Raw genomic sequence first — 72,089 nt, forward strand, 5'->3', positions numbered from 1 at the left:
CCCCTGGAAAAGGTGACTTGGGTGAGTCTTAGGGAGGGAAAGGGTTAAGGAGGGTGGGATTTCTGTGAGGAGGCTCCCTGTGGCTAAAGGGCTCTGGTGCTGGGAAGCTGGGGCTATGACAGGACAGCAGGGCTGTGGGAGGATTGGCAGTTTTAGGGGTGATGCCAGCCAGGTTGGGGCCACCTCTGGCCTTGCTTCAGCCCTGCAGTGCCAGGACAGTGTGAAGGGTGACTGTAGCCAGGACGGTGAACCAGGGCAGCCTGTGAAAGACCAGTGACCCCGCTACCCCCACTGAGCCCCAGCTTTCAGCCCCTTAACCCTCTTCTGTGCCCTCACTCCTGAGGGGTCCCTGGGCTGGAGGTCAAACACTCACCCACCGCAATTCCGCTTTCCCTAGGGATCTCCTGGTCCTGCTGGGGAGAATGGACCCCTGGACCACTTGGCAGGTGGGTGAGTTAGGTGGGCTCTGGGACCTTGGGAGGCCGTCCCCGGCCTGTGTGGTGAACGGGCAATGGCAGGTGCGGTGTGCAGGGAGATGCCTGCCCATTTCACAGCGGGGCCTCTGCTTCCGTGTGTGTGTGTGTGTGTGTGTGTGTGTGTGTGTGTGTGTGTGCAGTGTGTCTACAGTGTGTGCCTGTGTGCAGTGTGCGTGCATGTGTGCAGTGTGTGCCTGTGTGCAGTGTGTGTGCCTGTGTGTGTGTGCATGTTTGTGTGCCACAGGAAGGGGCAGCGTGGAGCCTGGCTCCCCAGGGCCTCATGCTCTCTCCCTTCCCATCCCACCTGCGAGGACCTGCCAGCATGCTCGTTCCCAGGGGTGATGAGGAGTGAAGCCCAGGTGAGGGAGAGACTGTCCTTTGGTGCTGGAGCCTCCCCTCTGCCTTCCTGCCCCTCAGGCGCCTCTGTCTCCAGATGTCCACCCATCCCCACTCACCTGTCCCATGCTGAACACCTTTGGGCACAGGGTTTCCTATAGCTGTTGGTGACTCAGGGGCTCCCAGGGTTCAGCCCCTCCTCCCTGGCTCACCCCTCCCACCTTGAACCCCTGCCCCAGTTCACACCCCCTCCGCTGCCCTCCAGACACATTCCCTGTGCGTGTTTCAGGGCCTCTGGGTGCCATGGGTGCCCCGGGGAAGACACACCCTGCAGGAAGTTCTGGCCCTGATGGTCTGTGGGACTCTGGGGCCCAGTGTGGTCACTGCAGGGAGGGCTGCAGCTGGCGAGGGGGGCAATCAGCCCAGGAGGAGTGCAATGTGGGGGTGCTCCTCCGCAGTGCTAAGGTCCCCTGGAATCTGCAGGGTCAGCAAGACCAACCTGGAGCCACAGGCCGGGCTGGGCCTTCTGGTCCCGTGATGAGTGACTGGGATGGGGTGGTGAGGGGTGAGCCAATGCCCTGCAGGAAATGGGGGGCGATGGGAGAACGGTTTCCACCTCTCCCTGGAGAGAGGGACTTCCTGTCTCCTCAGAGGGATCCCACGGCTTCCTGGCCTTGGGGGCAATGCTGAGCTGAGGGAGAGAAGGGGAGTGACAGCCACACAGCCAGGTGTGCCTCCATCACCCTCAGCCCTGAGGCCTGAGCGACCTGGAGGGTCCCACTCTGCTCCAGGCCCCAGGCCTCGGGATCTCTGCTCAGGGACACCCACAGACCCTGTGCCTGGGGGCATTCTCTGTGTCTTGGTCCTTCTCCCCCGTCCGTGTGATGACGTCCTCCTTACCACCTGCTCCCAACTCTAGGGGCCACACAGGTCTCACTGGACTGATTGGGCCCCCTGGGGGATCAGGAAGAGAATGGGGATCGGGGCCTTCCTGGCCCTCGGGGCTTCCCTGGACAGAAGGGGAGAGGTGAGTGGAGGGCCTGGTCCTGGAGGGGAGGGGGAGGGATGGGGATTCAGGTGGCGCTGGGGGTGGGGTTAAAACTCAGCTGTGGGTGAGGAAGCAGATGGTCCAGAGTGGAGAGGGAGGAGGGCCCAGCTGAGCCAGGTCCCTCTCTAGGGACCTTCCCTAGGTACCTCAAGAGCATCCAGTCCCATTGGTCCTCGAGGCTTTCTGGCCTCCCCGTGAGCACTGCCTCTGTTCCTCCACTAAATGCAGAACTCCACTGTTCCCTCATATGACCTCCAGCACAACACACCGAGTCCTCAGGGTCGCCGTCTGTCCTCACCCCTCCAGTGCTTCCTCCCCACACTTCCAGGACTCCAGTGTCCCAGGGTTCCTCAGCCATCCTCCTCCTGTAGGAACCAGGGCTGCTGTGGCCTCAGGATCCGGCCTCTGCATTCCTCTGAGCCCTGTCCTTCCCCTGATGTGACCATCTCTTTCTTGTTCCTGGTGTCATAGGGACCTGCTGACTGAAAAGGAGCCTAAGGAGCTGCAGTGAGTGACCCCTGTTAGCTCTGACCTTCGTCCCCTCCCACTGGACTAGAAACTCTCTCTCCAGAGCAAACAGATTCCCCCAGGGAGCCCCTGATTCCCAGGCAGGAGACTGACTTGGTCCTTCTGTGACCTTGATCCCATGTGTGACCTCTTGACCTCTCCATGACCTCATTTGTCCTCACCTTGCACTTTCATTTCCTGGCCCCTTCATGTGCACATGCAGAGACCCCTCCTTGTCTCCGGAAGGGGAACTTGGAGCAATTCCCACGGAACTTTGCGAAGGACGGCAGCCGGGTTCTGGGTCCCCTCTCAGTACTCAGAGCTTAGCCAGGCCCAGGGCTCCTGCTCATTGCCCGAGAGCATGGGAGGTCGCCCGGGGTGCGCGCCCGCCCAGCAGGGCCCTGCTGTGCTACCCAGAACCAGGAGGCCTGGCCGCAGTCTCTGACCCCTCTCTCGCAGGGGATCGCGCAGGACGCGGATGCAGAGGCGAGTGCGGTGGCTGCACCTGTGGTGCCAACTGCTTCGGTGAGGCGGAAGGAGCGCGGGAGCTCCGGAGGCAGAGGCTGCAGGGAGCTGAAATCGCGCCACTGCTCTACAGCCTGGGCGCACAGCGAAAACCCGTCAAGGAAAGGAAAGGAAAGGAAAGGAAAGGAAAGGAAAGGAAAGGAAAGGAAAGGAAAGGAAAGGAAAGGAAAGGAAAGGAAAGGAAAGAAGCCAGAGTTCACGGCAAGAGCCCCCGTGTGGTCTCGGGCGGGCTCCGTAGTGAGGATGCTCTGATTTGCCGGGTCCTGCGCGGTCCCCAGCCTGTGCCTGGCTGCAGTGCCCTCCCTATTGTCGTTGTCTGCCCGGACGCATACCCAGCCCCACGCCTGTCCTGCCCTCTTCCCAGAGTCGCGTGGAAACACCCGTGCAGGTACCGGAGGGCGGCCCCTGTGTCTGTCTCACGCCCAAATACCTTGCCACGAGGAACACGTGGGCTGAGACGCGCATTCCATCTCTATCCTTAAAGCCTTCACCTTTTAACAGGTCTTACTGGAAACATGTTTAGGACTTTCACGTGGTCCTAAACGTCCGAGCGGGAGGGAGGGAAACTCTGCCCCCATCGCAGCGATGAGACCGCGCGTGAAGGGGACTTGGGAATCCGCGCGCCCTGGAGCGCCCCTCGCCGAGCTCCGGGGAGAAGTACCTGGGAAGGCCACTAGGCGGCGCGCGGCGACCGGCGCAAACCGCGCAGGCCGCTCCAGACCGCGGGCCGCCGAGGGCCGCCGCCGCCCCGCCCGCCCGGCCCGGCGCTTCCCCGGAGTCCTCGCGTGGGCGCTCCCCGCGGCCACAGCCAGCACAGCGCGACCCCGGCGGCAGACGGCGCGCGTAGACCGATTATTTGTTCGCGGTCTGCGAGCTCGGGCCCACGAGGGTGGCTGCGGGACGGAGACGGACTCCCGGGCGCCTGCGGGTCCGCGCTCCGGAGAGGACAGGGCCTTACTCCAGGCGAGCAGGTCGGGCACCCGCCAGGACTTCCCCACCGGGCTCCTGGCAGGCACGGACCTGACACCTGAAACGAGGACGGACTGGGAGAGGGTGTGGGTGAGTCCCCTTTAACTCCACTGTTTCCCAGTGCAATTCTTTCTAAACCTGAAAACAAAGCCCAGAAGCCGTCAAGGACATGACGGAGAAGCAGACGTGACCACACCAAATTTACCTTCACCTGCAGCGCAGCCAGGCCGAAGGACAGCAAACGGGTGTGGGCCGCATTTGTGCAAGTATCTGTGTAAGAGCATTGATTTCAACCGGGCTCAGGGGCTTCCGCCTGTAATCTCAGTGCTTTGGGAGGCCAAGGCAGGAGGATCACTTGAGGCCAGGAGTTGGAGACCAACCTGGGCAACATAGCAAGATCTCATCTCTTAAAAAAAAAAAAAACTCGATTTCAGCATTATTTACCATAGTAACAAGAAAGGAAGAAATAATATGCATTAAGAGGGGCATATTTAAATAAATCCCAGTACATCCATACAATGCAATACTGTGAATTTGTGGAAGAAGCTGGTCAGGGGAAGTTCCAGTGGCTCACATTCTAGGTAGAGGGAATAGGGAAAGCAAAGGCTGAGACTGCAAGGAGTTCATCTTGTTGGAGGAAATGAACAGGTCAAGTAGCTGGAGCTTCGTGGCTGAGACCTTCAAAGAGAGTGGCTCAGATGAGGCAAAAGAGACAGGGGAGGCCAGACCTCACGTACCGGGACGGCCACAGCAACAAATCTGAACTTTATTCCAAAGCCAGTGTGAAGTTGTTGGAAGGTTTTCAGTGATGAGTCACAAAATCTGATTTCTATTTCACAAGATCCTCCCGTCTGTTGTGTGGAAATGGATGGTAGGGGTGTGGGACAGAAAGGGAGAGCACTGGTGAGCAGTGCAGCAGCTTGGGAGAGAGACCATGTGGCTTGCATGGGGGAGGCTGCAGAAGAGTGGGGAGAAGGCAGCAGGGTCAGGGGACCTTTGGAAGAAGAGTCAGTGGGACTCTTGTTGATGGATTAGCTGTGCAAGCTGAGGGAGGAAGGAGTTGAGGAAATCCAGTTCAGTGCTGGTCATGATTAAATTGATGTAATATTCAGAGAACTGGATAACAGTGGCAGGAAGAAATCTCTCAAGCTAGTATCCAGGGGGCTAATGTGTCTATGCACTATTAGAACTGCGGAGAAAATGTTATTAACTTATGAAATAATGTGTATATATGCGTGCTTGTGTCTGTCTGTGATTCTATGTAACAGAATGTCAAATAGATTTTTTCTATTTTCATGGTCCGAAGCCAAGCAGCCACCTCTTGCTGGTACTGAGAGGCACTAAAGAAGACTTGACTCTACCACTAATTCCTGCATTATCTCCTTCCCTTCCTGCAAGCCGAGGAGGGTGAAGGGAGAAGTCTCACTGGGTGCACACAGCTTCCAAACAGCGGTTCTGCCAACCCTGGCCCAAACTGAGGATGTTTGTGTGTCCTCTGGCGAGACCCACATCTTGCTACTCAACTGAGCATCTGCTTATACAGAAAAAAATTGAAGATAAATATTTTTTAAATTAATAGTTTCCTAAATATCAGAAATAATTAGAAATAAAACCAAAAAATTATATTTACACCAGCATTAGAAAAAGACTGGTCAGAGTAATCCTTAGAAGAAATTTGTGTAACCTCTGCTTAAAAATGCATACACTTTGTAAATGGACAGCAATACATAATAATTTTTAACCAATTTTTGAATCTATCTACTAAATATTTTACAGAAATATGAGTTTTTCGGTTTAATATGAGGGGTTAAAATGTCTAATTCTGATCCCAAAATCATTTTCTTTGGAATTTGACAAAATAATTTCAAAGTTCATCTGGAAAAAGAAACAGTTGAGATTAGGGGGAAAAAAGGAAGGGCAGTATCAATGCTCTCTGTGAAATGCTGGGTATTTCATAACATTGTTTTGAATGCATTTCAAAACAATATGTTCCTAGAAAGCTGCACAGACTCTAGAACTCACAGATAAATTGCTGAGTGTAATGATCTTGAAACAGAAACATGAATTTAACATTTCATAGTGAAGCGTCCTAAAGCTGTATAAGGGATAGGTTTTCTTACCAGAGTACAATTAGTAAGAAGGACATTTAAGTATTGCCAACTTTAACCATATTTCCAGCTAAATTCTGGCAGTCTGGAAGTGTGCTGTAGAACCTTTAAGTTCTTTGTTGCTGTTGTTGTTTAGATGGAGTCTCACTCTGTAGCCCAGGCTGGAGTGCTGGAGTGCTGTGGCACCATCTCGGCTCACTGCAACCTCTGCCTCTCGGGTCCTGGTTCAAGCGATTCTCCTGCTTCAGGCTCTGAAGTAGCTGAGATTACAGGCACATGCCACCATGCCCAGCTAATTTTTGTATTTTTAGTAGAGACAGGGTTTCACCACATAGACCAGGCTGATCTATGAACTTCTGACCTTGTAATCTACCCACCTCGGCCTCTGAAAGTGCTGAGATTACAGGTGTGAGCCACCATGCCTGGCCAGAACTTTTAAGTTCTAATGAATCATTTGACCATTTCTCGGAATCACCTCCACACTACTTTTAAAGAAAACATTGGCCATTCATCAATTCATCGTTGAGAGTTGGGGCAATCTTTTATCCATCAGTTTTTAATCTTCCATTAAAGGGTCTTCCATTCAAGCCAATGGGCTATTGAAACCTTGAGGGTCTTCTCTTTACCAGCCATTGAATCTTTTGATTCTCATTCCTTTGAAATGCACATGCTTGGGCAAAACTACATTGTGTCTTCCACAAGCCTTTAGTCCAATTTTGGGGCTTAGAGTAAAATTCCTAGACCAGTGAATCAAGCTGTAGCATGACTTGGAACCACCTGAGACAGATGGTAAAACAGGTTGCTGGTTCCCCCACTCCCAGAGTTTCAGATTCAGTAGATCTGGAGCAGGGCCTGGGAATTAACATTTCTAATGAGCTCCCAGGTGATGTTGATGTCAGCGGAGAACCACTGGCCTAGAGGAAAGTGTTTCTAAGGTGAGCGGGACGGGCAGTCACTTGGTTTTCGAGGGAGCAAAAGTTTGAATTAGAAACATGAAACTATGATAGAACAATTTCAAGTAAGTATCAGCCAGTGTGTGAGAGATATCCTAGCCAGACTCAGACAGTCACTTACTACTTTTTAATGTGAATCAGCCCTTGGTTTTCCAATTAGGCTTTATTTTCCTCAAGGGCCAATTCCCATCTTAAATATTTTTGGAATTCTCCATGTTTATTTGCACAAGTAAAGAATTGCTAGAGATTTACTAATTGAACTGAACTCATAAACCAAACATACGCTGAGAAGAGAGAGTCCATAGAAAGTTCTGGACCTCTAAGTGGGCTAAACACTAAATCCTAAATAGGTAGAATTTAGGATTTAGTGCTTAGCCCAGTTAAAGACTGTCACTAAATCCCTATCTTTCCATTATCGCAGTTATAGCTGATAAGCTGAATAAACTTCGAGGTTGAAGATTTTAATGACGATAAACCTCCTCTAAGAAAGAGTCCCTGGATGGGCTTTATTTTGGGATGCCAATAATAGTGGTAATCATGGGACGAGTGTGGTATTATTTAGTTCATCCCAGTTCTTAATAAGGTTGCAGGGCAAGAGAAGGGGAGTGAGATAGACGTAAATAAAGGAATTCGCTCTGCCCAGAAAACAACTTTTTAAAGCCAACATTTCTCAAATATCGGCCTCAAAGTTTTTTCTTTCTTTCTTTCTTTTTCTTCCTTTCTTTCTTTCTTTCTTTTTCTTTTCTTTCTTTCTTTTTCTTTCTTTTGTGAAGGTTTCTTGGAAAAAGCTGTTGAGATTAGGTATTAAATGTTCATTGTCTCCTTTTTTAAAAATATATTTATGTGGTTATATATGGATTTACTTTTATCCCAGACATTGGGCAATATCCTATGTTCCCCTGATGAACTTGGGACTGTGGTATCCTTTCCAGTTATAGTAATAACGATGGCTAACTCGTTCATAGCACTTACAAATCACAAAGCACTGTCCTAAGTATTTGACAAGTATTAATTCACTTAACTTATAATAGTCCTATTTTATTTATTTTATTTTATATATATATATATATATATATATATATATTTGAGAAATCTGAAGCACAGAGAGATTAAGTAGCATTTCCAATGTCAGCCAGGAAGTGACACAGCTGGGATTTACGCTGGTCAGATTCTAACCACTATGCGGCGCTGTCGGCTGGATGCAGCTGAACTGCAGGGGATGCCGGGAAGCCACGGGCTTTCAGGTCAAATGACCCCTGTGAAATTCTGGTCTGGTCTGTACTATAGACATTTCTGAACCTCATTTTTCATCCATATATAATCAAGGATCCTGATAATGACTTCACAGATTTTTTTTTTTTTTTTTTTTGAGACGGAGTTTCCCTTTTGTTACTCAGGTTGGAGTGCAATGGCGCAATCTCGGCTCATCACAACCTCCGCCTCCTGGGTTCAGGCAATTCTTCTGCCTCAGCCTCCTGAGTAGCTGGGATTACGGGCACGTGCCACCATGCCCAGCTAATTTTTTGTATTATTAGTATAGACGGGGTTTCACCATGTTGACCAGGATAGTCTCAATCTCTTGACCTCGTGATCCACCCACCTCAGCCTCCCAAAGTGTTGGGATTACAGGCGTGAGCCACTGCGCCTGGCTTTTTTTTTTTTTTTTTGAAACAGAGGCCTGGTGCCAGGCTGGAGTGCAGTGCTGCGATCTCCGCTCACTGCAACCTCTGCCTCCCCGGCTCAAGCAATTCTCCTGCCTCAGCCTCCCAAGTAGCTGGGATTACAGGTACCTGACACCACACCCAGCTAATTATTTTCTGTATTTTTAGTAGAGACGGGGGTTTCATCATGTTGACCAGGCTGGTCTCCTGACCTCCTGACCTCATAATCCACCCGCCTCGGCCTTCCGAAGCACTGGGATTACAGGCATGAGCCACCATGCCTAGCTTAACTTTTTGAAGAAAACTTCTCCAATTTCCCTTTAAGCTACTGACATTCACACAACCCTGGTCTCACTGTAACCTCACAGTCCAGGAAGCCACATATCATGTGCTTTGGCTCTCACAGGTCACTCAGAGGCAGGGTAAGAACAGAAAAAGCACTGGTTTCAGAGTAAAAGAAAACTCACGTCCTATTCCCAGCACAGTCAGTCTCTAGATGTATGAATTTCTGCATGACGTTCAATCTCTCTGGGTCTGTATTTCCATTTATTTCGTAGAGTGGTTATGAGGATTCAGTGAAGTAATATATGCCAGGTGCTTAGGCAAGGGTCAAACATACAGCAAATAGTAGCTGTTGCCAATTTTCTTCTTTCCCTTGCCTTTATCCTGAGTGATTTTAGTTTGGAAATTTTATAGCATCTTTGATGCTGTAAAATGATGAACCTGGGCCTCAGTGGATCTGTCAACACCTGGACATTACATGGAAAGTTGGGTATGCTCTCAAGAAATTTTATTTCTACAGAAAGTGTCTCTGTTAGCTTCCTGGGGCTGCTTTAACAAACTACCAAACTGAGTGGCTTAAACAACATACCTTTATTGCCACACAGTTTGAAAGCTAGAAGTCTGAAATCAAGGTGTGAGCAGGACTGGTTCCTTTGAGGGCTGGGAGGGAGAACCTGTTCCATCCTTCTCTCCCAGCTTCTGGTAGTGCCAGGCCACCCTGGATTATAGATGGCCATCTCCTTGTGTCTCCTCCATACATATTCATCTCTGTGTCCATGTTGCCCCATTATATAAGTACATCAGTTATATTGAATTAGGGCCCTCCCAAATGACTTTATTTTAAGTTAATCATCTGCAAAGATTCTATTTCCAAATAAGGTCACATTCATAGACACCGGGGTTAAAACTTTAACATCTCTTTGGGGGAAAACAATTCAACCCATAACAGAATCTAGCTTTCACTGGATTCGTAATGGTGTCTGTGACCCTTCCAAAGACTAGGAACTATTGACTGTAAACTCTTCATAATGACTTATCCCATATCAACCTAATCAACAAGCTTGTATACTTGAGACTGGCCATGTTGTCTTGAGTGCCAGATCATGGAGAAACACTAAAGTAATTCTTTTTTAAAATAGATATTTTATTGCATTTTAGGTTTTGGGGTACATGCAAAGAACATTGAGGATTGTTGCATAGGTACATACATAGCAATGTGGTTTGCTGCCTTCCTCTCCATCATCTACATCTGGCTTTTCTCCCCATGTTATCCCTCTCCAACTCCCCACCCCAGCTGTCCCTCCCCTAGTTCCCCCGACACACCTCAGTGTGTGATGCTCCCCTCCCTGTGTCCATGTGTTCTCATTGTTCTACACCTACCTATGAGTGAGAACATGTGGTGTTTGATTTTCTGTTCTTGTATCCGTTTGCTGAGAATGATGATTTCCAGGTTCATGTATTCTGATGGGGTTGTTTAGGCATGCACTAATGGAAAGAAAGTACAGGATGTCTGTTTCTACATCAAACTTTATTCCAGTGGGAAACTTTATTCCATTGGTGTTTTAGTTAAAATATTGCTGTGCTAAGAATTTCTCAACTCTCACTCTAATAAACCCTACAATCCAGTGAATGACACATAGTCACCAAAAAACACGTGCGCAGGCATAATTATAAATTGGGAAGAGTGCTAGAATAGAAAGAAACATGATTCTATAAAATTAAATAATTTGACTTGGCCAGGTGCAGTGGTTCACATCTGTAATCCCAGCACTTTTGGAGGTTAAGGCTGGTGGATCACCTGAGGTCAGGAGTTTGAGACCACCCTAACCAATATTGTGAAACCTTGTTTCTATTAAATGGTGAAACCCTGTCTCTACTAAAAATACAAAAATAAGCTGGGTGTGGTGGCAGATGTCTGTAATCCCAGCTACTTAGGAGGCTGAGACAGGAGAATCACTTGAACTCGGGAGGTGGAGGTTGCAGTGATCCAAGTCGTGCCATTGCACTCCAGCCTGGGTGACAGGGTGAGACTCTCTCTCAAAAATTAAAAAAATAAATAAATAAATAATTTGGCTTGACGTGGATTAGCCAGGTAAGGCTTTAGTGAGGAAATGATGCTTCATCTGTGTTTGGAATGATGAATTAAAGTGCACCTTAAGGGAAGAGTATTCCAGTCAGAGAAATAGCCCATCCAAAGGCTCTGCGGTAGGAGCAAACACAGTGCAATGGGGAAAGGAGAAGAAAGCCAGAAAGTTGGCAGTGGGAGAATGGGAATGATGTGACATGAGGTTGAAAGGCAATTTGGGCATTGTGAGCTGAATTAGGAACTTATCCTAGGAATTTATCCTAGCAGAAACAGGACACCACTGAAAGGCTCCTCCCTTGTCCCCAACCTGTATATCAATCTATATTCCTAACTTGCTAGCCCTCCAACATCTTGACATTCTTAGCCTTGATTCTTTAGAGATACTACTTTATTCTGACTGTGTTCCCATTACTCTGGCTTTGCTTTTTCAACTTCATTTTTCTCTATCTGCTCCTATTTTTTTTGAGAGGGAGTTTTGTTCTTGTTGCCCAGGCTGGAATGCAAAGATGTGATTTCGACAAAATACAACTTCCAACCCCACTGGGGTTGAAGCAATTCTCCTGCCTCAGCCTCCTGAGTGGCTGGGATAATAGGCACCTGCCACCATGCTCGGCTAATGTCTGTCTGCTCCTTAACTATTGCTTTCCAATCTCTCCCTGAGTGATCTCACCCTGTTGCATGGTTTCAGCTATCACCCTCTTATAGATACCTCCAAAGCTTTCCCCCAAGGTTACAGTTGCCTTTTTTCATCTGCTTACAAAATAAATAATGTACAATTTTGGTCACATGAATATATATGTGGTCTGCCTAAGCCCTGCTTTGTAACTCTATAGGTAACTGCTTTGTAGAGGATGTTTCCAAACTGGCATCATTCTAGCTAATAAGACAAATTTGCTACAGGGCAGAGGGAAATGTGTCATCGCTAAAGAGGTGTGAACACTGACTGGTGGGGTGACGTCAGTAAAGCCACCCTACTCACCTGTGGAAGCAACTGACAAACAGTGTGCCCTTGTGTGCTCTCCTGATTTATAAAACACATGCTTTGAATTTGCTGAGGCTTCCGCTCATCTTCTCTGAGGCACTCTGACTCAAGGCTTCATTTGCTTTCTGCTTACTTCTATGTGGGCATAGAACATCCCCCAGCTGAGACGGCATGGCAGGAAACCAACAAATTAATGCACTTGAAGGTCACTGTGGCGATGTCAGAAAGTCAGACTGTAGTGAACAGCTTGGTGGGTCTGATTCTCAGGCAGGGATGCTTCTAAGGTGACTACTGTGGAAGATAAAGAGGAAGAATAGAGAAAGAAAGGGAGAAAGAGAAGAAAAGAGGCAGGGAGAGAAAGATGCCAAAAAATAGTTGCTAAACACTGTGCAATTTATTTTCACAGTTGTAGTTTATTTGATCCAAACAGACAGCCTGGTAAGGTATGTTTTTGTTTTGTTTTGTTTTGTTTTGGGGGGTTTTTGTTTGTTTGTTTGTTTCTTGAGATGGAGTCTTGCTCCGTTACCCTGGCTGGAATGCAATGGCATAACCTTGGCTCACTGCAATCTCCTCCTCCTTGGCTCAAGTGATTCTACTGTCTAAGCCTCCCAAGTAGCTGGGATTACAGGCACCCACCACAGTGCCTGGCTAATTTTTATATTTTAGCAGAGATGGGGTTTCACTGAGTTGCCCAGGCTGGTCTCGAACTCCTGAGCTCAGGAAATCCACCCACCTCAGCCTCCCAAAGTACTAGGATTATAAGCATGAGCCACTGCACCCAGCCCAAGGTAAGTATTTTTTATATTTTAATTTGTATAGGCTCAGAAGCATGAAACAGGTCTCCTGAACTAAAAAAATGAAAACTAGTAAATTTGTTCAGCAAGTTGGGAATCACTCATTGTTGCTTTCTTTTGAATTTGATGTTCTTTCAACTATACAACAAAGCCTTCATCATTGCTTTGGTGAATTAGCCAGAACGTTTGAGTCATTCTAGGTTCTGTCACTCTCATGAGGACTCAGCTACCATTGAGTCCTCTGTGCTTTTTTCTTTGCACAACTTGTCCTAAACCTGTACGTTTACGTTAAATCAACACAGCCAGAAACCCAAACCAAATACCTAAGAGCAAATATGTGTAAGCCTGGGACCCATCAGCTTAACAGAGACAGTCTCCTCTGTCCTATCCCCTAAAATCCTCCCATTTTATTACAATTCTTTTTTCTTTCTGGTCTAGATTTCTCAACCTGATTTGGCTCAGCTCATATTCTTGGACATGTGAGCTAATTTTTACTGGCTTTAACTCAATACTAATTAAGAATTTGCCTCCTGGGCCATGCTTTGATCTTCCTGGACTTACTTCAGGTCCTTTAATGCTTTATGGTCCTACATGAAAGCAAAATTCTCATACTTGTCTACCTGGCTGGCACTCAGATGCTCCAACATTGAAACCGTCTAGTGCAGGGGAGAGTTCAGAGAGGACAAGGGGAGGAGAATCCAATTACAGAACAGCCTTTGGGTACTCCAGCACTGGCTCTCATAAGCAGGTTGTACTTACCCTCTAGCAGAAATGTTATATTGAGTATTTGAAGGAAAGCTTGTCTAGCAAGAACTACCTGCTCTAGTCATCCTTAATGGTCTATATTGGGCAAGTGGTCATTCCACCAAATTCAGGTATGTAGGGCAAATTCCTTTCTCTTCAACTCAATAAGTCATTCTATCATGGGGGTACTCCAAAAGGTTTTTCACAAACGTACATTAGCATATAGTGATCACTCCCCAACAGTAAGTTTCTGTGATGAGTCATTCCAATAAATGTACCTGTACTTGTGGATTTTTTTTTTCCCCATAGTACCCAGAATTTTGCTGCCATTACCCATGCTCTGTGAATTCTTGGAGAGGTTTACGTTTTCATAATCACCTCCAGCCATGACTTCCAAACATTGCCGAATCATTCTCTGTTCCATGCTTGCTGTTATTTCTTATTATTCACATCTTGGCACTGATGGAACATAGCTCCAACCCCTTTCCATTATATTTACAGAGAAACAAATTACTTAAAGTCTTTACTGCAGTTCTAAGCAGATAAAAAGGAGCTTATAGTCAGCACCAGATGCACCATAAGAGTGGACATAAAAATTTCTTAAGATTCTCATAGAAATTGTCTGCACATGGCTTGTCCACCTCTTTCAAAAAATCTCTCTTTTTTTAAAATTATACTTTAAGTTCTGGAGTATATGTGCAGATCTTGCAGGATTGTTGCATAGGTACACACATGCCATGGTGGTTTGCTGCCACCAACCCCCGTCACCTACATCAGGCATTTCTCCCAATATTATTCCTTCCCAACCTCCCCACCCCTGCTATCCCTCCTCTAGCTCCCACCCCCCAACAGACCCCAGTGTGTGATGTTCCCCTTAGTGTGTCCATGTGTTCTCATCATTCAACTCCCACCTATGAGTGAGAACATGCGGTGTTTGGTTTTCTGTTCTTGGGTCAGTTTCCTAAGAATGATGGTTTCTAGCTTTATCTATGTCCCTGCAAAGGACATGAACTCATCCTTTTCTGTGGCTGCATAGTATTCCATGGCATATATGTGGCACATTTTCTTTGTCCAGTCTATCATTGATGGACATTTGGGTTGGTTCCAAGTCTTTGTTATTGTGAACAGTGCTGTAAACATAAGTGTGCATGTGTTTTTATAACAGAATGATTATAATCCTTTGGGTATATGCCTAGTAACGTGATTGCTGGGCCACATTGCTGGTATTTCTAGTTCAAGATCCTTGAGGAATCACCACACTGTCTTCCACAATGGTTGAACTCATTTACACTCCCACCAACAGTGTAAAAGTGTTCCTATTTCTCCACATCCTCTCCAGCATCTGTTGTCTCCTGATTTTTCAGTGATAGCCATTCTAACTGGCGTGAAATGTTATCTCAATGTGGCATTTCTCTAATGGCCAGTGATGATGAGCCTTTTTTTTTTTCATATGTTTGTTGGCTGCATAAATGTCTTCTCACACCAAAGCGCCTGCGGTTTGGGTGAAGCAGCCTGAAACAAGTCAAGGTGCCACTGCCTGGGGCCCAGCTCAGAGGCTACCAGGGATGCCCCAGTCTGGTTCCCCGGAGTTCATAGCATCCTGTTACCTGTATCTGCACATGGGGGTGCCTTTCTGCCTCTCGCCATCAGGTAAGTGCTCCTCCAAGCCCCCTCCTGCTGGCCTGGAGACAGCGGCCTGAAGCACACCCCTACTGCACTCCAGCAGAGCTCTCCAGACCAGAAGCCCCACAGTGGTTAGCCCTGGCTTGGACACTGGGCCTGTGGCACCAGAGCGGGAGCTGGCCGCCCAGCTCCAATCCTGTGGCTCCAGAGTGCCACATCACCAATAGCCATGTGGGTGCAGACGGGTGGCAAAAGTGCCTCGGACAGGGTCTGGACTGGGTGAGCTGCTTGTGCTCGCGATATTGAGGCCCTTTGCAGCAAGCTCTGACAGCCCGAGCTCCAAGCTGCAGCCACAGCCACCTGCACCAGCACTGCCCAGATTGTCTTGGGGGCTTTCTTCAGAGGAGGCTGTCAGCATCCTCAAGTTGCAGGGGCTCTAGCCCCAGCACTGCTTCAAGAGGCTTTTTCTCAGGGGCGGCCTTCTCTTCTCAATGGCCTGAAACCTCCATCAATTCCCATGAAATTTACGGGGAACACAAGGCTGTCCCTAACATTGGTGGCGCCGGGACTGGCGCGCGTGGGTTGCACACGTCGGTCACTGAGCCACGTGCAGTGATGCCACCTGAGGTGCGCACACCGCACGTTGTGGCTCACCTGTGGAGGCTGGGACACGCACATGCTGCACGCTGTGGCTCACCTGCGGAGGCTGGGACACGCGCACACTGCACGTTGTGGCTCACCTGTGGAGCCTGGGACACGCGCACACTGCACGCTGTGGCTCACCTGTGGAGGCTGGGACACGCGCACACCACACACTGTGGCTCGCCTGTAGAAGTGTGGCCTCGAGCACACCGCACGTGCCTAACGGCTTGGCTTGCCTGTCGCGGTGGCTTGGCTTTGCTGTTCCTGGCTTAGCGTAGTGTTCCTCGCTTGGCTTCATATTCCTAGCTTTGACTGACGTTTCCTCCCTCACATTCCTTTGCTGGGCTTGACCTTTTATCTGCTGAGCTTGGCATTCCCCTGGCTGGGCTGGGTGCTTCCTTGGGTTGGAGTGGGCTCTCCCTGGGTGGGCGTGGGCTTTCCCTGGGTGGGCTGGGCTGGGCTGGGCTCCCCTCCTGGGGTGGGCAGGTTTGGGCTAGGATTGACCTTTCTCTTCAACCAGGTTGGAAACCCGGAGTTTCCTGCTAGTTGGTCAACCTGGTTCGTAGAGGCGATCTGCCCGCTACTACTGGCATCCCCTGGCTGTTAAAAGCAGATGGTGGCTGAGGTTTGTTCAAAGCCGGCTGCCTCCGCTATGAAGAAGCCCTTTGGTCTCAGGAGCAAGATGGGCAAATGGTGCTGCCACTGCTTCTCCTGCTGCAGGGGGAGCGGCAAGAGCAACGTGGGCACTTGGGCAGACTATGACGACAGTGCCTTCGAGGAGCCAAGGTACTAGGTCCGGCGAGAAGACCTGGACAAGCTCCACAGAGCCGCCTGGTGGGGTAAAGTCCCCAGAGCCGATCTCATCGTCATGCTCAGGAGCACTGATGTGAATGAGATGGACAAGGAATAAAGGTAACTGGGCCTCGCTGAGAGGAGGCAGGATGGTGGGGATGTGCCCTACTGGTGTGGGGGCGGTGGCGGGGTGCGCGGCTTTATCGTCTCTGCAGGCCCCACACCATCCTGGCTGTGGAAACCTCAGAGGGGTCAGGGCACAGGCCTCTTTATGAGCAGCAACGTGAAAACAAAACTTTAACTTATTTCCAATCAAATTATAATTTCCCTCGTAGAACACTAATAGACTGTCTTAAAGTGATGTACCTCGCAAAATTAAATCGTTGCGGTGGATTATTTTTAATGTACACATTTTAAAACAATGTTATATACATTATAGAAAGGTATATATTGAGAACTAAGTTCCATAGTATATCAACTTCTGGCTAAATATTCTTCAAATAAAATTCAATATGTGTTTCATATCAATGTATCCTATGTAAATATGTTATTTACTGAGAAACCTTAGAAGGAAAATAAATGGGAAGATGGTTTGTGTCTTTGAATAGGAAGACTCATTTCTCTTAAGATATGAGCTCTTTCTGCGGGTGTTGAACAATGAGAACACATGGACACGGGGAGGGGAGCACTACACATTGGGGTGCGTTGGGGGAAATGGGGGGAGGGACGGGGTTGGAGAGGTGGGGAGAGATAGCATGAGGAGAAATGACAGATATAGGTGAGGGGAAGGAAGGCAGCAAATCACACTGCCATGTGTGTACCTATGCAACAGTCTTGCATGTTCTTCACATGTACCCCAAAACCTAAAATGCAATTAAAAAAAATTTTAAAAAAAAGATGTGAGCTCTTTCTGTATTTATCACTTTTACCTAAACCAAATGAAAATAGCAAAGTTTTAGCATTTTTAAATTAGGCATGCTGTTATTGTGATAAATTAATTTTTTTGTAGCAGAATAGAAAAAGATTTGCTTTCCATATGTCAAAATTTACATGTGATATTTCCACAAATTGTTTACTAACAGCTGAAAAGACATAAATGAGCAGAACAGAATAGGAAATCTGGAAATAGTCAAATGTATGTAAGAATTTAGTCCTTGATAAAGGTGATTTTTATATTAGTAAAAAACTTAATTATTCCTAAGTGAAATGCATGCTGTTTGGAGAAACCTAGCTAGATTTTTATGTGACAAAAATAAATTCCTGGAGTATAGAGTAAAAAACTTTAAATACACAAAATGTGAAAAGTACCAGAAAAAAAACACAAATGCCTATTTATATATGCATATATAAATATTTAGGTGAAGTCTTTGTCCCCCAGGCTGGAGTATAGTGGTGTGATCTCGGCTCACTGCAAACTCTGTCTCCCAGGTTTAAGCAATTCTCTGCCTCAGCCTCTCGAGTAGCTGGGATTACAGGTGCCCGTCACCATGCCCGGCTATTTGTTTTTGTATTTTTAGTAGAGATGGGTTTCATCATCTTGGCCAGGTCTTGAACTCTTGAACTTGTGATCCACCTGCCTTGGCCCCCCAAAATGCTGAGATTACAGATGTGAGCCACTGTGCCCGGCCTATATATGCAGATGTATTTTTATGTTCACAATGACCTTCCTAAGAACCTCCCAAAGCAAGTATTCTGAAGGTTGGCTTGGCAAAATAAAAAACATCTGTATATAAGGCAAACATTAACAGAGGTCCAACATCTTTACAAAACATGTATTTTCATTTTACAGAGAATTCTTTCAAGTCAACCAAAAGACAACTAAATAAACTCAATTTAAAATTGGGCAAAGTTATTTCTTTGTATGTCTACCGGTGATCTACGCACTTAGGAAAACATAGTGTTCTGGTAAGAGAAGGAATTTAAGTTAGAAGAGGAATAAAATACTGTTTTCTATTTCACAGAAATTAGAAAATACTGTTTAGAAATTAGAAAATATTTTCTAGTTTCTAACAGAATTAGCAAATACTGTTTTCTAATTCTAATTTAAGTTAGAAGAGGAATGACAGGCCAGGTGCAGTGATTCATGCCTGTAATCTCAGCACTTTGGGAGGTCAAGGAAGGTGGATCATGATTTCAGAATTTGAGACCAGCCAGGCCAGCATGGTGAAAGCCTGTCTCTACTAAAAATACAAAACTTTGCCGGACCTGGGCCTAGGGGCGAGTACTCATAATCTCAGATACTTGGGAGACTGAGGCAGGAGAATTGCTTCAACCTGGGAGGCATAGGTTGCCGTGAGCCAAGATTGTGCCACTGCACTCTGGTCTGGGGACACAGCGAGACTCCCTCTCAAAAAAAAAAAAAAAAAAAAAAAAGGGAATGGAATATGGTTTTCTATCCACAAAGTGTGTGAGGATGAAGAACAGTGGTATTTACACAGTTGCTTAAAGTTTAAGTTGCTGTGACTTTTCAAATAGATACTTTGGTGGTAAGAACTCTATTTTTAAAATGTATATGCCTTTTACCCATCAATTTCATTATTCTGAAATAGCTTTAAGAAATGTATACATCTTTTTTTTTAAGTATTGCTTATAATAGCAATGTATTGAGAAGAACTCATATGAAGATTTTATGAACAAATTTCAGTGCATCCATGGCATGGAATAATATGTAACCATTGAGGGTGTCAATAGATAGAGATAGGTTGACATGCAAAGATGTAATTTGGTATATAAAGTGAAGAAAAAAGTCTGTTTTACATATACACAAACAATCTGCTTTTGTGTTAGCTGAAAAGATGTATAAAATAGGATCAAATTTATTTCTGGGTATTTGTGAGTGAAGTTTTTCCCCTTCTCTTATCTGTGATTTCTGCAATGAACGTCTCAAAAGTTTTAGTTAAGTTTCAGTAGTCATGAAATAATCCTTGGGAAGAGAAATATGCTACTTGCATAGATACAAATAGTTTCTCACATTCTATTATTTATTTTTATTTCTGTGGGTGGGTATCTTCTGTAAACTTTTACCCTATCCAGAAGTAGAGGGAATCTGTTTACCTGTTCCTGTAGATTTTATTGTATATACGTTTTATTATATATTTATCTTCTCCTTATATATAATGTGTAAAAACTGTGGATTAATGGTTTTACTTTAGTTATATATGAAAATTAAAATAGCAAATATAACTGATTATTACTATTACAAATGTATTCCTCTACAGGAGTTTTTTTTTAAATATTGAACTCACCAGCTGTATGCTTTCAATCTATTTATTCACCAAACATAAGGCAGACACCTATTTTGTGGCAGGCATATTCTACTGTCTCACACCTATTACATGGCAGGCATGTTCTACTCCCTCTCAGTGTCCTTCATCTTTGAAAACTTCATGTTTACATACTGGGGCTGGGCAAACTGAGAGATTTTAAATTGGGGTATTAGAACTTAATCTCAGTTGAAGCTTTTTCTCTCTCCTTTCAAACAAAAGCGTTTCTGAAGGTAGAAATAGTAAAAAGATAACCTTTAATTGCCCTTTAAAATTTATAACAATCTTGGATAAAGACTGTTTTAGTACTTTTAAGAACTAAAATGGGATACATGAACAGCAGCCACAAAAAAAGAATGAGAGCATGTCCTTTACAGGGACATGGATGATGTTGGAGGCCATTATCCTTAGCAAACTAACACAGGAACAGAAAACACCAGATAGCACATGTTCTCACTTACAGGTGAGAGCGTAATGATGAGAACACACAGACACCTACAGGGGAGCAGCACACTGTCTGGGCCTATCAGACGGTGGGGGTTGGGAGGAGGGAAAGCAGCAGGAAATAGAAGGAACAGGTAGCAGGCTTCATATCTGGGTTATGAAACAATCTGTAAAACCCCCCTTGGCACACATTTACCTATGTAACAAAACCACGCATCCTGCACAGGTATCACTGGATGTAAACGTTGAAGAAACTCCACAAATAGTTTTCTAAATCCTTTTTTAAAAAAGAAAATTGATGATAGTCTTAAATCCTAATATTAATGATTGGAAATACCTGATTTACGTACATTCTGTAATTCTGAGTATTGAAAAAAATGAGACATACTTAGTCATTTAAATCTCAAGTTTTCTTTGGCTTAAAGTTTTTTGAAAACCAAAGTAAGAATTAGTTTATTTTAGAAATGTGTTTTTGTTTTCACCTCAGCCTTCTTATTTCATAGTTCTTTTAAGAACTAAAATTCATCTAAATGCCAGTCATCGGACTAGAACTGTGCCAGACCTGTTATTTTATAACGTGGCCTACCTAATGTAAGGTACCAGGGATTGTAAGATGCCTCATTATTTTACATCCCAATAAGAGAATTATTTAAATGCTGCCAATTACAGTTAGAGTAAATCATGAATTACAAGTGGTATTCCAGTGTAAGAAATGTTCAAATGTGGAATCATCTTAGAATCACTAAAATAGAATGTTACCTGTAATCCTTAAAACATACCTCAAAGTGTAGGTACAATTGTATTATCTCACTCAATTCACGTCTCCAGTAGTAGTAGTAAAAATTATAATATCTGGCAATTATTGAGCTGTTGTGTTAGGAACTATTCTCTGTCTTTTGTGTAGAGTCTCATTTAAGTATTACAGTGGTTTTCTCTGAGAAAGTTACTATTTTCATTCCCATTTTATTGTTGAGGAAATTGAGATACAAAAAGGCTAAGCAACATCTAGGAAGTGACAGAGCGGAAAGAGGATTCCAGCCCAAGTTGAATGGAATCCAAGGGCTATGCTCTTTCTGTTCAAATAGGCTGCTCTTTCACTCATACAGTGAGTAATGGGGGGGGGGGGGGTAATAAATAGTATACTTTCTTCAAAGGAAAATCCAATGTTTGTTTTGAAGGCAGAGTAATAGCAGACGGTTCAGTGTTTGCAATGACATGAATTGCTGAGGTGGCTGTAGATAGTGCACTACAATTTCCTAAAAAGTCTTCTCACTCCCATAGAACTGCCCTCCATTTGGCCTCTGCCAATGGGAATTCAGAAATAGTAAAACTCTTGCTGTACAGAAGATATGAACTTCATGCCTTTGACAGCAAAAAGAGGACAGCTCTAATAAAGGTATGCAGTAGCCGACTGTATTGGCATGAGATGGATTTGATTTCAATATGTAGAATAAAGATGAGTTTTCTCATTTAAATATAGCTAGTTGGTGAAATCTGTGGAATATTTCTTTTGAGTTCCTAGGATTTATGATTTGTTTTTGGTCTAATACTGACAGGCCGTACAGTGCCAAGAAGATGAATGTGTGTTAACGTTGCTAGAACATGGCACTGACCCAAACCTTCCGGATGTGTATGGCAATACCGCGCTACACTACACAGTCTACAATGAAGACAAATTACTGGCCAAAGCACTGCTTTTATACGGTGCTGATATTGAAGCAAAAAACAAGGTATAGATCTATCAATTTTATTTTCAAAATACTGAAATGCAATTGTTTTAACACTGACCTCCTGTGTAAGGGTTAGTTTTCTGTATTTGGAAGCTCAAGCATACCTGAATGAAAATATTTTGAAATGACTCAATTGTCTAAGATTTTATTTTAAATATTTTTAAATTTAAAGAAGAATTAGAGGGTACAACTTTTTAAAAAATGTACCTGTGGTAAATTTCTTTTTTTGAAAACACTGAAATTGTAAAAGGTAATACTTGTTTTTTCCAATTTTTCTTTCCCAGGTTTTTTGTTTGTTTGTTTGTTTGTTTAGTCTTCCTAATGACTGTAAAATAGTAAAATTTGCCCTGGAAATAATTTTTACATTAAAACTCCAAGAAAACAAAAACATGTTTCAGTGAATAGAAATCTTGCTGCTTTGGCAAATTTCTAAGAAAAGTAATCGATATGAAGTGATGTATCTTGAGTGGCAAGGCTTAAGGTAGCTCTGATTGCTCATGAGGGAGAAATGGAATGGGGAGAAGAGAGCAATCAGAAATATCAAGGCTAGTTTGGAAATTAGGTAATGGAGGGGAAAGACCATGAAACAGTTGTGTGTGTGTGTGTGTGTGTGTGTGTGTGTGTGTGTTTATGGTGGTGGTGGTGGTGGTATTCATTTGTTTCTTTTGTATGGTGAGACAGAGTTCTCTTCAGTTTTAGAGAATGAGTTTTCAGTTTGGGAGAGGGAATTAGTTATAACTTGCCTGGAGATCAATGTTAGGAGGCCTCTGAGGAACCAGATTGGCAGTGAATAGGTGGTAATGTAGTGGGAAACCCTTGAGCAGAGGGAATAACAGGTACTTAACTGACTCATGATCCTCTTCTGGTAGAAATAGCCAACTAGAGTCTCAATTCTGCTTTTTAATCTAGAATGTCTTGATGGGAAGGTGGGAGATAAGGAGCTTATAAATAACAAGATCAAGTTGTATTTTGAGTTTACTAGACCCTGTTCTTCTCTTACCTGGGAAAATTATGTGGTGTTTTCAGCAAATGAATCTCTCTCCTACTCTTTTCTCGTTTTGGCCAAATCCTCAAATGATAAAGGGAATTGGTCATGTGGCTAAGAGAGGACACTGAAGTAATTATCTATTGCACTAGTTTTCAGCTAGAATTGTGCATCCCAGTAACCTGAGGAAAATTTTTAAATAATCTACAAGCCTAGGCTCTCCCCTGAAGATTTTCATAAAGTAAGTCTAATAAATCCTGGGCATGTATGTTTCAAAAGGTTTCCTTGAAGCCAGGCATGGTGGTGAATGGCTGTAGTCTCAGCTGCTGGGGAGGCTGAGTGGGAAAATTGCTTGAGCTCAGGAGTTTGAGTCTAGCCTGGGCAACATAATGAGACCTTTCTCTAAACAACGATGACAAATTCCTCAAAATCTGGATACACTCCTGCTGAGGAATCACTGAATAAATAAGTGTAATACATAAATTCTTACATCTCAGAAACTTAAGATCTCTAGAATAGTTGCAGTTGGAGTTGGATATGTGCTAATTCCTTTATATCTTTCATTTCCCATAATACTAGTTTGACTTTTTTGGGGGGTGGGGGACAAGGTCTCTGCCAGGCTGGAGTGCAGTAGTGTGATCAGAGCTCACTGCAGCCTCGACCTCCCCAAGCTCAGGTGGTCCTTCAACCTCAGTTTTTGTATTTTTTTTTTTCTGAAGTAGAGATGAGTTTTTTGCCATGTTGCACAGGCCAGTCTTGAACTCCTGGGCTCAAGTGATTCACCTGCTTCAGGCTTTCAAAATGCTAGGATTACAGGTGTGAGCCACCATTGCTGGCCTAATCTGACTTTTATCTCTGTGGTTGGGATGTTAAAATGAATATTACTGGCAGTATCAATCAGCTGACGGAATAATACCTTCTCCTAACATCAGTTATTCACTGCCATTCAGAAGGTCTTTAGAAATTTGCAGTGAGTAGTCTTCAATAAGTAGAGGATGGTCCTCTCAGGATTTTGTTTCTCTTTGTTACCATTCAAGTGCTTAGCTCAGTAAGTTGTTAGTAAGATCAGAGTTTTCTCAGTTAGAATTGTAGCAAATTCTAATCCTCTTTGATCAATTGAAGCTGTATTATTGACTATCCAGTATCTCTCTAAATGGTGTTGGGAAAACTGACTAGCAGTGTGCAGAAAGCAGAAACTGGACCCCTTCCTGACACCTTACACTAAAATTAATTCCAGATGGATTAACAATCTAAACATAAGTCTTAACACCATAAACACCCTAGAAGAAAACCTAGGCAAAACCATTCAGGACATAGGCATAGGCAAGGACTTTATGGCTGAAACACCAAAAGCAATGGCAACAAAAGCCAAAATAGACAAATGGAATCTAATTAAACTCCAGAGCTTCTGTACAGCAAAGGAAACAATCATTAGTGTGAACTGGCAACCAACAGAATGGGAAAAAAATTTTGCAATCTGCCCATCTGACAAAAGGCTAATATCCAGAATGTGCAAAGAACTAAAACAGATTTATAAGAAAACAAAGAAACCCAATCAAAAGTGGGCAAAGGATATGAACAGACACTTTACAAAAGAAGACATATATGAGCCCAACAAACATATTAAAAAATGCTCATCAGCACTGGTCATTAGAGAAATGCAAATCAAATCCACATTGAGATATAATCTCACACCAGTTAGAATGGTGGTCTTTAAAAAACCTGGAGACAACAGATGCTGGAGAGGATGTAGAGAAATAGGAACATTTTTATACTGTTGGTGGGATTGCAAATTAGTTCAACCATTGTGGAAGACAGTGTGGCAATTTCTCAAGGACCTAGAAATAGAAATTCCATTTGACCCAGCAATCTATTACTGGGTATATACCCAAATAATTATAAATTGTTCTTTTATAAAGACAAATGAACACATATGATCATTGTGGCACTGTTTGCAATAGCAAAGACCTGGAACCAACTCAAATGTCCATCAATTATAGACTGGATAAACAAAATGTGGCACATATACACCTTGAAATACTATGCAGCCATAAAAAATGATGAGTTCATGTCCTTCGTAGGGACATGGATGAATCTGGAAACCATCATTTTAGCAAACAGACACAAGAACAGGAAACCATACACCACATATTATCACTCAAAGGTGGGTGTTGAACAATGAGAACACATGGACACAGGGAGGGGAGCATCAGAGACTGTGGTCGGTTGAGTGGGGGCTAGGAGAGGGACAGCAGGTGGATGGGGAGGGTAGGGAGGGATAATGAGGGGAGAAATACAAGATAGAGGAGATAGGGGGATGAAGGCAGCAAACCACCTTGCCATGTATGTAACTATGCAACAATCCTGCATGATTTGCACATGCACCCCAGAACCTAAAGTACAATAAAAAATAAAAAATAAAACATTTGTAGAGCATTTGCTTAATCAAGGTGGCAGTTTTAAACACTGAAAACCATGGAGTTATTAAGACTACATATAGGGATTCTGTAAATTTGGTTTCAGTAGTTCTATGAACTGATTATTTATTTAGTTATCAATCTGGAAAACTTAAATACAAATTGATTTTAAATGAATAAATGTTGGAAAAATTGTTGAAATGGGCAGTATGAGACTTAGTAGCAATATTTATTTTATGTTGGAGGTTGATCTTTTGGTAAAACATGAAACTAAAGAAATATTTTACAAATTCTTGCTTTATACCCAACAATTTGTTTTAGAGTTTGAGAATATAGAGCTAAAAGACACAGCTCTTTGTTTAGATGGAAAAAATATTATCATCCAATAATACCATGCCAAATGCTGGCATAGAAGCAAAGATTCCTGGAACCAGTAAGTGTTTAAACTGAGTGTTTGAGATGATCAGAGTTAATGTGTTGAGGCAGAAGAGAGGTGTCTCCAAGGGAAAGAGCAGTGTGTGAGAAAGCACCGAAGAGTAAGAAGGAAGTGACTATAATTTGTTTACTTTCTATGAGTGTAAGTTTATAGGATCTTATATAGTTTCCAGTTCAGTTGAGAAGTACGGAATTTTTTGAATCAAATATCATTTTTGCTTTTATTGTTTTACAGTGTGGCCTCATGCCACTTTCACTTGCTGTATACGGACAAAAAGAGAAAATGATGAAATTTTTAATCAAGAAAAAAGCTAATGTAAATGCAATTGATAAATTTGGAAGGTATAGTTATTTTTTTAAATCTCTATGTTGTAGAATGATAGCAGTCACTCAAGTCATAAACATTTATAAGATTAACTTATTGCAACATAGTGATCAGGATCAACAAATCAGTTAAGTAGAGAAACAATTAGACTGGGCAACATAAAGAACAGTTTTAGTGGGATTCCTCTTACTACATTGACTGATGTTATTATGTGACATTTTTGGTTATATGATTTATGTTAGCTAAATGGATTTCATATTTGTCTCATGAAGTGTGAACTTTAACTTTTAGTTTACTTATCACTTAGTATTGAACTTAACTCTTTCTAGTAGTTTTTAATCTCTATGTCTTATATGCTTTTCCACTAATACACTTTAGTAAACATAAATAGGAGTTGATAATCATTTTGTCTTTTGAGTAACTCTGTGATAAGTTGCTTTCTTTGAAGAATATTAATGTTAGCTTATGCCTCCAAGACAATTAATTTCTATTCCCACATACTGTAAGTTCATCAGCTCTTGTTTTAATTCCAGTGTATTTTGATGTTTTTATTATTTATTTATTTATTTATTTTTGAGACAGAGTCTCGCTCTGTCACCAGGCACCAGGCTGGAGTGCAGTGGTACCATCTCTGCTCACTGCAAACTCCACCTCCCAGGTTCAAGCAATTTTCCTGCCTCGGCCTCTGAGTAGCTGAGATTATAAGCACGCTTCACCATGCCCAGCTAATTTTTGTATTTCTTAGTACAGACTGGGTTTCACTATGTTGGTCAGGATGGTCTCAATCTCTTTACCTTGTGATCCGCCTGCCTCAGCCTCCCAAAGTGCTGGGATTACAAGTGTGAGCCACTTTGCCTGGCCTTATTTTTAATTGGTATGGAGAGAGGAAGTAAAGATAGTTTTAAGTGGGTACACTGTTCCTTGAATGAAGGCAAGGTGTAGGTGGGTGATAAGAGAAAAGAGCTAGGCTTCGGATTCACACAAGACTGGGTTTAATTCCTAGCTTTCTTACTTGATAGGTGTGTGACCTTGGCAATGTTATTTACCACCAAATGTGTTGTCATATATGAAAAGGAGGAGAATATCTCCTTCAAAATTGCCTGTGCATAAGCAAGAAAGATGTGCCTGTGCGGCATTTAATTCAGTGCCCAGCACATGCTTATTGGCATCATTAACTGAAACTATTATGACTACTGTTTTCACCATTGTTATTAATATTACTGCTTTCTGCATGCAGATAGCTCTTATGTGACCCCACAGCTGATTTTCTGTTACTGTATATCAGTCTAGGGAAGCTGGAAGGAAATCTTTACTTAAATCTTTGTTCACTTCAGATAAGTGGCCCTAGCATAGTTTCTTGCCCATCAAAGGCCTTTAAATTAGCAGCTTCTACTATTTAACACCCCACTGAGATAAGAGGTTTTCTTTTTGTCCCTTCACCTTGGTGGTATTTTACAGAGATTAACACTTGAGCACCCAAAATGCTTATGTCTTTTAGTGCATGCAAATGTTTAATTCTGCATTGACAGGCAAGATACTAAATGGGTAAAGTATGCCAGATTAGCTTACAACTTTATTACAGTTAGGGAAAAATTACCTCTCTGTCATTTTAGGACTGTGCTTATACTTGCCGTATGTTGTGGATCAGCAAGTATGGTTGGCCTTCTACTTGATCAAGATATTGATGTATTTTGTCAAGATAAATCTGGAAAAACTGCCAGGGATTATGCTGTGTCTAGTCAACATAATATGTAAGTGTTTACATGAAAAGTCTAGTTAACACTAAATTAAGGCTTAAAATAATTACAATGATTGCATCTTATATATCAAGTGCGATGTAGTAGTTTGGTTTGGGTAATTTTAAAGTGGCAATGAGTTAGTCCCCTGAGTCAGCTAGAAATCAAGCAAAAGGTAGACTGGTTAGAAGTACCAGCGTGTGCAGGATTCTTTATCTCAGGACTTGTAAGACCTTTATGTTTACAGATTCAAACATTGTTCATTTCATCCAAGTATAACACCTATGAATGAGATAAAAAATAGTGTCACATCTTTCATTTTTTTTTTGATTAGTTATTTGGGTCTTGAAATGTCCAGTTTATCAGAAAGTCAGTTACTGTCTTCTGAAGACTATCTCTTACATACTCTTTGAATTTTTCAAGAACCAAAGGGATTTACTAAATCCAAGGAAGACAATCCCTTTTATCAAATCAGAAGGACTAGAAACAAAGGGCATTCCAATCATTCTGTTGTTTCTGTTGATTCTGTTGCATTTTTGCCCCTGAAACTGGTCCTGCTCCCTGGTAATCGTTGATCTTTGACACCAAGATGCCCTTACTGATTCAGATCCCTGAGGTCTTCATGGTGATTAATACAGAGATGTTGAAGTTACAGTGTTTTTTAAATTCACATACCTATGCTTATATGCTCAGCTATTATTCCCAAAGCACCAGCACCATACTCTGGCAATGTGACTTTATCCACACACAACATGAGCTAATTGACCATCACCCCCATGTACAGCCTAGACTTAGCTGAGACCTTCATGGTAAGAGATCCTTTCAGGCCTTTGTTGGTCTTTTCTGTAACAGATATTCATTGGGCTTGTTCTAAATGGTCAGAGAGGTTGAAATAATGTGGCAGGAAGAGATCAGTGTTTCTTTCTTCTTTGCTACCAGTTCTGTACCCTCATGTACCTTTATATCCTGTATAATACCTGAGGCAGTAGAAAGTCCCATATTTACCTTCCCCATAGCAGCAGACTCCCAGTTGTGATTGGCCCCTTGACTGATCTGTTTTAAATAATAATGAAAATTGCCCAAGCTACGTGCATCTCTACCTCAATATTTAAAAGTATTTTCAAATTCTACCTCACAGGAAGCCATTGAAGAGAATTCTCAGAATCTCAAGTAGGTTAGCTGGACTTAACAGAGCCATACCTTGTCCATGTCTCATCACTGAATGTAGGGAATCCATGAGCCCCACACATTGGGTGCCAGAACATAGGGATCCATAAGCCCCACACGTTGGGTGCCAGAATGTAGGGCTCCATGAGCCCCACATTGGGCACCAGAATGTAGGGAGCCACCCCTACATCACCTGTGGGTACCCTGAGTTCGGTGGTGACAAAGGAATGAGAAAAAGACAGATTAAGAGAGACAATGGGACCAGAGGGCCATCACTTATTACTTCGGAGGTGACAGTGAAATCCCCAAGCTCTGACCATCCACTCTATTTATTGGTTACAATCACTTTGATCTACAGGGTAGGGGTGGAGTAATGGTGGGGAGAGGATGATGGTGGAGTGAACCAGTGAGCCAGAACTGAATCAGTGAACTGGAACTGGTGTGTCATTCTAAGGATTGATAACAGTGGCAGTTTGGGGGTTTCACAAAAGAAGAACATGTGGTTATCTTTAGCTTGTTATCTAAGTACAGCTGATGGAACACAGACCTTACAAGGAGCCCACAAGTCTGGCTACATCATAGTGCTACGAAGGCTTTTTATAGCCTTGAGCACAATGTTTATGGTAACAGAGCCAAGGTCACCCTGAACTGGAACATGAGGCATGAAGAGGCCTTCCTCCTCAGAGGCCTCCTGTGGCCTTCTGCAGAGTATTATTCCCTGCTTATATATTACTCATAACCAATTTATGTAGGTACTCTGTACGTTCTTTCTAATCACATGTAAAAGTATAACTTTCTGCTTGCTTCAGCAGCACACATTCTCAAATTGAAACAATAGAGAGAAAATTAGCATGGCTTCCTGCATAAGGAGCTCACACAGATTTTTGAAGCATTCCATATTTTGCACAGTCACTGGAAGGTCATTTGACTGTTTGCTGACTAGCTATAACGCAACAGAGTGATTCAAAGCAAAATGGGTGTCACCAAAATATTGAAATTGTTATTTGTACTGCAAAAATAGTCATGTAAGGTGGTCTATGAGATAACACTGGAACTGAATAATGTGTGTGGTGTTGTGTGCAAAATATGTTGTTAGTATGTATGTCGAAAACTTGCAACTTCTTCATGGAACCTAAAAATAAATGAAAGTAGGGTTTTGGTCTCTCATGTCAGCTGGAGACGAACGTGGATATAAAGCATCATCCTGACAAACATCTGCTGTTTGAGAGTTTGAGTCTATAGGGAAGGATCATTGGTCCAAGCCAGGTCTTAACATCCATTGGTTTTTTTGTCCTTAGTGTGATTGATAGACTCCATAATAGTGGACAATCATGTCATCTACTTTAAGGAGATATTTATCAATAAATTTAGTTACAAACTGTGAAATAGTTGAGATGCCCTGAACTATGAGCCACAAAGAGTAGGACAACTAATAAGCAAAATTAGGACTTAATAACATTTCCTGAAAACAGCAACCTTTTCATATTGGAACCTATGCACAAAATACAGATTGGGTTTTATTTGAAATTCCAATATGATTTCAGTCACAAAATTTAGGAACAGATTATTCCATTGCTTTAATATTTCTGTGAGCTTTTAAAAAATGTTATCTTGTTAAATCTTTATAACAATCTAGTGAAATAAGGCAGCAAAGTTCTTATTTTGTAGAAGACGACATTGAGCCCAAGAGGAGCAACTTGTCCAAGAACAAATAGCTGTTCATTATGCAGCTAGGACTTATGCAGAGTTAGTACACATTATGTCAGACTAATGCGAGTTAACTTACTGGGTCATAGTGCCCTTGATTTATGACTATTTCACTTTACTCTTTTTCTTGTTTATGATAAGTTTGTAAAATGTACACATAGGTGGATGGAATAATATTGTTAAGTTCTGATATTCTGATATGGTTTGAATTACTCTAAGCATTTCACATTTGGTAAGTATTTTTTTATCTCAGTATTAAAAGTCTTTTTATTTATTACATTTTTATACACAGAATTTGCCAATTACTTTCAGACTACAAAGAAAAACAGATGTCAAAAGGTTTTCTGAATACAGCAATCCAGGTAAGACTTCTGATAGTGAGTTACTTTAGGCCAGTTGTCAGCAGGCTTTTTGGCACCAGGGACCGGTTTTGTGGAAGACAGTTTTTCCATGGACTAGGGAAAGGTTGAGGTCGTTTCAGGATTATTCAATCACATCACATTTATTTTGCTACTTTATACTATTAATACATTGTAATATATAATGAAATAATTATGCAACTTACCGTAATGTAGAATCAGTGGGAGCTCTGAGCTTCTTTTCCTACAAATAGATGGTCCGATCTTGGGACAAAGGGAGACAGTGACAGATCATACGACATTAGATTCTCATAAGCAGCACATGATCTAGATCCCTCATGTGGGCAGTTCACAACAAGGTTCATGTTTCAGTGAGGATCTAATGCTGTCCCTGATCTGACAAGAGGCAGAGCTCAGGCAGTAAGATGAGGCAGGGGTGTGGCTGTAAATACAGATGACATTTCCTTGGTTTGCCTCCTGCTCACTTCCTCCTGTGTAGTGAGGTTCCTAATAGACCATGGACAGGTACCAATCTGTGAAGCACTGGTCAGGAAACATATGCTTGTACCAGCAAGGTCTCACTATTGCTGACTTCACTCCTCCTAATTTGAAATGAAAAGAGATATATTTACTTTGTTGGAACAAGATGTGTTCTTCTATCTGTGGGCTAATTGTCATGATAACAGTAATTTTGTTAGAACAAGATGCTCGGCTAGCATTCATCAAAAGATTGTCATAATAAATATACAAATTGCACAACTCTAGGCTCAGCAGATGATAGTAAAAGAAGAAAATGTTTCACAATAACAAAAATGCTAGTATGCTACCTAGATGTGGACACCTAATACATTGTACAATCCAGATTGTATAAGGACACCTTTAATTTAGCCATCTATTTATCAGAGAGCTTTTGATAACAAGGAGACAAAGATGAAATTGATGTAATTTTGATCTTTAAGGTGCTCATAACACAATTGTCTCTATTTCATTTCTGTGCTTTTTCAACAGAATTGACAAAGAAAACATTTTTATTTATGTTTTAACTTGTCCACTTAACAAATAACTATGAAATGTTTTTTAGATACATTTTTTCTAATGCTACAGAATACAAATAAAAATACAGAGAGGAGCTCGTTATTATGATTATCATTTTTTATTATTTTGCTACTTTATTCAGTGCTTGCTGTGTGCTAGATGCCCACTGGAAACTTATAATTATGATTATTTATTATATTGATTATGTGCCAGACATAACTGATGAGTAATGAAAGCTTTTTGAATAAAGGTAGGTAGGACTGAAGGTAAGCATTCAGACTGAGTAGAATGTTTCACGGTAAAGAAGCAGAAGAATGATGATTGGCAGAAGGAAGATGTAACAAGATTGTGTGTCTGCTGGAAGGAACTTCTAACGTGATTCCCTCTGGGAGGAAGAGCAGCAAGTGCAGAAGACAAGATGCTTGAGTGAGCTTTGTGGGGTTTGTGAGCAGTTCACTTTTGCTAGTACCAAAAGTGTGAGATATGAGAGGTTGGGAGTGAGATGAATACTCAGCTAAGGCAAGTTTATAATAGACTTTTTAATACTATAGAAACGAGTAGGTCTTCAGCCTTGGTCATCATGGTGGAACCCCATCTCTACTAAAAATACAAAAATTAGCCGAGTGTGGTAGCCAGCATGTGTAATCCCAGCTAATTGGGAGACTGAGGCACAAGAATCACTTGAACCTGGGAGGCAGAGGTTGCAGTGAGCTGTTGTGCCACTGCACATCAGCCTAGGCAAAAGGGTAAGACTTTATCTCCATAAATAAAGGAATGAATGAATGAATGAATGAATGAATGAATGAAATGAACAGCTCTTATCTGGTGGGCCATGGGAATTTTACCAGTAGAATGCTTTGGACTGCACATACTAGATGAGCAGTCACTAAAACAGTAGGAATCAGAGTTGTTTGGGTTGTTCAGTGATATCCCAGGATCCCACTTGTCCCTCTTTCAGCTGTGTTGTTGGCAGTGTTTTATTATGTCTCCTTTCATAGTTGGCTAATCCGCAACAGCTCCAAACATCTTGTTCTCACAACACAACATCACAAGGGCTTCTTTTCTTCACGGTGTCTTTTAAATGGGTAGAAAACTTAGAAGCATGCAAGGGGCTTCCTGTAACATTTCACTGGATGGGTCACACCACATGCACATCCCAAAACCAGGCACTGGGAAAGCGGAGAAGTGATTAGCTTAGAATACTCATTTATCTTTCTGAAGCTGAGGAGGGGAATTGGGATAATAAACATCCCAATAGACTTGTGTTTCTTCTGCAAGAAAGAATAAGGAAAGGCTATAGGTAGGGAGCCAGCAGTGCTTGCTGCAGAGGCTTATTGGAGAAATTTGAGTAGGGGAGTCACAAGATTAAATTTGAGTATTAAGGCATTCTGGTTATGGTGTAAAAGTGGCTAGCAAGCTTTTCCTGTAAAGGACGAGGTGGGAAATATTTTAGACTATGTGGTCTCTGTTGTGTCTAGTTAACCCTGCTGTTGTAGTGTGAAAACCACCACGGATAACATGTAAGCAAATAGGCATGACTGAGATCCAAGAAAACTTTATTTACAAAGCCATAAGGCAGACTGGATTTGGCCTGTGGCCTGTAGCTTGCTGACCCCTCATAAAGGATTGATGGAAGGTAACCATGTAAAGAAACCAGGAGACAAAGGAAGCTTTTGCAGTAGTAGTCAGCTACAGTTTCCTTGTCACACATCCTTGAACTAGTGTCAATGTAGTAAGAGGTTTTAACCCATGCATGGTGAAAAAAAAGAAACTTAGGAATCTCAGTTACTCATTTAAAAATGTTGGTCTTTTTTGTGGTGTTATGTCTTTTTCATTTGTTTTGCTTAAATTTTTTTATGTAAGAAATAACATTAATAGTTGGCCATTTTTATTTAAATAAAAGCCATTTTCTAAATGTTTATGCTCCAAATGGCAGTGGGAATATAAAGCAGAGACAGAAGAGAGGTATAGTTAATATGATTTAGTGATAATTGAATAAGAAAAGTTTGGGGGATAGAGAGAAAGCTCAGATGATGCACTGGTTTCCAGATTGTACACTAACATTTAACCTGGACATGAGGAAGGAGTAGGAAATTTTCTGGTGAATACAGAAGAGTAAACAGTAGCAAGAATGACTAACTTTTTTCTATGCATATTTAATGGAATATTCATACAGGGTATTTTGAGTAGGTATTTGGATAATCGCATTTATAACTTGCATCCTACTAGTTTGACTCTTAATAATAAGCATTGTCAAAGATCCAAGAATCTGAAAGTTGATGATAAATGTCCATGTGTATCATCATCAATGACCGAAAGTCAGCATCCACAAAATAGGGACAGATGAACTTAATAGATAAAGATGAATGTCTGAGTTGTGTTTCTCTTAGGGACTGACATTCTCTATTACCTGTGGGACTCACAGCTGCCAGGAAAGAAAGAGAGCAAGAAACCTATTGAAGAAGCATGGCAGATTCAGTCCTGGAGTGCCCTGTTTGGCTTCATGTCTTAGTTCTGACTTGTAACAAATTATTTTCCGTAAAATGTGCTTTGTGTTTTTCCCCTCTTGCAGCATGTGAACAAACAGAATCCCTTTAGTAGGGCATTTTTGTATTCTTTCTTGAAACAAAGCAACATGTAAATAACAAAGAGAAGAAAGTAAGAGAAAGAGTATTTTTTGTATAGGCTAGCATTTAGCATAAACTTGGGAATGAGTACCAGGATTATACTTAGAACTTAGGGATGGGATGGGAAAACCTGATAGAAATCTATATTTAATATAAACATTTCAGTACATTGGGTAAAACTTTTATGAAAATACATCAAAGGATCTTTGATCCACTAAACCAGGAGCTGGTCAGCTTTTTCTGCAAAGACTCAGTTAGTAAATATTTTAGGCTTTGTGGGCTATATATATTTATTTTTTTTGAGATAGGGTCTCACTCTGTCTCCCAGGCTGTAGTGCATGGCTGACTGCAGTCTTGACTTTCTGGGCTCTAGTGATCCTCCTGTCTCAGCCTCTCTACTAGCTGGGACCACAGGTGTGCAACATCACACCCAGGTAATGGACTCTATGGACTATAAAGTGAATAAGCATGGCTGTGCTCCAAGATACTTTACTTAGAAAAACAGGCAGTGGGCTGGATTTGGCCCACAAGTGCTAATTTGCTGATCCTTGTGCTAAAAGGAAGGTGCTGCTAATGCAGTGAATCTTATTTGTAAAAGTGCTCTGCATGTGTGACATTCTTCTTCCTTTGAAATAAGGATATATTTAAGTAGTCACCTCACCACATTTTTCAACAGTAACTTCATATAATTTTTAACATTTCATTTATAAAATATGATTATTTTCTGCTTTTCTTCTATTTTATTCCTGTTAATACCATTCAGTATTTTTCTGTGATTATTACTTTGTATATTTGATGAGTATCAACTATCCTAGAATTGGCTGATTTTTATCAAGCAAGAAATACTCTCTTTGAAACTTTTAGTATTCCTTGGTCTTTATGTGTAAGCATGAATATGATAACCAGCTTTTGTAATTTAGAAATGTTCCAGGGGTCTTTTAGTTCTATAATTTTAAGAATTTAGTACCTCAGTCTAGGATTTTTTAACACTATAAGTTTATCATTTTTATAACCGTTAAAATATATAATTGCTATATAAAATTTGAAAACTACTGTTTCTTGTCTATCACATTTCCATGACTGACTCCCAATTATGATCTCTTTAAAAGAACTATCTACACTCATGAACTCAGATTTTCTTTCCATTCAGTCTTGATCTCATGCCAGTAAGTCTTCAAATTCAACACTCCTCCAAGGTTATTGTTCTCAAGGTTATCACTTATCTTTTTCTCTAATAAATCTAGGGATTTTTTCTAACACCTCATTTTATGTAATCTGTCAGCAATATTAAACCAAATGAGGACATCTCCTCCCTAATAGCATCTTCAATTAGCCTGCTGAAGGACCTCACTCCCTCAGGCCTCCTGCCTTTCTAGTCCTTTTGTCATGGTCTGTTTACTTGCTTCTCAACTTTCTCCTTTTGCACATTGTTGTTTCCTAGGGCTCAGTCCTCAATCTTTTCTCGTTACTTTTTTTTTCTTTTTTTGAAATGGAGTCTTGCTCTGTCACCTAGGCTGGAGTTCAGTGGTGCAATCTTGGCTCATTACAACCTCCGCCTCCTGGATTCAAGCGATTCTTCTGCCCCAGCCTTCTGAGTAGCTGGGATTACAGGTGCATGCCAGCATGCCAAGCTAATTTTTGTATTTTTAGTAGGGACAAGGTTTCCCCATGTTGGCCAGGCTGGTATCAACCTCCTGAATTCAGGTGATCTGCCTGCCTTGGTCTCACAAAGTGTTGGGGTTTCAGGCACTAGCCACCGTGCCCGGCCCCTTATGACTTTTTCTTTTTCTTTTTTTAATTATTGATTTTATTTTAGGTGCATATTATATCTGGCATTTCTTCCCATGCTAGCCCTTCCCACCTTCCCCCCTCCACTGTCTCTCCCCTACCCCTCCCAATTGCCTCCAATGTGTGATGTACCTCTCCCTGAGTCCATGTGTTCTTGTTGTTCAAAACCCACCTATGAGTGAGAACATACGGTGTTTGCCTTTCTGTTCTTGTGTCAGTTTGTTGAAATGTTGGTTTCCAGATTCATCCAAGTCTCTACAAAGGACACGAACTCATCGTTTTTTATGAGTGTGTAGTATTCCATGGTGTATATGTACCACATTTTCTTTGTCCAGTCTATCATTGATGGGCATTTGTGTTGGTTTCAGGTCTTTGCTATTGTACACAGGCTGCTATCAACATATGTGTGCATGTGTCTTTAGAGTAGAACAATTTATAGTTCTTTGGGTATATACCCAATAGTGAGATTGCTGGGTCAAATGGAATTTCTATTCCTAGATCCTTGAGAAATTTCCACACTGTCTTCCACAATGGCTGAACTATTTTACACTCCCACCAACTGTGTAAGAGTATTCCTATTTCTCCACATCGTCTCCAGCATCTGTTGTCTTCAATTTTTTAAAGATCAACATTCTAACTGGCGTGAGATGATATCTCAGTGTGGTTTTGATTTGCATTTCTCTAATGACCAGTGATGATGAGCATTTTTTCATATGTTTGTTGGCCTCAAATATGTCCTCTTTTGAAAAGTGTCTGTTCATATCTTTCGCCCACCTTGAATGGGGTTGTGTTTTTCTTGTATATCTGTTTTAGGTCTTTGTTGATTCTGGATATTAGCCCTTTGTCAGATGGGTAGATTGCAAACATTTTTTCCCATTCTCTTGATTGCTGATTCATGCAATGCTGATTTCTTTTGCTGTACAGAAGCTCTGGAGTTTAATAAGATCCCATTTGTCTATCCTGGATTTTATTGCCATTGCTTTTGGTGTTTTAGTCACGAAGTCCTTGCCTATGCCTATGTCCAGGATGGTTTTGCCTGTTTCCTTCTAGTGTTTTTATCATGTTAGGTTTTATGTTTAAATCTTTGATCCTTCTTGAGTTAGTTTTAGTGTAAGGTGACAAATAGGGGTCCAGTTTCTGCTTTCTGCACATTGCTAGCCAGTTTTCCCAACACCACTTATTAAACATGGAATCCTTTCCCCGTTGTTGTTTTTGCCAGGTTTGTCAAAGACCAGATGGTTCTAGATGTGTGGTGCTTTAGATGTGTGTTCTGGGGTCTTTGTTTTGTTCCATTGGTTTATGTCTCTGTTTTGGTACCAGTGGCATGCTGTTTTGATTACTGTAGCCTCTATATAGTTTGAAGTCTGGCAGTGTGATGCCCCCAGCTTTGTTATTTTTTCTCAGGATTGTCTTGGCTATGTGGGGTCTCTTGTGATTCCATATAAAGTTTAAAGTGGTTTTTTCCAGTTCTGTGAAGAAGGTCATTGGAAGCTTGATGAGGATAGCATTGAATCTATAGATTACTTTGGGCAGTATGACCATTTTGACCTATTGATTCTTCCTAACTATGAGCATGGAATGTTTCTCCATCTGTTTGTCTCCTCTCTTATTTCATTTGTTGTTCTCCTTGAAGAGGTCCTTTACATCCTTTATTAGTTATATTCCTAGGTATTTTATTCTCTTTGTAGTAATTGTGAATGGGAGTTCCTTCTTGATTTGGCTCTCTGTTTGCCTGTGATTGATATATAAGAATGCTTGTGATTTCTGCACATTATTTTGTATTCTGAGACTTTGTGGAAGTTGCTTATCAGTTTGAGAAGATTTTGGGCAGAGACGATGGGGACTTTTAGATATACAATCATGTCATCTGCAAATAGAGACAGTTTGACTTCTTTCTTTCCTAATTGAATACACTTTATTTCTTTTTCTTGGCTGATTGCTCTGACTAGAACTTCCAATACTATGTTGAATAGGAGTGGTAAGAGGGCATCCTTGTCTAGTGCCTGATTTCAAAGGGAATTCTTCCAGCTCTTGCCCGTTCAGTAGGATATTGGCTGTAGGTTTGTCATATATAGCTTTTATCATTTTATGATACATTCTATCAATACCTAGTTTATTGAGAGTTTTGTTTTGTTTCGTTTTTTTAAAACATGAAGAGCTGTTGAATTTTGTCAAAGGCCTTCTCTGCATCTATTGAGAAAATCATGTGGTTTTTGTCTTTGGTTCTGTTTATGTGGTGATTTACATTTATAGACTTGCGTATGTTGAACCAGCCTTGCAGCCCCAGAGTGAAGCCTACTTGATCATGATGGATAAGCTTTTTGATGTGCTGTTGCAATCCATTTGACAGTATGCTATTGAATATTTTAGCATCTGTGTTCATCATGGAGATTGGCCTGACCTTTTTTTTTTTTTTTTTTTTTTTTTTTTGAGTCTCTGCCGGGTTTTTGTATCAGGATGATGATGGTCTCATAAAATGATTTAGGAAGGATTCCTTCTTTGTATATTGTTTGGGTAAGTTTCAGAATGAATGGTCCTAGCTCCTCTTTGTATGTCTGGTAGAATTCAGCTGTGATCACCTCTGGGCCTGTACTGTTTTTGGTTGGTAGGCTATTAATTGCTACCTCAACTTCAGCCCTTGTTATTGGTCTGTTCAAGGTTTCAACTTGTTCCTGGTTTGGGCTTGGGAGGATGTAAGTGTCCAGGAATTTATCCTTTTTTTCCAGGTTTACTGGTTTATGTGCATAGAAGTATTTGTAGTAATCTCTGATTGTAGTTTGAATTTCTGTAGAATTAGTGGTGATATCCCTTTTATCGGTTTTTATTGCATCTATATGATTCTTTTCCCTTTTCTATTTAATTAACTCTGCTAGGGGTCTATTTTGTTGATCCTTTCAAAAAACCAGCTTCTGAGCAGAACGTATATTCTGTGGATTTGGGGTGGAGATTTCTGTAGATGTCCATTAGGTCTGCTTGGTCCAGATCTGAGTTCAAGTCCTGGACATCCTTGTTAATTTTCTGTCTCGTTGATATGTCTGATATTAACAATGGAGTGTTAAAGTCTCCCACTATTACTGTGTGGGAGTCTAAGTCTCTTTGTAGGTCATTAAGAACTTGCTTTATGTATCTGGGTGCTACCCGCGTGTTCCTGTATTGCGTGTGTATATGTTTAGGATCATTAGGTCTTCTTGTTGCATTGATCCTTTTACCATTATGTAATGCCCTTCTTTGTGTCTTTTGATCTTTGTTGGTTTAAAGTCCATTTTGTCAGAGACTAGGATTGCATCTCCTGCTTTTTTTTTTTTTCTCTCCATCTACTTGATATGTCTTCCTCCATCCCTTCATTTTTAGCCTACACATGTCCTTGCACATGAGATGGTCTTCCCAAATACAACACACAGATGGGTTTTGATTTTTTTTTTATTATTTTTTATTTTGAGACGGAGTCCCACTCTTGTTACCCAGGCTGGAGTGCAATGGCTTGATCTCGGCTCACCACAACCTCCACCTCCTGAGTTCAGGCAATTCTCCTGCCTCAGCCTCCTGAGTAGCTGGGATTACAGGCATGTGCCACCATGCCCAGCTAATTTTTTGTATTTTTAGTAGAGACAGGGTTTCACCATGTTGCCCAGGATGGTCTCGATCTCTTGACCTCGTGATCCACCCCCCTTGGTGTCCCAAAGTGCTGGGATTGCAGGCTTGAGCCACCACACACGACTGGTTTTGACTTTTTATCCAATTTGGCAGTCTGTGTTTTTGATTGGGGCATTTAGTCCATTTACATTTAAGTTTAATACTGTTATGTGTGAATTTGATACTGCCATTTTGATGCTAGCTGGCTTTTTTTTCCTTTAGTTGACACATTTTCTTCATTGTGTCTATGGTCTTTACCATTTGGTACGTTTTTGGAGTGGCTGTTACTGATTGTTCCTTTCCTTGATTAGTGCTTCTTACAGGAGCTCTTGTAAGGCAGGGGTGGTGGTGAGAAAATCTCTCAGTAGTTGCTTGTTTATAAAGGATTTTCTTTCTCCTTCGAATGTGAAGCTTAGTTTGGCTGGATATCAAATCCTAGGTTGACAGTTCTTTTCTCTAAGGATGCTGACTATTGGCCCCCACTCTCTTCTCGCTTGTAGAGTTTGTGTGGAGAGATCCGCTGGGAGTCTGTTGGGCTTCCCTTTGTCTCTTGCTACCCTTAGCATTTTTTCCTTCATTTTAACACTGGTGAATCTGACGATTATGTGCCTTGGGGTTGCTCTTCTTGAGGTATATCTTTGTGGTGTTCTCTGTACTTTCTGGACTTCAATGGTGGCCTGCCTCACTAGGTTGCGGAAGTTCTCCTGGATAATATCCTGAAGAGTGTTTTCCAGCTTGCATTCATTCTCTCTGTAACATTCACGTATGCCTATAAAACGTAGATTATGTCTTTTCACAGAATTCCATATTTCTTGAAGGCTCTGTTCATTTCTTTTCACCCTATTCTTGCCTTCTCATTTTATTCCATTGCGTTGATCTTCAATCTCTTATATGCTTTCTTCTGCTTGGTCCATTCAGCTATTAAGACTTGATGCTTCATGAAGTTGTTGTGCTGTTTTTCAGCTCCATCAAGTCATTTCTATTCTTTTCTAAGCTGTTTATTCTAGTCAGCATCTCATCTAACCTTTCATCTAGGTTCTTAATTTTTTTGCATTGGATCAGTACATGCTCTTTTAGCTCTGAGAAGTTTGTTTTTACCCACTTTCTGAAACCTGTTCCTGTCAGTTCATCGGATTCATTCTCCACCTATCTTTGATCCCTAGCTGGTGAGGAGTTATAATCCCTTGGAGGAGGAGAGGCCTTCTGGTTTTTAGTGTTTTCTTCTTTTTTATGCTGGTTTCTTCCCATCTTAGTGGCTTTATCTACCTGTGGTCTTTGTAGTTGGTGACTTTCAGGTGGGGTCTCTAAGTGGACATCCTTTTTATTGATGTTGAAGCTATTTATTTCTGCTTCTTAGTTTTCCTTGTAACAGTCAGGCCCCTCTGCTGCAGAACCACTGGAGGTCCACTCCAGATCTCACTCACCTTGGGATCGTCTGCAGGGGCTGCAGAACAGCCAGGGTTGCTGCTGGTTTCTCCATCTACTGTCCTCATCCCAGAAGGGTACCCATCAGATTTTGGCCTGAGCTTTCCTTTATGAGGTGTCTTTTTGGGCATATGGGGCTCAGAGAGTTGCTTGAAGAGACGGTCTGTCCCTTATAAGAGCTCAAGTGCTGTGCTGGGAGTTCTGTTGTTTTTTGCAGAGGTGCTGGGCTGATACATTTAAGTCTACTGCAGCTGAACTCATAACCTCCTGTTTTCCCAGGTTCTCTGTCTTAGAAATGTCAGCTTTATTTATAAGTTCCTGCCATGCTGCTGCCTTTTTTCATAGATGCCCTGTCCAGCACAGAGTAGTCTAGTCACAGTCTGTTAGCAGAGGCAATGCTGAGTTGCCACAGGCTCTGCCCAGCTACTGCATGAACTGCATTGGTAGTGGCAGACTGCCTTAGTAGTGGGGGACGCCCTTCCCTCCACTGAGCTGGACCATCCCGGATCAAGCTGCACTTATGGGGAAACTCCTAATACAGAGTGTTTCAGATTTCTTGTCTTGTGGGGGTGGTACCCATCAAGCCAGATCGTCTAGTTCCCTTTCTCAGCCCCCTCCCTTTCAGTTGAATCGGTGGCAACCTCGACCACCTGGTTCACGTGTTTCTCCTACCTAAACACTTTGAGTAGCTGGGATTACAGGTGCACAGCACTATACCTGGCTAATTTTTTAATTTTTAGTAGAGATGAGGTTTCCCTATGTTGGCCACACTGGTCTTGAACTTCTTTCCTTGTAATCCACCTGCTTCAGGAGCTGGGATTATAGGTGTGAGCCACTGCGCCCTGCCACATGTAGAAGTGCAGTGCTACATACAACACTGAACATTACACTGTGCTGGGATTACATGCGTGACCCACAGTACCCAGCCACATAGATTTTCTTATTTCTCTTTTTAAGAATCCTGATCGTAAATGAGTTCAGAGTTGTATGCAGAAGCACAACGCTTAGATGCAGATGTGTAAATATAGAAGGATACAATACTTAGTTTTAACAGTTATGAATAAATGTAATTCTTATAACTGACTATAACGGTATTAGAAAAGTCATGTATTGTTAAAGCTTTCTTCAGAAAAAGAGACTTAAAAACTTTGAGGAATTGCTTCTTTCCAAATGTATGCATACCTGAGGTTCTTACGATGGTGTGGTTTATAGGATAGATATTAGAGTGTAAATCCAATTTTTAAAATGTAGTCAAATATATTAATCTTATATTTTATGCCTATGGCTATTTTGTAATTCAGAGAAAGGCTTTTCCAACTCCAAAATTCTTTAAAATCCTCTAGTGATTTATTTTTCATGGTGTTTAAATCAATATTGAAACTTTCCAGAATTTACACTCTATTAGGTTTGAAGTTTTGTCCAACTTTTTTTCAGTTACATATTAACCATGAGAATTCTTTTATTATACAAATAAACATGTTATGGTTTAAATTCAGAGGAAATTATGATATGTTATTCTATTGTGTGCTAACTAAAGTGTTCTTTTGTTGACTTAGAGTTCTCTTAGCCATAAGAAAAAAAAGATCTCTTTCATGAAATTAACATGTTGTGGGGAAAAATTGCCATGCTTAGACTGAAACTAGACACAATAAAACAGCAGAACAAACTAAGGGCAAAGAAATTTTTGGAGGACATTGGAAGTGTGAAAGGAAAGAATGCTAATATTCTAAAGCCCATAAAATTGGATAAAGAAGAATGAACAAAGATGGTATTTAAGGACAGTGGACAGCTTAGCATTTTGACAACGAAGAATAAAATGGTCTGTTCTGAATTGGAGAATGTAAGACACAACTAGGAAACACTGGAAATGGAAATTCAAACATGTCATTGTAGACTGGCTACTGCTCTACATGACTGTGACCAAAGCGAGATAGCAGAAAGAAACTTCTTTTCAGAGAACGAAACCTGAACAGGTTTATTTACAGGACACAATGAATTCTCATACATCTAACCTGAAAGAGAACAGCAAGATTCTTTCTGAACAACTGTCATGCTTATTTTAAAATTTACAGCCTAAAAATTCAGCTCCATGACACAAGATAAACTGTGAGAGAAAAGACAGGGCAGGTTGTCATCATTCCTTTTGGAGGAACTTAATTATTCCAGCCTGCGGGCATTGGAGAGTACAAACCCACCAGGGGCAGAAGAGTTCCCACAGCACAGCACAGCTGCTTTACCAAGTCATGGCCAGACTGCTTCTGTAAGCAGGCTCCTGATCCTGTTCCTTCTTACTGAACAGGACCTCCCACCTGGGGCTTACTGCTACCCTCACAGGTGTTCCCTGGCCAATGGAGATTTGAAACATTCCTTAGACAGAGCTCCCACAGAGAGTGTCGGGCCACCAACTTTGCTGTTTGGATGACTAGGTTCTAGCCTGAGGGCTTTGTAGAACCCAAGCTGACCAGGGGTGTAAGTGGTACCTCAGCACAGCAGAGCCACCTTGCAAAAACATGGCCAGACCCTTGTTTAAGTCAGTCCCCAACCACATTTCTAATCACTGGGTAAAGCCTTTCAACAGGATTTCTGGCTGCCTTCACTGCTGTTCTCTGGCTGACAGAGGTTTCAGGCCTCCCTGAGTCAGAACTTCCAAGGAGAAAACTAGACTGTCATCTTTGCTGTTTAGGCGACTCAGCCATTTCAACCTTGGGGCTTCAGAGTGTCTGAGGCAACCAGGTGCTGAAGTGAACCCTCAGCACAGCACAGCTGCTCTACACAAACATGGCCAGACTTTTTTTTAAAGGAAGTCTCTGTTCTTGTTCCTCCCAACTAGACAAGACTTCTGAACTTGTCTCCAGCCACCTCCCATAGTTGTGTCCAGATTGGCAACAGGATTGTACCTCAGTGGTACAGAGGTCCCAGAGAAAGAGGCAGGTTATTATCTCTGCCTTTTGCAGGCTTCGCTAGTGATACCTTGAGGCACTGGAAGATATGAGGCAATTAGGGACTGGAGTGGACCCCCAGTATACCACAGCAGCCTCATGGAAAAGTGGCTGAACTGTTACGTGGGTGCTGGTTTCCATATCTCCTCAATGAGCAGGTCCTCCCGGCTTGGGTCTTTATCCAAGCCCCACTGAAGCCATCAAGCCAGTAGCAACTGGGCAATTCCTTGGACAGACCTTCACAGATCAACTGAATTCCTCTCTGCCACTGCCTCTGCAGTGGATCTGCCCTTATTACCTTCAGAATATCAAGAAAGTAAAGACCATAAGTGCCATATTGATAACTCTAACAAGCTGCAGTTGACCCAAGGAGCAAGGCAGTCCATCTCTTGTGGATACCACATACCCACCATGGCTTATCACCAGACAGGGAACCCTGGCTTGGGCCCACAGCACAGACCCTCCATCCTGGGCTAATTACACTAAGTGATGGCTAACTCACATCTCTCTGGGGTAGAGCCCCCAGGAGACAAGCAAAGTGATGGAGCAGGAAGCCAGCTGATGTGAAGCCCAGAGGGCAGGCACAACTATCTCTCTAGGCTCCATTTGGTCTTATGAGACACTTTATCCCAGCACTTTAGGAGTGTGGAGGTCAGATCAGCCACATCTCATGTGAAGATTGCCCAGCAGAGATCAGGTGTGAGAGTTTCCCTCTTAATAAAAGGAGACTTGCTTAAAAAAGAAGTCTGGCCACGTTTTTGTAGAGCAGCTGTGCTGTGCTGGGGCCTCACTTTTCAGTGAGTTCTCTGAGGCCTGATCTCTGCTGGGCATTCTTGCACATGAGATGAAGCTGGTCTGACCTCAGCACTCCTTAGTCTGCTTGCCTCTCCCAGGGCCCCAGCCTGGCCACACCTGCCTACAGGGCACTCTCAGCTGCCCACACCTTTGTTTCTGTGCCAGTGGACCATGCCCGAGCAGTGAAGAGATGCAGCAACGTGGACCCTTCAGGCATGCACCAGCCTCTACATTGCCCCTCCATACTGCAGCTCTTTACACACAAACGTCCTACATTGCTTTGCTGCTGTGTGTTTACATGAGTGGATTTTGCTGTACTTGCCCTACCAGCACATGGGACTGTAGCACACACTTCAACCCACCTGAACTCCCATTGAAGAGATAGCCATGGTAGGCAGAGAACCAAAAGAACCAACTCTGCCAACAACTTGCCCTTGTGCTAATGTTGTGCACAAAAAAGAGACCCTAATACATGTTGAGTGACTGTTGCTGCTTAAGGGGTCACAGAGAAGGCACCCAGACCTGCACAGGCCAGCACCCCAGCCTTCACCTCCAGTGCAACAGCACACACAGCAGGGGCCCCTGGCCCCCACCAAGTGGTCTTGCCTCCACCACTTCCACCGTTGGGTGAATGCCAACAGGGAGACAGGCACTTCTGCATCTGCTAGCACTCTGCCACAGCTGCCACACTTTGCAGCCTTCAGTGCAGTAGACTCCAAACTTTGAGGAGCCAGAGAACAAAGTTGAGACCCAATATAAATTTGCCAGAGTTAAAGGACACAGTCCAGGAATTGGGAGATGAATATTGGCCCCCTAAAATCCTCCAAAACCAAAGCCAGCTGGCTGCATCTGCCTTACACCACAATCAAACCGAAAAGATCATCAAATATGATAAAATAAAAATATCCTGTGCAAAGGTCAGCAACCTCTAAGGTTGAAGGCGAATAAGATCATAGAGATGAGGAAGAATCAGTGCAAGAACACTGAAACTCAAAAAGTCAGCATGTCTTCTTTCCTCCAGATGATTACATCAACTGTTCAGCCTGTTCAAGTTTTCAGAACTGATCAGAGGCTGACATGTCTTTAATGATACAAGTAGAATTCAGAATGTGGGTAGAAACAAAGTTCACTGAGTGAAAGAAGTATGTCATGATCCAATGCAAGGAAGCCAAAAGTCATTGTGAAACATCGCAGGAGCTAACAGGCAATAGAGCCAGTATAAAGAACCTTACCGGTGCTTGCTATGGCAGAACATATATTAAAATTGGATTCATACAGGCAAGATTAGCATGGCTCTTGCTTAAGGATGACATGCAAATTCATGAAGCATTTCATATTTTTAGGAAGAATCAATATCGTGAAAATGGCCATACTGCCCAAAGTAATTTATAGATTCACTGCTGTCCCCATCAAGCTACCAATGACCTTATTCACAGAACTGGAAAAACCCACCTTAAAGTTCATATGGAAGCAAAAGAGACTCTGCATAGCCAAGACAATGCTAAGCAAAAAGAACAAAGCAAGAGGCATCATGCTACCTGATTTCAAACTATACTACAAGGCTACAGTAATCAAAACAGCATGGTACTGGTACCAAAATAGAGACATAGACCAATGGAACAGAACAGAGGTCCTTGTGGCAATGCCACACATCTACAACCATCTCTTCTTTGACAAACCTGACAAACACAAGCAATGGGGAAAGGATTTTCTGTTTAATAATTGGCGTTGGGAAAACTGGCTACCAGTGTGAAGAAAGCAGAGACTGGACCTCTTCCTGACACCTTACAGTAGAATTACTTCCAGATGGATTAAAGATCTAGACATAAGACCTAATGCCATAAAAAATCTAGAGAAAAAACCCAGGCAAAGCCATTCAGGATATATGTATAGGCTAGTACTTCATGACTAAAACACCGAAAGTATTGGCAACAAAAACGAAAATAGACAAATGGGACCTTATTAAACTCCAGAGCTTCTGTACAGCAAAAGAAACAATCATTAGAGTGAACCACCAACCAACAGGATGGGAAACAATTTTTGCAATCTACCCATCTGACAAATGGCTGATATCCAGAATCTACAAAGAAGTAAAACAGATTTGCAAGAAAAAAAGCAAGCAAACCCATTCAAATTAGGGAAATGATATTAACAGACACTTTTGAAAAGAAGATATATATGAGGCCAAGAAACACATGAAAAAAATGCTCAGCATAACTGATTATTAGAGAAATCAAAACCACATTGAGATATCACCTCATGCCAGTTAGAATGGTGACCATTAAAAAATCTGGAGACAACAGATACCAGAGAGCATGTGGAGAAATAGGAACACTTTTACACTGTTGCTAGGAGTGTAAACTAGTTGAACCATTGTGGAACGCAGTGTAACACTTGCTCAAGGGCCTGGACATAGTAATTCCATTTGACCCAGCAATCCCATTACTGCGTATATACCCAAAGGATTATAAATCATTCTATTATAAAGACACATGCACACGTATGTTCACAGTGACACTGTTTACAATGGCAAAGACCTGAAAACAACCCAAATGTCCAGCGACAATAGACTGGACAAGGAAAATGTGACATACATACACCATGGAATACTATGCAGCCACAAAAAACGATGAATTTGTGTCCTTCGTAGGGACATGGATGAATCTGGAAACCATCATCCTTAGCAAACTGACAGAAGAACAGAAAATCAAACACTGCATGTTCTCACTCATAGGTGCGTGATGAATAATGAGAATACATGGACACAGGGAGGGGAGCATCACACACTGGGGTCTTTTTGGGGGTGGCCAACAGGGGGACACCAAGGGGTGGGGAGGTCAGGGAAGGATTACATGAAGAGAAATGCTAGATGAAGGTGACGGGATGGAGGCAGGATATCACATTGCCATGTGTGTACCTATGCAACAATTCTGCATGATCTGCATGTGTACCCTATAACCTGAAGTACAATTTTTAAAAAAAGAATAAACTGATGTGATAGAGCTGAAAAGCACACTACATGAATTTTTATAATGCAGCCACATGGTAATTGTGTGTGATTGCATTATAAAAATTCTTGTAATGTGTGTGGGCACCCAAGAGTGCCCTGTAAGCAGGTGTGGCCAGGCTGGGGTCCTGGGAGAGGCAAGCAGACTAAGGAGTGCTGAGGTCAGACCAGCACCATCTCATGTGCAAGATCACCTAGTAGAATAGACCAATCAAAGGTAAGAGTCTCAGAGCTTGAAAACTGGCTTTCTGAAAGAAAAGGGGCAGGAATGGGGGAAAAGAATGAAAAGAAATGAACAAAACATTTGAGAAATAAAGGATTATGAAAAAAGGCAATGTATGCCTTATTAATATACCTGAAAGAAATGACAAAAATGGAACCAACTTGGAAAACATATTTCAGAATATCATTCATGAGAATTTTCCCAACCTAGCACGACAGAACAACATTCAAATTCAGGAAATCCAGAGAACCTCAGATATGCCACGGGAAGAACATCCCTAAGACACATAATCATCAGGTTCTCTGAGGTCAAAATGAAATAAAAATTGTCAAAGGCAGCTAGGGAGAAAGACAAGGTCACCTACAAAAGGAATCTCTTCAGACTAACAGTGGACTGCTCAGCTAAAACCCTACAAGCCATTCAAATTTTAAAGAAAAAATTTCAACCCAGAATTTCAAGTCCAGCAAAACTAAGTGTCATAAGTGAAGGAGAAATAAGATCATTTTCAGGCAAGCAAATGCTGAGGGAATTCATTATCAAAAGATCTACCTTACAAGAGCTCCTAAAAGTAGAACTTAATATGGAAAGAAAAGATCATCACCAGCCACTACAAAAATGCACTGAATTACACAGATCAGTGATACTAAAAAACCAACCACATAGACAAGTCTGCAAAATTATCAATTAACAGTGTGATGTCAGAATCTAATCCATACATATCAGTGCTAACCAACTGGGCTAAATGCTCCAACTGAAAGACTTAGGGCAGCAAGATGAATGAAGGACCAAGACTCATTTGAGTATGCTGTCTTTAAGAGACCCATCTCACATGAACTCCCACACATAGGCTTAAAATGAATGGAGAAAAATCCTTCAAGCAAATGGGAAACAGAAAAAAGCAGGTGTTGCAATCCTAGTTTCTGACAAAACAGGCTGTACGAATAAAGATAAAAAGAGAAGGACATGGGCCTGGCACGGTGGCTCAAGCCTATAATCCCAGCACTTCGGGAGGCCAAGGAGGGTGGATCTTGAGGTCAAGACGTCAAGACAATCCTGGCCAACATGGTGAAACTCAATCCCTACTAAAAATACCAAAAAAAAAAAAAAAAAAATAGCTGGGCATGGAGGCATGTGCCTGTAGTCCCAGCTACCTGGGATGCTGAGGCCAGAGAATTGCTTAAACCTAGGAGGCAGAGGTTGTAGTGAGCTGAGATCGTGCAACTGCACTCCAGTCTGAGGCCTGGCAACAGAGAGAGACTCTGCCTCAAAAAAAAAAAAAAAAAAGAGAGAGAGAGAGAAGGACATTACCAATGTGGCCCTGACCTTTGATAAATGTTATTATTGCTTGATACCAACCTGGTATCCTTATTGTTCAAACCAATAGGATAGATAATTTGCTGAGGTTTGGGAGCTTCTGCCCCCTGGAGAGTCCCGGATCTCCCAAAATTTGGTTCAGAGCTAAGGTTGATTTTGCTTTACAGCTCCTTTTGTGAAGTTTTTCTCATTTCTGGTAAGGAAGACAAGTTTTTCTGCTTCCATGATGGTGGAGAGCAGGCACTTCCTTTCTTGAGTTTCAGCTTGCTTCTGACAGGAAAGGTGAGTGTGAATTTTTTCCTGCTTCTAAGATGGTAGAGAACAGTCATCAGTCTGAGCCTTATTTCCAGGTAAGTGGCTAAATTAGAGATTCATCTTAAAATTTTTCCTTAATGACTAAAAGTTAAGATTACCGAACACTTGGTTTTAATTTCTCCTTAACATTATAACACTCAGTAAGCATATTTATTGTGCATTTTTTTATTTTGCTTAACTTTTTTATTTATTTATGTTTTAGATTTTGTTATTTCACTTTTCTTCCATCAAGTATGACCATATCTTTCTGACTTGGTCAAATCCAAGGAAATATTCCAAATTTTGGGAAGCAAGTGATCTGAATTGGCTAAAACTTTGTAGCTACCAAGTATGTATTTTCTAGTGAGCAGAAATTCCTTTTTTTTATAACCTAAGAGTTTCTGTCCACATTAGGCCACCTTTTGTCAGCCAAGGCCAGACTGAAGGAGCAGTGGTGACCTTTCAATCCCAACATTCTGCCCTGTTCCCTACAGCAACTTGAGTTTGGTTCCTAAATCTAGTTCTTTCTGGTTTGATATTTATTTTTAAAATATTAGCAGTTTGTCCCAGCTATGATGTGGTAGCAAGAGATTCAAAAGGATTTTCCTTAAGAGCTTTATAATTAAAAGCAGATTTCTTATTCTTCTTATTATTGTGCTTTAAATTATGCGGTATATATGCAGAACATGCATGTTTGTTACATAGGTATACACATACCGTGGGGGCTTGTTGCACCCATCAACCCATGATCTACCTTAGGTATTTATCCTAATGCTATTTCTCCCCTAGGCCCAACTCCGATAGGCTGCAGAGTGTGATGTTCCCCTCCCTGTGTCCATGTACTCTCATTGTTCAACTCCCACTTATGAGTGAGAACATGTGGTGTTTGGTTTTCTGTTCTTGTGTCAGTTTGCTGAGAAGGATGGTTTCTAGTTTCATCCATGTCCCTGAGAAGGACACGAACTCATTCTTTTTCATGGCTGTTGGTGTATATGTGTGACATTTTCTTTATCCAGTTTATTATTGATGAGCATTTGGGTTGGTTCCAAGTTTTTGCTCTTGTGAACAGTGCTGCAGTGAACATATGTGTGCATATGTCTTTGTCGTAGAATGATTTATAATCCTTTGAGCATATACCCAGTAGTTGGATTACTGGGTCCAATGGCATTTCTATTTCTAGATCGTTGAGGAATCACCACACTGTCTTCCACAATGGTTGAACTAATTTACACTCCCACCAACAGTGTAAATGATTTCCTATATCTCTACATCCTCTCCAGCATCGGTTGTTTTCTGACTTTTCCAATAATTGTTTTTCTGAAATGACAAGTGATGATGAGCTTGTCATTATGTGTTTGTTGTCTTCATAAATGTCTTCTTTAGAGGGGTGTCTGTTTATATTCTTTACCTACATTTTGATGTAGTTGGTTTTTCTCTGGTAAACTTAAGTTTTTTATAGATTCTGCATATTTGCCCTTTGTCAGATGGATTGATTGCAAAAATTTTCTCCCATTCTGTGGGTTGCCCATTCACTCTGATGATAGATGTGTTTTGTTTCATTTTAGTTTTCTGTACAGAAGCTTTTTAGTTTAATTAGATCTCATTTGTGAATTTTGACATTTGTTGCCATTGCTTTTGGTGTTTTGGTCATAAAGTCTTTGCCCATGCCTATGTTCTGTATGGTATTGCCTAGAGTTTTTTTCTAGGGTTTTTATAATTTTAGGTCTTCTGTTTTAGGCTTTAATCCATCTTGTGTTAATTTTTGTATAAGGTGTAATTAAGGGGTCCAGTTTCAGTTTTCTGCATATGGCTAGCCAGTTTTCCCAACACCATTTATTAAATAGGGAATCTGTTCCCCATTGGTTTATTTATTTATTTATTTATTTATTTATTTATTTATTTATTGTTCTTGTATGTCAAAGATCAGATGGTTTTAGATGTGTGGCATTATTTTTGAGGCCTCTGTTCTGTTCCATTGGTCCATATATCTGTTTTGGTTCCAGTACCATGCTGTTTTGGTTACTGTAATCTGATAATGTAGTGATAATATAGTTTGAAGTCTGGTAGTGTGATGTCTCCTGCGTTACTCTTTTTGCTTGGCTATGCAGGCTCTTTTTTCATCCCATATGAAATTAAAGGTAGTTTTTGCCAATTCTCTTAAGAATGACAATGGTAGCTTGATGGGAATACCATTGAATCTGTAAATTAGTTTGACTATGTGGCCATTTTAATAACATTGATTCTTTGTATCCATGAGCATGGATTTTAAAAATTTGTTTGTGACCTCTCTTATTTCTTTGAGCAACGGTTTCTAGTTCTCCTTTAAGAAGAACTTTAAGTATGGACCCAGGAAGGACAAGGCAGCTGTCTTGGTTCTCCATGAGTCCATGCTTAACATTGAACTTATATCCATTTAAATATCAGTTGTTTCTCCAATTTAGGTTCACAGTACTTGTAACTGATGGGTTGTCATAGGTAACTTGACTTAGATCATGGAGTTCATTCAAACTGTATATATAAACAATTTAGAATGACAGCTGATTAAGAATGACAGTCTGACAAAGTGTTTTCTTGGTATTGAATTAATTTTTCTTCTATTTGGGTAGGAGTTTTAAAAACAAATAAGTCTTTTCATTAAAATTCCAGGAAATCTTACACAGTCCTTAAAGTATTTGGGATTATTTGACAAATGATGTGATTCTAAAGTTTCCAGAAATCTGTATTCAAGAACTCTTTTTCGTGGTCTTTCTATTATTTCAGGAACCTCCTAAAAGACACCATATTCTAGGACATTTTGTGCTTGTCAAGTTTTCAGAAACTGCATCAGTATTAAGCAGTTAAGTGTGGAAATGATGTTAAATAGTTATAGTTACATGATTGACAAGAAAGTTTGTTCATTTCTGTGGTCTACAATTTATCATGGAAACAATATAATTGATAGCACATATTTTGGCATATTAGAATTTTAGGAATTTCATACAATTTTCAAACATATATTAACATTGCCTAGAATACAATCTGAAGAAACTCAAATATTTCTTATTTTGACAGTACTCCTCATGTAACAACATGTCAAATAATTCCATATACTTCTCTTTTGGATTTTTCAGTGCCCTCTTTTGCATTCCAAATTAAGAAGTCAAAAAGACTTAATTTTGAAGATAAAATTGGATTTGGGGAAGTGTATCAAATATATTAATATGGATATAAATATACTAAAGGCCTAAAACAATTGATATAAAATGAAATGCCAGGTCACAGTAAGTCATTCATTTAGCCAAAATAGTAACTCAAAAAATGTTTAAAGGCAAAAGCCTTTACTCATTGATAGAAGACTCAGCTTTTCAAGCAATGTGTGTCTTTCCCTTCTTTTTCCTGTAATTTATTTGAGGAGAGACAGAAATCTTTTTTATTCTTTAATATTATGTTAAAATCATATTCAAGAAAGAAATCCAAATTTCACTCTTGCATTAGTGTACTGTTAATGTCAACTCAAATTTTTAATAAAACCTTAAAGATGAATTCATCCAGTCTTCATCAGTTTGACTGTAAGTTGAAATTCTTATAAGCTTTTGATAACATTTTACAAATTTGTATTAAAGCAAAATTAGTGCTCTAAGAAAGCCCTGTTGTGTTTTTATTCCAATGTTCAATTTATGGAAAAACTGAACAATACTCCTTTAAATTTAGCCAGTGTGTTCACATGGTGTTTCTTTTACAAGATGACTATTTCACAAACCTTCCACAACTTGCTCAAACCTTTAGCTTCATTCTATTTAGGTCAAAACAATTTTTAACCTTCTGAACTAAGCAAACATTTACATTCTAATGCCTTATAATGTTTTAATGAAAGCACATTTCACTTTTTCCACAAAGCTTCCATGTAAAACTTTTTTCAGTAGTCTCAATTATATGTTACAATGTTAGCTCTTAGCAATTTTTTTTTTTTTGGTGAAACACCTGGCAGGTAAGTTATTTTAATTTTGTACTAGGTATGAAGCCTAGGACACCAGACACAAGTGCATGTAAAGTCTGACTTTTTCAAGCATAGCCAGGGAGCACGGCTAACTCCACATGTTCCCAGACCTTACCTAGAATCTAGTGACTCCAAAGCAGGTAAGTTGAACAAATTTTAAAATTCAAAAAAGCAGTTTATTACTTTAAATCATTTTACAAACCTAATATCTGACCTGCCTAATTTAGAGCTAATGTCTTTATTTTACCAATAAACTTTAAAACTGTCTTTATTTCTCAAATATTACTAAAGTCATGTGAAGTAAAAGGTATTAGAGTTTTTATTTTTCTGAAAAAATTAATTTGATTTAAGCATTCATTATTTTAAAGGCAATTAGAGAGTTTTTTAAATTTATAAGCATTACCCACAACACCTAAAAATACACAAAATAGATCCAGTAGTTGTTGCTCTTACTGTCCCCACCTGATGTCCATTTATCACTGTTGCTGACAGTGATAAATGTGTGAAATAGTTGGGGCTGACAAAAGCTTCACTGTGATATTATTTTTTAGGTCAAATGAAATTTAAAGAAAATTTTATTGAAACTAAAACAAGCAGTGTTTTCAAATTTTTGCAATAAATGATAAGCAAACAGAAATACGAGTTATTATATTTTTAAGAGGAGGCAAGAAGAAGTACATGCCTATTTCTAATTGACCAGGCACAGACCACAAGAGACAATATGGACAAGTGTTTGTGTAGTGACTTCTTAAAAGAAACTTTTCCCTGAAAGCCACCTGGAGGGCACAGCTACTCAGAGGAAAAGAGCTTGTGAGGAGTGGACTATTGTGTTGGTAGAGATTGAGCAGAGAAGTCACAAATAACACATAAAATTATTACCGTGTGTAAATATCTGGAAAATGACAATGACTATTACTTCTCTCTTAGATTTCTTAGATTGCTGTACTTCTTATAGACACCTTTTTTTTTTTTTTTTTTTTTTTGAGATGGAGTCTCTCTCTGTCACCCAGGCTGGAGTGCAGTGGCAGGATCTCGGCTCACTGCCTCTGCCTTTCAAGTTCAAGCAGTTCTCCTGCCACTGCTTCCCAAGTAGCTGGGGCTGCAGTCATGCACCACCACATTCAGCTATTTTTTTTTTTTTTGTATTTTTAGTGGAGACTGGGTTTCACCATGTTGGTCAGGTTGGTCTTGAATTCCTGATCTGAAATAATCCACCCGCCTCGGCCTCCCAGAGTGCTGGAATTACAGGCATGAGCCATCACGCCCATCCTGAACACTTCTTAAGTATTGTGTAGTAACACTGTGTGCATGTGTGTGTGTTGTGTATCTGCAAACATTAGAACTCATGAATTAGTCTAGATAAAAATTGAGAACTTATATATCCATCCCTCCATCGACTCTGTCACCCAAAAGAATCAGTTTACATTTTTGGGGAGAAGAAGAAACTTGGGTTTAGAGGCATGTTTCTTTTTAAATCTGGCGATTTTAGCATGATAATTATTTGACTTTTGGCATGCTACTCAACTTCTTTATATCTTACTATTCTCACAATAAGAAAAGGATAAATAATACCGTTGTAGAGTGTGTTTCAGAATTAAATAAGGTAATGTTTTTGGAGTTCCTGGCACTCGATATGTGACCAATAAAAAGTAGCTATTGCTATCAATTTTATCATTAATCATTATCTTTATTATTATCATTCTTTATTAAGTAACCACTATGAAGCAGGAGTTATAAGAGATATGAGAAAATAATAATGAATTATTTTCTTATATTAAGTTGTTCAGGCAGAAACCTCTGTTTTCTAACTAATAGCTGATAATAGATCTGAACTACAGAGTTCTTATGGATGACTCCCTTATAAGTAATGTTGAGTTTAGACTGCTATTTATATACAAAAATTTTAGAACAAATGCTGACAGTTGGTGATATGTCCAGAATCGGCAGTCTTCTATTACTAGCTCTCAGCTTCACAAATTGACGTCTCCACTAATTTGATCTATGCCCACAACCTTTTCCCCTTTAGTCCACAGAACAGTCTAAATGTTTGAACAAAGATTTCACACCAAGCACTAAGTTTACAAGTGAACAAAGATACATTTATCATACTTTGAATGAGAATACTTCTTATATTATGGAACTTTTAAAATGTTCTGTGCCTGGGGCCCAAGCAACGATTTCTAACTACCATTTGGCTTCTCAGTTCCATTGCAATGACATACTGTAAGCAGTTTTAAAATTTAATTAACTATACTTAGCTTCTTAGAAGGCATTTTTTTCTGCTTTTATAATAACCTATCTGTTATGAACCATGCCTTGTAGTTATCAAATGGCATCAACTCCCATAGTTAGTTCATTGGCACTCTCTGTCTGACCGCACAAAGCAATGTAAGAAATAAGAAGACAAAACAGAACACCAGAAAAAGCCAAAATATTATTACTCTAAAGGTTTCTCACCACAACTCTCAGGATGGAACATAATTAGATACAATAATAATAATAATAATATAAAGTTATAAATCCTTACATTCTCCAATCAGCTAATCAACTTAGAAGTTAATATGCAGTTTTTCCTTTCTTCTTGCAACTATAACAACACATCAGGAATAGGTAGCTTTAACTAGATTAGTTTAACAAAAAAGAATGAGAGAAGAACCAATAGGTACAGTGAGAAATGGCAATGATGAAAATGCTGCCGATCTCATAGAAATAAAAAAAGATCCTTAGGAATTATTATTAACACCTCTATGCAGACAAATTTTTAAAAATCTAGAGAAAATAGATAAATTTCTGGAAACATACAACATCCCAACATTGAACCAGGAAGAAAGTGAAAACTTGAAAAAGACAGTAACAAATTTTAAAATTGAATCAGTAATAGAAAAACTGCCAACTAAAAAAGTCCTGGACTAGATGGATTCACAGCTGGATTCTACCAGATGTTCAAGGAATAACTGATATTAATCATATGGAAACTATTCCAAAAAAAATGAGAAAGAGGGATTCCTCTCTAACTCATTCTAAGAAGCCAACATCTACCTGATACCAAAATCTGGTAGAGATAAAACAAAATAGTAAATCTTCAGGTCAATATCCCTAAAAAACATAGCGGCAAAAACTCTCAAGGAAATATGAGCAAACTAAAGCCAGAAACATGTTAAAATGCTAATTTGTCATGATCATCTGGGCTTTATTCCCGGAATGTAAGGCTGGCTTGGCATATGCAAATCAATAAATGTCATTCGCCACATAAACAGAATTAAAGGCAAAACCATATAACAATCTCAATAGACACAGAAAAACTTTAGATAAAATCCAACATTACTTGCTGATAAAATCCTTAACAGACATGGTATCAAACGGCCATACCTCAAAACAGTAAGAGCCACCTATGACAAACGCACAGGCAGCATCATACCGAACAGGCAAACAATGAGCCATTTCCCTTGAGGCCTGAAGCAATGCAAGAGTGTCCACTCTCACCACTCCTATTCAGCATAGTACTGAATGTCCTGGCCAGAGCAGTTGGGCAAGATAAATAAATAAAAGTCATCCAAACAGGAAGAACACAAGTCAAACTATCTCTCTTCACTGTGATATGATTCTATATCTATAAAATTCTAAAGACTCTGCCAAAAGGTTCCTTGAAGTATCAAATTATTTTAATAATATCTCAAGATACAAAATCAATGCATAGAAATTAGTAACATTTCTGTACACCAATAACATGCAAGCTGAGAGTCAAATAAAAAATACAGCAGTCACAAATAAAATGAAATACCCAAGAATGTGGCTAACCAAGGAGGTGAAAGAGCTCTTGAAGGAGAACTACAATACGATCTTCAGATTCAATGTTATTTCTTATTAACCTACCAACATAATTTCTCACCTAATTACAAAAAATATTCCAAAACTCATATGGAAGCAGAAAAGAGCCAGAATGGCCCAAAGAATCCTAAGCTAGAAGAGCAAAGCTGGAGTCATCATACTGCCCCACTTGAACATATACTACATGGCCGAAGTGACCCAAACAGCATGGTGGTGACACAAAAACAAACATGTAGACCAAAGGGACCAAATAGAGTACCCAGAAATAAAGCCACACACCTACAACCACCTGATCCAACCAATGGAGAAAGGACTCTCTATTTTATAAATGATGCCGAAATAACTGGCTAGCCATAAGGAGAAGAAAGAAACTGGATACTCACATTTAACCATGTGCAGTAATTAACTCAAGATGGATTAAAGATCTCTAACTATAAAAATCTTAGAAGAAAATCTGGGAAATACTCTTTCTGACATTGTCCTTGGCAAAGAACTCTTGGCAAATTCCCTCAAAGCAATTGAAATTAAAAAAAAAAAAAAATAACAAGTAAGTAGTACCTAATTAAAGAACTTCTGCACAGCAAAAGACACCTGTCAACAAGTAAACAGATAATCCACACAATGAGAGAAGATACTCACAAATTATGCATCTGATAAAGGTCTGAGACCCAGAATCTGTAAGGAATTTAAATCAATAAGCAAATGAACAACAAGAACAAAGAGAAAAACAAAACAAAACAAACCCAACTCTATCAAAAAATGGACAAGGATATGAACAGACACATCTCAAGATAAGTTATATTTAAAATACTATGTTATGTATTTATCATAAACATTTATATTTGAATATATTCTCATTATTTGCTCTATTATATACTATTTAACTGTATGTAATATACATTATGTGGTGTGTGTGTACATGTACGTATATACATTACATATTCTGTATTGTCAACCTATGAAGTAGGGAAGGTAGGTGTTGTGTCTTGTTTATAAGTGAAGAAATAATATAAAAGGGAAATGACTTTTCTAAGGCTAGAAACTGTTGATCTAGGGCTCAGTTATCTCTGTAACTAGTTTGATGTATTTTTTCCTATTGTATTATCTTGCAATTACTTAAGGAATTCTAACTAATTTAATCCTTCCTGCAAGAGTATACAAATGAAAACTGTTACTTAAATTTAGATTTCTACAGAGCTCTCATACCTCAAACCTCACATCAGTCCTGTGAGGTAGTTTATTGTCACTTTCCCCAGTTAGAGATGAGTAAAACATAGAGATTAAAGCAGCATTCAAAGTTAGGCTAATCACCTCCTCATATGTGTTGAAATCACTATCTATGAGCTGTGTGATCTTTTTCAAGTTACTTTATTACTCTGAGGCCTATTTTATTATTTGTAAAATTAATGAAGTAATAGTACATAAGTTAACTGATGTCCATAATAATTGAATATGTTTAATGTGCTTAGAAAATTATCTGGAACAGAATTAGTTGTTTTAATAAAGATTTATTTTCCTGGCTTTTAAGTCAGTATCTCTCATGTATTCATTAATAGTAAACAGTAACATAATATATGCATTTTTTCAAAAAATCAAAGGTATGTCAACTAACCTTATCTAGTCCTTTAGAGTAGCTTGTGCCCTGGAGGAAATATCATGTCAACTCTGAATTCTGTCTATAATGAGTCCAGTTTTCAATACATAAAACTGACATAAGTTAAGCCTGACACAGTTAAAATTAAAAACCAATGTGAGGCAACATTATATTGTAACTATCAACTTCTCTAATAACTATAAAGAGATGTTTTAAATAATTAATATGTTTACTGTTAATAAATACTTTTGGCGTCTAAACCCGCGAGGCTGTGGGGTTTCCAGTTCCAGAACTGAGCACCCAGTTTCAGAATCATCCCAGCGGACACTCTCTGCTCCAAGAAGCTGCAGCAGCCGGTGGGTTTGGTATCACCAGTGAAGGCTGCAAAAAAGGCAAAGATGACAGTGTGTCTCTTCCTCTCGGAGCTCTGTACCACTGAGGTACAATCCTGTTGCCAATCTGAACACAACTATAGGAAGTGGCTGGAGACAAGGTCCGAAGTCTTGTTTAGTCGGGAGGAATAAGAACAGAGACTTGCTTTTAGAAAAGTCTGGCCATGTTTCTGTAGGGCAGCTGTGCAGTGCTGAGGGTTCACTTCAGCACCTGGTTGCCTCAGACACTCTGAAGCCCCAAGATTGAGATGGCTGAGTCGCCTAAACAGCAAAGATGACAGTCTGGTCCTCCCCCTGGAAGCTCTGACTCAGGGAGACCTTGAAACATCTGTCAGCCAGAGAACAGCAGTGAAGGCAGCCAGATAAACTTGTTGAAAGGCTCCACCCAGGAATTAGAAATGTGGTTGGGGACTGACTTAAACAAGAGTCTGGCCATGTTTTTGCAAGGTGGCCCTGCTGTGCTGCGCTACCACTTCCAGGCCTGTTCAGCTTAAGCTATCCAAAGCCCACAGGTCAGAACAGCTAGTCACCCAAACAGCAAAGTTGGTGGCCCGCCCCTCTCTGTGGGAGCTCTGTCTAAGGAATGTCTCAAATCTCCATTGGCCATGGAACACCTGTGAGGGTAGCTGTAAGCCCCAGGTGGGAGGTCCTGTTCAGTAAGAAGGAACAGGATCAGGAGCCTGTTTACAGAAGCAGTCTGGCCATGATTTGGTAAAGCAGCTGTGCTGTGCTGTGGGAACTCCTCTGCTCCTGGTGGGTTTGTACTCTCCAATGCCCGCAGGCTGGAATAATTAAGTTCCTCCAACAGGAAAGATGACAGCCTGCCCTGTCTTTTCTCTCACAGCTTATCTTGTGTGATGGAGCTGAATTTTTAGGCTGTTAATTTTACAATAAGCATGACAGTTGTTCAGAAAGAATCTTGCTATTCTTTTTCAGGTTAGAAGTATGAGAATTCATTGTCTCCTGTAAATAAACCTGTTCAGGTTTTGTTCTCTGGAAAGAAGTTTCTTTCTGCTATCTGGCTTTAGTCACAGTCATGTAGAGCAGTAGCCAGTCTACAATGACATGATTGAATTTCCATTTCCAGTGTTTCCTAGTTGTGTCTTACATTCTCCAATTCAGAACTGACCATTTTATTCTTCGTTGTCAAAATGCTAAGCTGTCCACTGTCCTTAAATACTGTCTTTGTTCATTCTTCCTTATCCAATTTTATAGCCTTTAGAACATTAGCATTCTTTCCTTTCACACTTTCAATGTCCTCCAAAAATTTCTTTGCCCTTAGGCGGATGGATCACGAGGTCAGAAATTCGAGACCAGTGTGGCCAATATAGAGAAACCTCATCTCTACTAAAAATTAAAAAATTAGTCAAGTATGGTGGTGTGCATCTGTAATCCCAGCTACTCAAAAGTTTGAGGTTGGAGAATCATGTGAACCAGGAGGTGGAGGTTGCTGTGAGCTGAGATCATGTCATTGCACTCCAACCTGGGCGACAGACAGTGTGAGACTCTGTTTCAAAATAAACGTGTGCATGCGTGTGTGTGTATGTGTGTATATATATATATATATATATATATATATATATGTATATAAGTGTGTGTATATATATATGTATATGTGTGTTTGTATATTTATACATATATGTGTGTGTGTACACACACACACACACACACACACACACAGATGTATATAGTATATTGTGAAGAATTTACCCTATGTTGTCTGATGCTACTTCAAGTGATCCTCTAGAAAATCACAGTTATGTCTGTGGTGTAAACATGTAATACAAAAGAAGCCTTTAATTCAAAATATGAATTATAAATAACATACGACTTATAAAGTTTTTCTTAGAAATCATGATATTAAGGAGGATCCAAGATGGCTAAATAGGAGCATCTCTGGAGTGCAGTTCCCAGCGAGAACAGCACAGAAGGTGAGTGCTCACTACATTTCTAAACAAGCTTTCACTGCCCACAAACCAGGAGATTCTTGAGCAGAAAAGCACCAGTGCTTTCAGCCAGTGCTGGGTCAGCACAAAGAAACTCACAAAAGTTTGGGTGGCCATTTCAACTGGTGCCGGGAATGCCTGGGAGACAGAGCTGCCCATTCAACTGAAAGGGAGGGGGCTGAGACAGGAAACCAGGTGATCTGGCTTGATGGGTACCACCCCCATGAGACAAGAAATCTGAAACACTTTGGATTAAGAGTTTCACAACAAGCGCAGTTGGAACTGGGATGGCCCAGCTCCGTGGGAGGGAGGGCATCCCCTACTACCAAGGCAGTCTGCCACTACCAATGCAGACTACTTCGTGCCAGGCAGGGCATCTGTGAAAAAGGCAGCAGCACTACAGGAACTTATAAATAAAGCTGACCTTCCTAGGGCAGAGCACCTGGAAAAACAGGAGGTTATGAGTTCAGCTGCAGCAGACTTAAAGGTACCAGCCCAGCAGCTCTGCACAAAACAACAGAACTCCCAGCACAGCACTTCAGTTCTTATAAGGGACAGACTGTTTCTTCAAGCAACTCTCTGAGCCCCATATACCCAAAAAGACACCTCATAAAGGAAAGCTCAAGCCAACATCTGACGGGTATCGTTCTGGGATGAGAATAGCAGAGGGAGAAAGTGTCAGCAACCCTTGCTGTTCTGCAGCCCCATGGGTGATTCCCAGATGAGTGGGATCTGAAGTGGACATCCAGTGATCCTGCAGCAGAGGGGCCTGAGTGCTAGAAGGAAAAGTAAGAAGCAGAAAGAAATAGCTACAACATCAATAAAAAGGATGTCCACTTACAGATCCCACCTGAAAGTCACCAAGTACAAAAACCACAGGTAGATAAAGCCACTAAGATGGGAAGAAACCAGTGCAAAAAGGAAGAAAATACCAAAAACCAGAAGGCCTCTCCTCCTCCAAGGGATCACAACTCCTCACCAGATAAGGATCAAAGATAGATGGAGAATGAATCTGATGAATTGATAGAAACCAGCTTCAGAAAGTGGGTAATAACAAACTTCTCAGAGCTAAAAGAACATGTGCTAATCCAGTGCAAAGAAACTAAGAACCTAGAAAAAAAGGTTAGATGAAATGCTGACTAGAATAAACAGCTTAGAGAAGAACAGAAACGACTTGATGGAGCTGAAAAACATAGCATGACAAGTTCATGAAGCATACACAAGTTTCAATACCTGAATTGATCAAGCAGAAGAAAAAATATCAGAGATTGAAAATTAATGCAATGAAGTAAAATGAGAAGGCAAGAATAGAGAGAAAAGAGTGAAAAGAAATAAACAAAGCCTCCAAGAAATATGGGATTATGTGATAAGACGTAATCCACTACGTTTGATTGGCATAGCTCAATGTACAGAGAGAATGAATGCAAGCTGGAAAATATTCAGGATATTACCCGGGAGAACTTCCCCAACCTAGCAAGGCAGGCCACCATTCAAATCCAGGAAGTATGGAGAACACCACAAAGATATACCTCAAGAAGAGCAACCCCAAGGCACATAATCATCAGATTCACCAGGGTTGAAATGAAGGAAAAAATGCTAAGGGCAGCAAAAGAGAAAGCCTGGTTACCCACAAAGGGAAGCCCACCAGACTCACAGCGGATCTCTCCACACAAACCCTACAAGTCAGAAGAGAATGGGGGCCAATATTCAACATCCTTAGAGAAAAGAACTGTCAACCTAGAATTTGATATCCAGCCAAAGTAAGCTTCACATTTGAAGGAGAAAGAAAATCCTTTATGGACAAGCAATTACTGAGAGATTTTCTCACCACCAGGCCTGCCTTACTAGAGCTCCTGAAAGAAGCACTAATCAAGGAAAGGAACAATCAGTAACAGCCACTCCAAAACTGTACCAAATGGTAAAGACCATCGACACAATGAAGAAAATGTGTCAACTAAAGGACAAAACAACCTACTAGCGTCGAAATGGCAGTATCAAATTCACACATAATAAAATTAACCTTAAATGTAAATGGACTAAATGCCCCAATCAAAAGACATAGACCTCCAGATTGCATAAAATGTCACAACCCATCTGTGTGCTGTATTCAGGAAACCCATCTCATATGCAAGGACACATGTAGGCTAAAAATAAAGGGATGCAGTGTCATGCAAATTGAGAGAGAAAAAAAAAAAAAGCAGGAGCTGCAATCCTAGTCTCTGATAAAATGGACTTTAAATCAACGAAGATCAAAAGACACAAAGAAACGCATTACATAAAGGTAAAAGGATCAATGCAACAAGAAGAGCCAATGATCCTAAATATATATGCATTCAATACAGGTGCACCCAGGTAGCACCCAGGCACACAAAGCAAGTTCTTAATGACCTACAAAGAGACTTAGACTCCTACATAATAATATTCGGAGACTTTAACACTCCATTGTCACTATTAGACATATAATCGAGACAGAAAATTAACAAGGAGGTCCAGGACTTGAACTCAGATCTAGACCAAGCAGACCTAATAGACATCTACAGAAATATCCAACCCAAATCCACGGAATATACGTTCTGCTCAGCACCACACAGCACCTACTCTAAAATTGACCACATAATTTGAAATAAATCACTCCTAAGCAAATGCAAAACAAAGGAAATCATAACAGTCTCTCAGACCACATGCAATCAAATTAGAACTCAGAGTTTAAAAACTAATTCAGAACTGCACAGCTTCATGAAAACAGAACAACTGGCTCCTGAATGTCGACTGGATAAACAATGAAATGAAGGCAGAAATAAAGATGTTCTTTGAAACAAATGCGATCAAAGACACAACATGCCAGAATCTCCGGGACACTTTTAAAGCAGTGTCAAGAAGGCAATTTATAGCAATAAATGCCCACCAGAGAAGCGAGGAAAGATCTAAAATCAACACTCTATTGAATACTAAGTGATGCAACTTTTTGGCTTCCCGCTCCCTCCCTCTCTCCCCCTTTGTGTCGCCAGGCTTCCCAATTGTCCCTTGACTCTACTCCCTCTTTTTTGCCCTCCTGGGCCCCCGCTGTGGCCCGGGACATCCTCCTGGGGGCCCGCCGCTGCAGCACCTCCAGGAAGCAGCATCCCACCTCTTCCACCTGGCCCCAGTCCCACTGAGAGCCCCACTCCCACTGGGGCAGGATGGGCCGGGACGGACTCTGAAGGCGCAGGCGCCTGTTTCCTGCAGTCCCGGGGGGCTTCGCGCTCCTGAAAGGCCCAGGCAATTCAATTCACCCATGTGGCGCCTCCGCAACTGTCCAAGCCCAGAGAAGGAGCAGGCAGGGGCAGCAGGTCATATAGAGGCCAGCCATAATCTCCACTCCAGAATGCATGGGCTGCTTTCTCTGGAGGAAGGAAATTGCCTTCTTAGCCAACGGGAAAACCGACTCTGTGTACCTGGATTCCCGTTGCCACCGACTTCGTGTAAACTCCAGTCCCAAGGACTAGAGAGAGACCCAGGCCTCAGCAGGTGCGCAGGATAGGAGCCACTGCCCCCGCCAGACGGAAGGGTGCACTCTACAAATCTCAGGGCCCAGGGCAGCAAGAGGGCAGAGAGGAACCAACCAAGAAAGAGCCCTAGGAAACGCACTCCCAAGGCCACCAACCAAACCAAGAAAATACGTTCCTTAGGACTCCATTGCTCCTCCCACATTAGGCAACCCTCTCCTCCGTCTTGGCCTGGCCCAAGCACCTTCACCCCGCCCCAGCCTTCTCACAGGGGCCCTGTCTGCCAGAGCACAGCCTCCCTCTGCAAGGCTCTAAGGCTCTCATTCTCTAGCTCCCTCACCCTCCCTCTTTCACGTCTTCTTGCTCCACCTCGAGCTCTTTATGTCCCCTTCTCTCTTCCACCTCCCTCTGTCTCTCTGTTGCTCTCTCTCTCTCTCCCTCCATTTCCATCTCTCCATCTCTCTCACTTGCTCTCCTTCAAGCTGTGTCTGTGTTTTTGTCTGTGTGTGTCTGCCTGCGCACATACACCCGTGTGTGGCTGTGTGTGGGAATGGGTTTGCTCGTGGTGGTGGTGGGGTGTGTCTGGGTGTCGCTCAGCCCCTCTCTCCCGGGACCAGGCTGCAGGCTGTAGTGCCAGCTCCTGGCAGAGGAGGTCCCCACCCCTACGCCCCCTTGTCCACTGCCCGAGTCCTCATCAGGACAAGCGACAGTGGTAGGGGCGTTGTGGGGGGGAAAAAAAAAAGGCCCACGGCGCTGAGCCAGCTGTTCGCCCCTGGGCATCCCCTGGCAACTCTGGGCAGGTGGGTCAAAATGGGGGTTTTGCAGGAGGGGTGGTGTTGGATCCAAAACAATCCCTCCGCGGCATGGCGGAGGACCGCATCACGACCGCGGGCACTGGGCCCTGGCGCACGGAAGCACACCCCGTCCTTAGCGGGCTTATGTGGTGCGTGCTCCAGAGCACAGACGCCAGAGGGAAGAGCCAGAGCCTCCGCGGAAGGGAGGGCCAGAGAGTGCTGAGTCTGGGCCTGGGACTGAGGTCTCCGGCACCCCGCGTGCAGCAGGTCCGGCCCTGGCCTGGCCTCCAGCAATGGTGGGAGGATGGGTGAAGCCAACCTAAGGCGCAAGACAGCCGCCGGAAGTGCTCCGGCCTAGGGGAGGAGAACAGCCCAGCCCCTCGAGGGGCGAGTGGCTTGGGGGTCGCCAATCCAAGCCTCTTGGCCCCGGGAATGGCGGCGATGCCTGGAGTCCCGGCAGCTGTGGCTGGGCCAGGTTCTTGTGGCAGCTAGGAGCCACTGCCGTTTTCTAGCGCCACACCACCCGGAACAAGCCCCAATGCACCAGATCGCGTCTGATCCCGGAAGCTAAGCAGGGTTGAGTCTGGGTAGTACTTGTGTGGGAGATAGCCTGGGAATACCGGGTGCTGTAGGCTTTTGGCTTTTCTCTCCCTCCTTTTTCCCCATGCCTTCTAACCTACCCCAGACTCTGCTCCGCCTTTTTTGTCGCGGGCAACCCCCGCCATAGACAGAAACCTGGTGGGGGTCCAGAGCTACAGCTCCACCAGGCAGCAGCATCCCACCTCTTCCACCTCCTGGATGCCCCACCAGGAGCCCAGCCTTAGCGGGTCGGGACGGGCCGAGACCCCATCCGAAGGCACAAGGGTGAGTGTCCTGCCGTCCTGGGTGTGTACCCGCTCTCGGGACGCCCAGCAATTCAATTCTCTCATCTGTGCCACGGCAACCGTCCAATCCAGGTGAAGGGACAGGCAGGGGCAGAGGGTCCAACAGACGCCTGCGCTCGCGTGCCCCTGTGGGTCTGTGTGTGCGTCGGGGATGGGTTTGCTCCTGGTTGTGGTGGGGTGTGTCTGGGTGTCCATCAGCCCCTCTCTCCCGGAATCAGGCTCTAGCTAGCGCCACGCAAAGCAGGGCCCAGCCACCCAGGTCCCCAGGGGCCGGGTTCTCCTAGAGACAAGCGACAGTGGTGGGGGCGTTGTGAGGAAAAGGGCCTGCTGGGCTGGACAGGCTGTTCCCCCTGGGCAGCCCTGGCAGATCTGGGTGAATGGGGCAAAAGAGGGCCTTGCAGGAGGGTTGGGGGGGACCCAAACAAATTCCTCCGCGGCAAGGCAGGAGACCCGAGGGGATCCAAGGACCGTGAGCCCTGAGCTCAGAGCACAACCCGTCCTGAGCGCCGCATGTGGTGGAAGCTCGGGAGCTCCGGAGCGGGAAGAAGGCCTGGAGGGTCGACAGAAAAAAAGCCTCCCGGAGAGGCCAGAGCCTGGGCAGGAGACGGAGGCCTTTGGCATCTTGGCATGGCAACAGGGCTGCACAGCGGTGGCCGCCTGCTCCTTCTGCCTGCCAGCGACCGCTGGAGGCTCCTGGAGATCGCCAGAAGGCGCAGTGGGGTGCTGGCAGTGCTCAGGTTGTAGGAGGGGAGAGCAGCCCGGCCGCGGGGAGAGCTGGAAGGTCCCTGATCCGAGCCCCGACGCTTTGGGGTGGCAGTGACACTTGGAGTATGGTGGGCATGGCCACGTGGGGCTCTTGTGGCTGCCACGGTGTGCACACCTGGCATCTCTGGCCAGACCACCCTAAAGGTGCCGGGTCTTCTCTGATCTCGGAAGCTAAGCAGTGTTCGGCCTGATTAGTACTTGGCTTGGGAGCCCACCTGGGAAAACCGGGTGCTGTCGGATTTTGGCTTCCCACTGCCTCCCTCCTTTCCCCTTTTGTCGTCTGGCTTTCAACCACCCCTTGACTCTGCAACCCCTTTTCCACCCGCCTGCTCCGCCGCCTCAGCCCAGGACCTCTTAGTGGGGGTCCGCTGCTAACTGGCCGCCAGGCAGCAGCATCCAACTTCTTCCGCCTTGCCGCAGCCCCACCAGAAGTTCAGCACCAGCCTGGACTTGGCGGGGCAGGCTGGGACCCGATGAAGAAAGTGCAGGCGCAGATTCCCAGCCACTCCTGGTGTCTACCTGCTCCTGGGATGCCCAGGCAGTTCAATTCACTCATCTGGCGCCACTGCAACCATTCAAGCCGGGTAAAGGGGCGGGCAGGGGCAGCAGTTTCCACAGATGCCAGCCAAGACCTCCGCTCCAGAACGCATGGGCTGCTTTCCCCTGGGAAAGATTACTGCCTTAGCCAGCCACCATGAAAAACCCTCCCTGTGCACCCGAATTCCCATTGCCACCGGCTTCGTGTAAACTTCAGTCTTGAAGACACAAGAGACAACCAGGCCTCAGGGCCTGTGGTCATGCTCTGCGCCCTGGCTCTCAGGAGGACTGGCACACTCTACAAATCTCGGGGCCCACTGCACCAAGACGGCAAGGAAGAGCCAATAAAGCAAGGATCTATAAAACGCACCACCAAAGCAACCAACCAATCCAAGAAAAAGCATATCTCAGGGCTCCCTTGGTCGTCCTGCGTGGGCAGCCCTGCCACTCTGTTCTGGCCTGGCCCAAGCACCTTCCACCCTACCCAGCCTGCTCAAAGGGGCCCTGTCTACCAAGGCAGAGCGCTCCTTCTCCAAGGCTCTATGCTCTGGCTCTCTGGCTCCTCACCTTCTCTCTTTTTCTTCCCTCTCCATCTGGCACACTCTGTGGCATCTCCCTCTCTCCCTTCCCTCTCTTTCTTTATCGCTGTCTCTCTCTCTCCCTCCATTTTTATCTCTCCATCCCTCTCTCCCTTACTCTCTTTCAAACTTTGCCTGTGTCTTTGTCTTTGTGTCTGCGTGTGCACCTGTGTGTGTCTGTGTGTGGGGGGAGGAGGGTTTGCTCGCGGTGGTGGTGGGGGGTGGGGGGTGTCTGGATGTCCATCAGTCCCCTTTTCCGAAGATCAGGCTGCCTGCTCTATTGCCAGAGCTGGCGTCGAAGTTGCGGTGATAGTCTCACACACGCCGGCGTGTGGATCTCTTTAATTTTCATGTAGGAAATTAGAGTGAAACCACAGAGAATGATTACTGTTTCCCTGCAGCACGGGGAGTTTCCAATATGGCCTGTTTGGAAACTGGAAAAGGGAGCACTGGCACAATGCTGATTTTCCACGCTTCCCTGGAAGTCTCTGTGTCCCCACAGAGCTCGGGGAAATAGTCCACAGGATCGCTTCTTCTCTCCTTCCCTTCCTCCTTCCCTTCCTCCTTCCCTCCTTCCCTCCCTCCTTCCCTTTCTCCTTCCCTTTTTCTTTCCCTTCCTCCCTCAGTTCTTCCCTCCCTCACTTCCTCACTTTCTCCCTCCCTCTCTTCCTCCTTCCCTCCCTCAGTCCCCACTTTTTCTTTCCCTCCCTCTCTCCCTCTCAGGGTCCCTCTATTCATCTGTCCTTTCCTCTCTCCACCCCTCCCTCCCTCTCCATTTCTCTTCCTTGCCCCATCTCTGCCTGCCTTCCCTCCCGCCTGGAAAGGGCTGCACCCGGGTTTGCGCGGGGTCTCAGGGTCTACGTTTTGCTGCCAGGCGCTTGACGGTGATGGCGAGCAGGCTGGTGGGACACTGCGGGGCGAGTGACGGTGGCGAGGGAAGGCAGAGAAGGCGAGCTGCGGGAAAAAGAGCAAGCCAGGCTGCTGCGGGGTCTTGGTGTTTCGTGGCACTGGCGTCTCCGCCCACCCCACTGAAGACCGCAGCGGAAAAAGGGATGAGTCCTCTGCCTGGGCTGGTCCGGAAGCCTGGCCTGCTGTCTGTGGAGCCCTGTGACTCAGCTGGAGCGGGCCCAAGTTGTCCCACTGAGCCCGAGCCCAGCAGGCCGCCGTGCTGCGGGTCCTGGTTCCCCAAATCTGTTCGGGTGCGGAGCTCACTGAGGAGTCTTAGGGTGCGAACGCCACTTCCGGAGGAGCCAGCGCAGCGAACCGAAAAGTCCCCAGTGCCGGGGGAGGTTGGGAGATTTATTCCGCCTGCGAAGCCTGACGGGGCTGGAGCAGAGGGACGGCCTTTGCTCCCTGGTCACGAAAGTCCCCTGTGCGAATCCCGGACTCTGAAAGGCCGGTCTCTCTGGCCAGTTCCTTTCCGGTGGCGAATGCCTGGAAAGCGACCTTTCTCAACGGTTCGGAGGAGCCTGGCGGTCTGGGATTGGGCGACTGCCGTCCGCATTCACTGCCTTCTTCTGCGCTGCGCTTTCCAGGTCGGGGACCAGATGCCCGCCACCGCTGCTTCAGCTGGCCTGATCTCTCATTCTGAAACCAAATCTGGACCCTGGGCTCCGGAGTGCCTGTCCCTTGGGCCACTGTTTTCTGGTGGAGTTGCCTGGGTAGGGCTCCACTCAAAGCACCTTCGCAGGGCATCCCTTCGGCTCTGGGTCCAAAGGAGTCTCTCCGCCATTCTCGGGCTTCCACGGGGACAGGGCTGTCTGCAGGCATGGGGAGAGCCATCGCGGGGAGACCTGGCCAGAATTTCACGGTCAGACACCAGTAGAGAGACGCTGGCGGGCTTCCGTGCCCCTCAGTCAACCTTGGCACAGCACACAGGTCCAGCCAGGAGGCTGGCACCTCCAGCGGCTCCTATAAAGACTTACCGGCTCCCCCCCACTTCATGAATATACATGAACTCCGAGACCCTGGGGGCCCAGGTAGCCCTGCCTCTGAAGCGGAAAACCACAGGGACCCGGGCCAGTGAGTGGGGTGGGTGAAAGTGGGGTCAGAAACGAAGGGGAAGGGGCGCTTCCGGGGCTGGCTCTCTGTGGTTCTCCAGGGATTCCACGGAAACTGGAAGCCTCTCTCTGGGCTCACACACGTTTGCAGGGAGAAAGCACCCTGGAAGTGTGGAATGCGGAAATGAACCTCCAAGACAGTCTTGAGTTTTTCAGGTCCTCTCTCCAGGAAGGCAGCAATGGCTCCTGGTGTCGCGTTTGCCGTGATAGTCTCACACTCCAGGTGTGTGGGTCTTGCTCATTTTCACGCAGAAGCGAGAGTGAAACCACAAAGAAAAGTCTCCTGCATCACAGCCTGAGGATGGATTTCTCTCTGCCTTCCTCCCTCTGTCTCTTGCTGTCTTTCTCCCTCTGTCCTCCCCTTCCTCCCTCCCTCGCTGCCACCCTTTCTTCCTCGCTCCCCCTTTTCTTCTTTCCATTGTCCCTCTCTCCTTTTCTCTCTCCATCCCTGCCTTTCTCTGTCTCTGTTACTCTATCTCTATTTTTTCAACATTATATGATCCAATCGTGTGTGTCAACTTTTTTTAGCAATAAAGTTTATTTTCATTAACGTATGTACATTGTTATTTAGACACCTTATTTATGTGTGTGCATTTGTTTATTAAACGTAAATCTATTTCAGACTTATTCTACACCATAGTGTAAGCATAACTTTTACAAGCAGTGTCAACCCAAAAATTGCGTGACTCACATTACTGTGATTCTTTTCTATTGCAGTGGTGAAGAACAAAAGCTCTATATCTCCAACTGATACCTGTGTATTATCATTGAATTGGCCCCATTTACTGGAGGGATAGAACACTATTCCCTGAGAGCTGTGGGCTGTGGGGAGGTCAGGGTTAGGATGACGCAAAAGTGAAGATAAGACAGTCTCATTTTCACATCTATGGTAAATACAAATTCCATATGGAAGAGAGACAAATTATCTTAAAATTTAAAATTCCAAACAACATTAATGTTTATTTCATTATTACATTAAATGAAAGTTATAAAGCGACCAAACAAATAATACACTTACACAGTGAAAGAGTGTATGTCAGTGTAAAATACAAGTACAATATATGTCAAATATAA

At 42.7% G+C, this 72,089-nt stretch overlaps 2 non-coding genes and 1 pseudogene across 2 annotated transcripts; all 3 read left to right on the top strand.

Moving 5' to 3' along the window:
- Window positions 1-16,349: 16,349 nt before the first annotated feature.
- On the top strand, window positions 16,350-31,192 carry LOC141580300 (uncharacterized; annotated as a pseudogene).
- Window positions 29,831-29,934, top strand: LOC141580498 (U6 spliceosomal RNA). Its single transcript, XR_012512666.1, has one exon. It is a non-coding gene; the product is annotated as a U6 spliceosomal RNA (small nuclear RNA).
- Window positions 31,193-46,572: 15,380 nt separating the features above from the next.
- LOC141580485 (U6 spliceosomal RNA) lies at window positions 46,573-46,679 on the top strand. Its single transcript, XR_012512653.1, has one exon. It is a non-coding gene; the product is annotated as a U6 spliceosomal RNA (small nuclear RNA).
- The last annotated feature ends 25,410 nt before the right edge of the window (window positions 46,680-72,089 follow it).

The sequence above is a fragment of the Saimiri boliviensis genome, chromosome 11, assembly GCF_048565385.1.
Source record: "Saimiri boliviensis isolate mSaiBol1 chromosome 11, mSaiBol1.pri, whole genome shotgun sequence".
Classification (NCBI taxonomy): Eukaryota; Metazoa; Chordata; class Mammalia; order Primates; family Cebidae; genus Saimiri; species Saimiri boliviensis.